Below are 72,089 nucleotides of genomic sequence, written 5' to 3' on the forward strand. Positions count from 1 at the left end.
ATGACTGTGAGGTGCTGGTAGTATTACTCAGGAATGCTGTAGCTTGCATTTACATGGGGCAAGATTAACTGATAGCAGGCGACACTACATAATGCTTCTGTCCATAAAAAAGTGACATTAAAGAGAAAAAAGAAGACCGTACATATTGTCTGCAGAAATGAACTCTTGTCACGTAACAAGGAGGCCACAATGACCATGAAACCATTCATGAGGATGAGCTCCCTGCAGCAGCAGCAGCATAAGTTCAACCTGCCAAAAACAATGATGGTGCACTGCTACATGTCCATCATCGAGTCTATCCTCAACTCCTCCATCACCATCTGGTACTCCACTGTCACTGCCAAAAACAAAGGCAAGCTGCAGCATGTCATTCATTCTGCTGAGAAGGTGACTGGCCACAATCTACCATCTCTACAGGACCCTGAGGCAAGATGGAAAGACTGTGAAGGACCATTTCCACCCCGGAGTCCAGCTTCTTGAGATACTCTCCTCTAGAAGGGGGCAGCAGTATATCAGGACCGAAACCTTAAGCCACAAGAACATGTAGTAATGTAGTAATTAGGTAGTAATTAGGATAGGACCCATCCCGGATATGGACTCTTATCACAGCCTCACCGACAACGTGTGTTACATTAATCTAAAGTCTCCAATTCTGTCTCAATTACTTCATTTTGCCCACATTATCCTTGCATATATCTTACACTGCACATAGTACTTTACACATATGCATCTAAACAAATTACAACTTTGTGAAAAAATATATTATTTTCCTTTAGTTATTCAAGTTAGTGGCTATTCTGTATTCTGGACTCATGACATGTAAAGTGAAATATTTTCAGCCTTTTTTTGAGTTAATTGTGTAGAATATGACTTATAGCTCCTATGGTCGACCATCTTGTGGAGAAAGGAGAAAGTCATGGCTGACAAGGTTCGCCCGTTAACAGAGAGCTGTATCAAGAAATACTATGGAAGAGAAAAGTGTACAAGCAACAGAGATGACCACAGCATTGAGAGGACTGTCAAGAAAAATTGATTGAAGAACTTGGGAGAGCAAGGAGTGGACTGAGGCTGATGTCAGCGCATCAAGAGCCACCAAGTATTGGCGTCTTTGGAAAAGGAGTGAAAAGCGATGGATTCCGAATATCAAGCTACTCCTGAATAAGAGACACCATCAGAAGTGTTTCACCAGGGCTAAGAAGAAAAAGAATGGGACTATTGCTCAATGATCCAAAGTCCTCTGCAAATTTTGCATTTCATTTGGAATTTAAGATCCCAGAGTTTGAAAGAAGAGTGGAAAGGTACAGAATCCAAGGTTACTGAAGTCCAGCATGTAGTTTTCACTGTGATGATTTGAAGTGTTATGTCATCTGTTGGTGTTGGCCCACTGTGTTTTATCAATTCCAGAGCCAATGCAGCATCTACCAGCAGATTTTACAGCACTCAATGTTTCCATTTGCAGATTTCAAAACCACTACTAAATGGTTTGCTGACCATGATATTACTGAGCTTAACTGGTCAGTAATTCACTGTAAAGGAGCCTCAACCAAGTATTTGGCCTATAAATGAACATACTTTTCAGACGCTGGACATTTCTTTATTGTAAATCCTTTCTCTGATTATCTTAGAAAATATCTGAATCATTTGAGACATTAGATTTTTGATTTGATGAGCTACAATCAGAAGTGACCAAAATAAAAGTACAAAAAAACCATTTCATTTTACATGTAACGAATATGGACTACATGAAAGTGTAAAATTTTTATTTAAATTATGAGGGGAAAAATGTTTTCACAATGTTAAAATTTTTTGAGATACATTAGTGTACTACTACATAATGCACATATTGTCTTTGTGGAAAATGTTTTCATATGTTTATATAATTAAACTTCCTAACTTTGAATACTTGCCTTTACTATAACTATTGGCATGTTATGCATTGTAATACCATGAGAATTCCCTTGTGTGTGTAAATGTATATGGCAATAAAGACAATTGTGAACTTGTTGCAGTGTAATCAAATGCAGTCGATACAGCTCAACTGTTTAGTTATCCTTCCTAATACACAAGATGCTGGTGATACCAAAGAATAAGCACAACAGCAAAGTAGTGGACACAATGAATTACTTTAGCAACAGCTGAGACAGGCAAGCACTGTGGGAGGGAGACTGCAGATAGAGACAACAGGCAACAAGAGCGCCAAACAATGCTAATTAATTAAGCCATCACCACAGATGCCACCAGAACTTCAACACAAAGGATGGTATTGAAAAAAATATAGCCAGAAAACACATAAAAAACATGAAGGTGACAAAACACTTCTTTGTATTTTGCACATCTCTGTTTAGATTCCCAAACTAATAATCTACCTGCTGCTCACTGTTAGGAGAAGTTGTGATAAAATACTGGTAGACCAAGTGTTTTAAAATACAGAATAACAATGTGGGACCTGCCTCTGCATCTTCAGTTATAAGAAACGCTGTGAAAATGGATGTCTGGTAATTCATGATGTGGGATGCAGAGCAGCACTTCCTCAGTTACAGTCCAGACAGAGCCCTTGCTCTCACACTGCTTTCTATTCCCATGGCTACTGATAAAAACACAGCAGGATACATGCAGGTCAGAAGAGACAAATTTGTTCATTACAATAACAAATGCCATCTTAGGTGGGAGGCAACAAGGAAATGCCATGATGGTGCAGAGTTGGTGCTCGATTAATTCTGTTATCTTGTCACATCCTCGAGTATATTAGCATAACAGTAGTGAATAACACTCAGTGACCAGCATTTTATTTTGCCAACTTTTCTGAAGCCCACTTTAAACCTCCTCTCTCAGCATTTTAATGGGAACGCAGCCACTGAGATAACACACAAAACCGATATGATAAAAGCATCCAAATGACACATTATGCGGTTCTGTAAATGATATTACCTGGAGCACCAAACTCAAACTACTTCCATCAAAGTAATTCAAACATCACCATGTAGGCGTCTCTGTGGGATACAAATTTGCAGTTAGTCGCAAATTGACCCCACTACACTTTTCTTTGCGAAGAGGCCAAGATTGAAGCAGCTGTAAAAGCAAGAACATTTCTTCTAAATACAACGCATAAGATATTGGTTATTATGCTTATGCGTAAAACCTGATATTCAAGATATAATTCATTCCCATATTCAAATGGTAGTGCAGTGCAGGGCTGAATGATTTGGAAGAAAACATCTAATTAAAATTTTTCTGACTGATATGGCAGTGTGATTTGCATTTTTTAAATGCAATCCACAGTTTGTTGGACTAATCATGAGGAAGCCAGAGGCTCTTTAAGCTAGTTAGCTAGTCCTTGAGAGATTGCTCATCCAATCACATGCCAAGTACACTGCCTGTCCAAAAAAAAAAGTCATCTCCTGGATTTAACTAAGCAAATAGGTAAGAGCCTTCCATTGGACAATTACTGCAGTGATGAATATGCTTCAGCTGCAACAACCTATTTAACCCTAGCTGATGCAGTGAGGAGCTTCTCACTTCATAAACAACAATGTTGGAAGACATATCCTGTGGTCATGGAAAGGATGTTAGTCTGTCTCAGAAGGGTCAAATTATTGCCCCATATTATTGGCAAAGAAAAAAACTAAGGAAATTTCTGAAACTACTAAAATAGGGTTAAGAATCATTCAACACATTATTAAAACCTGAAGGAGAGTGGTGAGCAATCATCTTTGAGGAAGAAATGTGGTCAGAACAAACTCTTAAATGATTGTAGGAAATCAACGATAGAACTCACGGCTATGTTTAATAGTGAAAGTACGAGTATTTCCATAGGAACAATGGGAATGGAACTAAAGGGATTGGGAACAAACAGCTGCGTAGCTCCAAAAAAAACAGTAATCAGTGAGGCTAATCAGAAAAAAAATGCCTTCAGTTTGCTAGGTAGCATAAAGATTGGACTCTCGAGCATCGAATGAAGGTAATGTGGTCTGATGAGTCCAGATTTACCGTGTTCCAAAGTGATGGGGGCATCACAGTAAGAAGAGAGGCGGATGAAGTGATGCACCCATCATAGCTTGTGACTACAGGCCTGTGGGGGTTAGGGTTGTGATATAGAATTGGTCAGGTTCAGCAGGTTCAGCAATGTTATGTTCTCAAAGAATGAGGTCAGCTAATTACCAGAATATACTGAATGACCAGGTCATTCTATCAATGGGGTTTTTGTTCCCAGATCGCATGGGCATGTTCTAAGGTGATGATGCCAGGATTCATGGGGCTCACATCGTGAATGAGTGGATCAGGGAGCATGAGACGTCATTTTCACACGTGGATTGTCCTCCACAGAGTCCAGACCTCAACCCCACAGAGAATCTTTGGGACGTGCTGGAGCAGACTTTGCACAGAGGTCTGACTCTCCCATCATCAACATAAGATCTTGGTGAAAGACTAATGGAACTCTGGACAGACGTAAATGCTGTGACATTGCAGAAGCTTATCAAAATGATGCCATGGTGAACATGTGTCATTCTCAGAGCTGAAGGCGGTTCAACAAAATATTAGAGCATGCAACTTTTTTTTGGATGGAAAATGTAGTTTTTTAAAGTTCCTGCCCTTTACAGTTTCTAATGATGATGATTCTGTGTAACAAACCATCCGGCACATCAGCTTTGCTCACTGTGGTCAGCATGTTAGCCATCTTCATAAGGTTGTCACTTGTGCTGGTTTCCAGTTAACAGATGAGTCTTGCTAAAAGTTAACTGGTAAAATGTCTTTCTTTGTAATGAGACTATCAAGTGAGTGGTATCAAGGCAAAAGCGAGTTAATGTTCTTCTTGCATACAAGATTTATGTGTGAGGGAAAATTTGTCATCTACCAAAATCTGCAAGGGTGAGAGTCAGATCTCCCTGGTGGAATGGTTGAGGGAAAAATACACTACTGAGGGAGACCAAGATAAAGAAGAGAACTGATACAACCAGATTTGATAGAAACACAAGAGATGGATATTAGACCAGTAGCATGAGTCCAGATGCTATATTTTGACCAGGATATGTCCTTTAACTCACACATGAAATAAGTCTCTAGGACAGCAAAATACTGTCAAAAATAAGAGCATCCTGTCTCAGAGTAATGCTGAAAAACTACTCTATGAATTTCTTATGTCTGGACTGGACAACTGTAATCTCTACTATCAATATATCTCAGTAACTTTCTTTCAAACCTCCAGTTGATCCAAAATGTCACAGCACAAATTCAGACAGGAAGCTGCAAAAGAAACCCTTTTCTGTTACATCAGCTTCTCTTTATCAGCTTCCTGTAAAATCAAGGAACGAATTCAAAATCCTTCTCACGTACAAAGCTTATAATGAGAGTCATATCTTAAAGACCTAATGGTGCCATACAATTTAAATAAAGAACTCTTAGAGTGCAGGGTCACCTATTTTTCCTAGAATTTCTAAACACAGAATGAGAGGCAGAGACTTCAGCTAACAGGCTGGAAGCTTACAGTCAGGACTTTTAGTTACAGCAGCTCAGGTGACCCTGAACCATCCCTTCGTTATGCTGCTGTAGGTTTAGACTGCTGGAGGACTCCCCATGATGCACTGAGCACCTCTCTTAATACTCTCCCCTCTCCCCTCTCTATACATTATTCATACAGCACCATCGCACGTCTTATTTTGTGTCTTCTCTCTCCTGTAGTTTGAGTTTTGTCTTCCCTGCAGGTATTTCTGGCTTTGGAACTGCTGACACTGTTGGACATTTATTCAGAATTCAAGGCAACACTTAAACAGAATGCATATCTCAGGGCTGTTGTACAACGTAAAATGCAGTAAAGGTAATGAAAGATGCCCTGATTGAGGAGGTGTGTTCAAACATTTGACTTGTACGGCAAACTGAAATGACACTCTGACTTCTGTATTCTCTGATAATAATGTAAATAAGTAAGAAGCAGCTCTGGAACAAGGACTCACTCATCACTATATCAAAGGTTCACACCATATAATGGAGATAATTATATAGTTGAGCTTAACGATGCATTCTGGGATACATACCACAATAAATAACACAATTTGACAGACAAGCTGACTCCGTGAACAAGTCTAGAAGTTGTGGATACTGTATATCTGTAATAATAATAATAATTAGACAGCAGAGATTACAGGAAAAATACGAGACAATAATAGAATAATGTCAGAGTGTTCACACACTTCCTGCTGCTGAATTTTCACGAGTGTTGTTTCTTCTGTGCCGACAAAGAAATTGTTCTTCAGCTTTCTTGAAACCACAAAATTTTAAAAGGAAAGCACGTGAGAATATGGAGAGTAAACCACACTGACAGAGCAATGAAAGAAATGGTGAAGCAAGTAGAAAACCAGGCATGAGGTCACGACTGTGGTTCTGTGGGGCATTAACTTTGCAAATTAATGTTCAGCAGTTAACACAGCTTCAACTCAATGGTGAGTTTAGTTTCTTAATTTGACGTTAAACACTGAATTCAGTTGAGTTGAGTCACACAGAGGTCAGGATTAGAAAACTTGAAGTTTATTGTCTGGTTGCCTCAGAGTGAATTTGGTGTTTTCGACAGACGTCTGCTACTGAAATGACGGCATGTTAAATATGGTGACTGTTGTGGAAAAGCAAAAAGTTTTACCCTGAGACTTACATCTTTGTGTCTTCAGCCTGATTGTTACCAGACAAAGCTTCTTTCTTACCGCGCTTCCTCTATCTGGGCAGAGTATCTCCACTTTTCCATTTACGGCTGACTCAACTCAAGACGCCAACATCCTCCCCTAACTACACCGCCACCTCTGGCGTTGACGTCATCATTTGTTTTCCTGCAAAGGTGTGTTATTGGTTTTTATTCCCCCCGAGGAACAGAGCAGAGCTGGTGAGTAAGGATAAAAAGAAGCAGAGAAATACTGACAAAGCTCGTTGCAGCAACTCAAGCTGAGAGCAGAGCTGTTTGTAATTCACATAGTAAGTCTGGGAGGATATTATAGAGTAGTATTGACTGAACTGCAAGCCGGCACAACTAAGAAATCATGTTGCTGTGCTTTGTGTACGAACAGAGAATAGTGATTTTTGACATTTATAAGGATATATAATTCAACACTGCAGCATGGCCAGAAGGTTTAGCACAAAAGCTATTGTCTAGTAGGAACAGAGTGACAAATCCGCTCATAAATGAACTTACTGAACATATACTGATATTTGTTGGCTGATAAGACACAAGCAATGTTTTTCACAGAGCATTACAGCCTGTCAAACCGAGAATAATACGCTAACTTGTTGCACTGCAGTAATTATGGAGCAACAGTATTGGCCATGGAAAATTCCACTTTTGCTTTCTCTGCTGTGACATGCCAGAAATGATAAAGAAGCATAGTGACACTGGAAAGACATCAAGATGAGAGAATTATTCACAAGACGAAGATAATGTGTGACAGGAGAGAAAAGATAAACCAATATTTGTTCATCTGTTTTAATCCCCTGCTGATATTGAGAAATCAACCTTAAAAACTCTCAAGGCAAAAGCAGCCATCTGGACACAGCTCACTTTATTTTAGGGTAAAAAGTCACTATATTGTACCATAAATAAGTGCCGCTAAACTCAAAAATGAAAATGAATTGTTCACATTTTTAATGACTCAGAATTGAAATAACAGATCCAAACTATTTGAACTCAGACAAATGACCAAATAAGTCTCTTCTTTTACTTTTAAGTCTCAGCAAAGTAGACTTTGCTCCTTATCTTCATACACCAGGTCCATTTTTCCTGGATTGGCTCACATTTCCAGAGTAAATTCAGTTGTGATTGTTCACAACTGTCTGTAATTACTGATAGCTCACATCAAACAGGTTTTTAATTGTGCATGTAATTTGGTACTGACTGAATCTTTACTCGTATCCAGCAGAACTAGTTTCCCATGTTTGTAATTTCACCTACACTGTGTTTTATGGCAGTCAAATTCAAAACACAGTTTTTCTCATTTACATATTTTTCTGTCTTTGAGGTCAGATGTTGGATGTAGGATGACATTTAAACCGTCATGACTCATACCTTAACCAGAACTCATTACTGCGCACTGCAGATAAAATCATTGTTTCGTGATCATTTATCTCACAAAATGAGCTAAAACACAAGTAAGTCAGAGTAGCTGCACTGTGAAATCAGCCTTACTGACGAGCTATGGACCAGAAAGAAAAATGGTGCCAGAGAGCATTTTGAATGAAACAAAGAGACACCTGAAACTTATTCAAGCAGTTAAAATATGTCATGAACATGTTTATATCCTTCCATGTTGCTATTTCTTCTCGTGACCTGTGTCACCTGCCAAAAATACAGCCTGATATTGGTCTACTGAAAATGACATTTCAAAAAAACTTGTACAGTCCTTGACAGTGACATCCGTCATGCCATCCTGGCAGGCTGAAAGCCTTGAAGACAGTAATCTTTGTAGCAACAGTGGCTGAACCTTTCCCTGAATGTGTCATAGTGACACATGTGAGAATACGAACAAATGAGTTTTGAGGTACATGGACCCAGTTTCTCGGAAATGTCATCTGTGGGCACAGCAGGAGCTCATCTCACATCTCTATTAGACTGCGTCCCACTCACACAGAAAAAGAAATATCATTAAAGCCATAATTTTCAGTATGAATTCACCCTATATGAGCCACAGATTGCTAACAAGCACTGGGCGACCCCGCTCATAAGAAAAGTGTAGTAGTAGGAATATTTAAACTCAGGAAGCAGCTACCTCCTGGTATGTGATGTACAAGAGGAGTAAAATATTCCCTCAGCATCCGCCGAGGGCTGTAGAGCCAAACAGTGCAAATTGAGCTGGCACTGGCCTTTCGAGGCATCAGCTACGATGCTCATTTCCTCTGGCTTTGCCACCACCGCTGAACCCTGAATGTCTGAAAACTCATTCAGCACCCCAAAGCCAAATATAATATCCCCAAGCCAAACTTAATATCATTAAGGGCAATCATCCCAGACACTGGCTGGCTGTGAAACTCATCAGGACATTTTAATGAGAGAACTTTTATGGGATCTCACTCCAAATGAAGTCACAATGGAAGGTTAACCAGGAAGGCCATCTAACTTCAACTCTCTATGCATATGCTTTACAATTGTTAATGAAAATCCAATATGGAGATTTAACTAATGATTAATTTTCAAATGGGTAATCTATTTGATGTTAGATGATAAGGAAAATGTCTTCACGGAGCCCAAATGAAATGCTGAATAAAGATTTTGTTGAAAAGCAGGATAGAGCTTGTAATGAGGCAATAAAAAGATGCAGATCCAAACAGTGGAGCTGGCTGATATTCACAGTAAACAGAGGATAAACTCCACTGACTTTGATGAGCCCATTACTTTTCCATGAAGTTGACATCTGTGTCATTGAGAGTCTTTAAAAAAAATACTGGGTGGATTGTCATGAAATTAGACTCAAACATTTCTGCCTCCCTCAGGACAAACTGTGATAAATGTGGTGATTTTCTAACTTTTCATCTCGCAACATCGTTAGGACCACATTTTAATATGTCCAATACTTGCAAAACCAATGACATTACCATCAGTCACAGCTATACTGAGCTTTAGTGTGAATTATCATGGACCACCAAGCACATATTAGGATGCAAATACACTGAATAAAAATACTGAATATTTCCTGCATCCCAAATCACATACTGTTCATGTTTAGGACAAAGTGCACATGCCCTTATGATTACATACTGTTGCATGCACTATGCATATGCCAATGACATACTACTTCATTTTGATATCAGCGTTAAGACTTAAACTTTCATTTTTACTTGCTCATAGTCTTTGGTGCAAAATGAGCTGTCATCCATCTGTACAACCCAGTCTCCACCAAAATATGTTTCTATACAACTAAACCACATTCCCAACTATGCTATAAGGGAAATATGTTTTCAACCCCCCTGCCTTTGCCTTAAATCAGTTGAGATAGGCTCCAGGCCCCAGTGATCCTTTACAGGAAAAGCGATGTATAGATGATGGATGGATGGATTGTGCTTGTTTGTGATGTTTCACAAAAATGTTTCGAATCAATCTATCTTTGCCAGATATTTTATCGGAGAACTGTTACTCCTTTACCATCAAAAATGTATTAGAGTGGTCGAACTGGTAATCCAGAAAATGACGGTGATACTTCAAACATGTAGGGTCAGTCATATTTTAACTCAAACCATGACATCTATCCTAACCAGGCGTAAACTAACCGTGACGTCACCCGTTGGTTTCAACGCTGAGAAAATGAAGCCCGGATTTTGCTACTTCCTGGTCGCCGTTTTGGACTTTTTGGAGCCAGTGACGTAAAAAGCGTCATCAAACAGACTGGACTGGAGAGCATCTAGGGGCAGGATTGGCTGAGGACTCTCTTATCCCGCCCACATTTTACCGCAGAGGCTTCTGTTGCTGTCTATCAAGTATAGCCACGCCCCCTGGCTCCACCAACTTTAACGATTTATTTAAAATTCAGTATTGATTTATTTTAAGATCGGCAACCTGATCTCTCATTTTGACCATGAAAACTAACGGGGGAAAAAATCCTGAGCTGTAGAAAATCAGTCTATCAAATTTTATTTTTTCCAGTGATGAATTGGGGTCTATGGAGCAAAAGCTTTTTGGAGCCAACCCTAGCGGACGGCGTGATATTGCAAGTTTTTGACACTTCCGGGTGGGCTTCAGATTTGGAGCCAGATGCTACGTCCACTATATATACAGTCTATGATCCCAACCCAGCCCAAGTAATAAACCAAGCTTGTAACGTAGTATAGTGTGATATTTTCCTCAATCTAACCACATGGCTTTGGTAACTGAACCTAACAAGAAAGCAAAAGAAAAAATGAAAATAAACGACGGAAAGTGACACTTAAATCCATTGTCCTGCATCAGACACAAGCCCTGGTCTCAAGTATTGATTATAATTGAACTTGGATACAGTTCATTTGAAATTGTATTGGATTGTACTGGACTTCTGGTTTGGTTGGTTTTCTTAAAAAATTCAGTTCACTTTTACTTCAGTACAATTCAATTATAATGTACCAATTCTCAGAACAAGTCATTTTTAGAGCACTCCACATATAAAGGTCAAAGCAAAGCCTTGTGTGGTGTTTGAAAATGTAGAAAAATTGGTTCTCTTCCCACTGTCCTTGCTTGGTCTTTGTTGAAGGAACAAGCTGAAATGATGGGCTTCTTGTTGTCTGAACAAAGATGTTTATGAAATGCATTGAAATGCTGTGAGCCCTTTCAAGCTGTAGAGACAAACCTACAAAACAGTCCCCCAAGTCAGAGGTTCCTCTCAGGTCTGTGAAGCATTTTTGCATTTTATATTACATAATGTTAGTTCTACAGCAGAGTTATCATCTGGTTCAGAGTTTGTTGCAGCAGCAGGCAGCAAGCTCCAATAAAGCCGCTGCATATCACCTGCCCAGCACCAAACAGCAACTGAAGAAAGGGGAGCATCTCGCCGGTAAAAACAGACATTTGTCTCATTATCTGGAAGAGAGACATTCTCTTGTTCCAGCTTCTCAAATGTGAGGATTCACAGTTTGTTTGTTTTTTTATTTTAATCTGCTGAATACACAAAACAAGAAATGATCTAGGAAAACTATTAGACCGTTGTTCACCGTTTACTGACTTGACATAGAACTTGCAATTGAAATAACACATCTATTAGTCAACACGCTACACAACACAGTGACAACAGATTGACTCCTAATAAAGTACTCTCTGGTGTCAGCACAGCTGAGCCATTTCCAGGTTTACACCTAATTATGTTTTTCAATAGATAAATTAAGAGATTAATCTGTTTTCATTTTGGGGTTTTTTCCTTGCTGAGATTCTGTGCATTTTTCTGTTTTCCATCCACCTACAATCCTGTCTAATAAATCAATAAAAAAAACAGAACTGCTGAAGACGAGGCAGCTCGCCACAGACCACCCACAGTTTGCATAAAATGCCTACACTGGGACAGTGACAACTGAGGGTGCATAGTAATAGCGTCAGAGTGGCATTTATGCTGCCCAGTGGCTTAGTGTTATTGCTGGATTTCACGGTGCTTTGTCCTGAGGGGCTGTGGCTGTTTGGTATATGCCACTGAGTGTCACGCCCTCTGACAGAACAGCACAGCGCCCAGATGGCACAGCTTATCTGTATGCTGTGCTGCTCCAAGGACACTGGCACCAAGATACAGCATCTCTGAGGATGTATGTCAGACAGGAACACTGGCCTCAGACACCCGACTCCTGATAGCATACTCATGACTTTAATGTCTCCGCTCACCACCTTGTGTCCTTGAAACAGTGCACCCAAAACACTCATTCTTTGAATCCTGAGACTGCTCTGGAAGGCAGTAATCCATGGCTCATCATCTTTCATCAGTGTGTCATCATATGAGAATGTAAATGAAGGCGTCTGCTTTACTTTTTTACTTTAAGCCTTCTTATGTGTAAATTTGAACCAATCAGCAACAAAATTCAAACTACTGACAGGTGATGTGAAAACCAATGATCAGCCATTTTGCTACTATAAAATGTTCTGTTGGGAAACCTTGGGCATTCATTACTTTGACATGTACCACCACCAGAGATCCACAGAGGCCCCACTATGTGATCCAAAGATCCAGAGGACCAACGACTTTTGAGCACATTTCTCAACAAACAAATTGGTAGCCTTCTCAATCAAAAATCGATTAACTGACAATGAAGCTAATGGATAATCATTCCGTCTTCTGATATAGCCACTTTGAATGTGGTTCAATAGGGAAGATCACCAGTCACAGCTATGCTCCCTCTTTTATTTTTAAGTCTTTGTCGGCCTTATTGACAGGACAGAAGTGAGAAAAAGACAGGAAAGTAGGGAGAAGAATGGGTAAGGACCTGCAGCAAAGGGCTATGGGCTGGATTCAAATCCATGACTGCTGCATCAGGGACTAGAGCCCCTGTTTATGTGTCGCCTGCTCAACCTTTTGAGCTACTGGGGCGCCCCACTTATGCTCTCTTCAGCACTTCAGCTTGCCTACAAAATAAGACCTCTAGCTGGTGGGCATGAACCATCACAGTAGACTTTCTCATGATGCCCCTTACTAGCCAAACTCCCATGATGCTCTCTGTTTGCCAACATGGAACTGCCATGGTAGCCCCAGTGACCGCCTCCTTGGATTGCCGCAGAGTTAAACAGAAAAAGGCTCCACCTAGTGGCATAAGCAGGCACTAGAGTTAATTTATAATACATTTTCTGACATCCATGTCCTTCATCTTCTGCCTCATCAGTTAATATGCTTTTATTCACATTGCTACACAGGACCAAAAGGCTCTGCTTCTAGTGTCCTGGTGCCAAACCACGCTCCAGTGATTCAGAGCTGTTTTGGCTGCATGAGATGAACCTACACAATATTAAGCAGTTTTAATTTTGCGGCTGATTGGTTTATGTGCAAACTAGCAGACAAGGGCTGAAAATGAGACGTGTTGTACAGACATATTTTGGAGGCGCGACTGAGGGATCACTCAGTCATCTTTTTAATGGACTGAACGAGCTGACAAAGGATCCAACAGACTGAAGTTTTAATTAGTTCTGGCCGCCTGATTGATCCGGGTAAACACTGAGCCACCTCACCCTAAAGTCACAGTCTTCAGGCCATAGATTTTAAACACACAGTCAAGGAGTTAAAGGGGAAGAACACCAGAAGAAAGCACTTCTAAAGGATAGGAGGGAGGGAGAGAGAGGGTGGTCATCACATTTTGTACTGTATAACCCTGTAATTTTTTCCCCCTTTTAATCAATGCATTTTCTACTGTAAAAGGTTGCAAACGGTGGTCTGAAGGACTTGTTTTTCTTTTGAGATTATTTCTATTTTTTCATTCAACCACTAAACCATTTCCGTTTGAACTGAAGAACAGATGAATTGGGTTTTTTTTTGATGATCATCCACTAAACAGCACATTTGGGCCATTAAGAGACTGTGTTAAACCATGCCTGAGAAATTTAGGTGTGATTTTTGATCAGTCTCTGTCACTTGGTAACCATGTCTGCCAGCTAACATGTTCCTGTTTTTTCCATCTGCGCAACATAGCTAAGTAACATCCATGGTATCCAAATTGGAACTGGAGATGATTTTACATGGTTTTATTTCATCTCGTTCAGACTATTGTAATGCCCTTTTTACCTGTTTAAATTAATCCTCTCTTAACTGTCTTCAAACAGTCCAAAATGCAGCTGCTCGTCTTGTAACAGGAATGAACCAGAGATCCCACATCACCCCAGTCCTATCCTCTTTTCACTTGCTCCTTATCAGCTTTTGAGTACATTTTAAAATAGTGGCGGGTCATTGTGGTATATTTCCGACCTCCTTCATCCTTACGCCCCGAATAGAGCTGTCAGGTCAGGCCAACAAAAATTACCTGTTGTCCTTCGTTCCAAGTATAAAACCTGTGGTGACTGTGCTTTCCAAGCTCTCGCACCAAAACTGTGGAATGCTCTTCCTCTACAGCTGAGATAAGCCGACCCCTGTGAAGCTTTTATGAGGCAGCTGAAATCATTTTTACTCTGACAGGCTTTTGGTTGACCTGTAACTGCTTTATATTATTTATTGTTTTGATGTACTGTATTTTAGCCGCTGCCTCCCTGTTTTAACAATTTATTACCTTTATCATTATTGCCTTTGTTTTTGTCCTTGTTCTATCACTGTTGTAAAGCCCTTTGTGATTTTGTATCTGTGAAAGGTGCTATATAAAGAAATTTGACTTTACTTGATGTGATTATTGAAACATTTTTCTCACAGAGTGTAGAGGATTGTTTTCTTGTGCTACAACTATAAAGGAAAATGATTTCATTAATGTAGCTAAATGTATTTTTTGTCACTTCACATTCTGTTAAATACACTCTGTCTCTCGAGAGTTCAAGCTGCAAACAGCTGTTTCGATGCTGCTGCTCTGGAACAATTTTTGTTGAGTGTTCTTATGTTGTTGTTATTTAGCATTTCCGAGGGTATTGCATATTCATCCTGGCTCCGGTCCTGTACTTGTCAGGCCTGTGTGCTGCAGCGCTGTCTAAGGTGCTGATTGTGCAGCGAGGGAGTCATTCAGCACCTTGGAGAGCGCCGCAGGGCACAGTCCTGACAGTAGCATGGCTGTCAGGATGCAGTGAGGATAAATGGATAAAGACCTTCTCTGTGTTGTGTGGAATGACATTCTTTTGCACTTCCATAGAGTGATTAATTATTCCATCCAGGTCTGCAACCCTGCCCGGTTATCTGTGCCTCCAAAACATTTACAGCCCCAGGGCCTACAGTAAAGTCAAGGCGAACCCACACATACATGCCACTGTGTAGCCGACTGCACTGGGATACCGCAGGTCCCTCAGGAAATCTCATGGAAGCAGGTTTTAACTTTGCTGTGGGCGAGAGTGTACGGTCACAAAATAAACTGCAGATCCCAGGATTTACAGCAACCACAAGGATAGTCTCAACAAATAGAGCTGAAAATGAGATTTTACTGTACAACGGCAAAGCAAGCCAAGTTTGACATGTGGATGAATTTTCTCTCTACTGATAAAGATGGAAAAGAGCTGGGCTTAGCAACAATACATGTGCAAAGCATCAATATACAGCAGGCACAAATCTGCCACCTCTAGTTTGAGGCGACACCTGCTCTGTTCTCCTGGGTCCGCCTCAACAATAAAGCACTTCATTCTGCATATAATGAAGAACTATTTATTCCCACTTAAAGTTTTCCTCTTTTATTGGTTTCAACATAAAATCACGGACAAATGTATTAAATGGCTGTGCTATTCAAAAGGAACTTGCAGCTACCAGCAACTTTTAAGGTGGAATATTTTCTTGCATTACTCATGAGTTAGATGAGTTGACATCATGAACCACCTTAAATGTGAATATAACTCTGATCATTTTATTTGGTTTTATTTATTCTCTTGCCGGTCACAGTATGCTTAAGTTTTTATTATTTTCAAAACTGTAAAAACAACAGCAAAAAAAAAAACTTCTCTTTCATTTCAGGCTTATTCCAGTACACTCTGGAAGCACTACACCTATGTGAAATGTGTACTTACTGTCCAAGAATAACAAATTCTTATGAATGTAATTGCAATTTTGCAGTAAATAACATGATTTTTTTGTTGTTGTTTTCAATGTGTTTCTATTTTTTAAAGAAGAAAAAAATAGATCCATAAAAATTACAGACATAGATAATAAACTTACATAATTAATCCCCCCCAAAAAATTTTTTTTAAAAAATTAAAAAAATAACATGATTTTATTTGAAGGATGGGACTGATTAAAGATGAATCAATACTAAAATCCATCCTTGCATGCACAACTCTCCCCAACAGGATGAAAGGAACACCAAACACATAATTAATATCAAAAATATCTGTTGATTGCAAAAAAAACAAAAAAAAAAACAAGAAAAATTAATTTTAAAAAACCAAACACCAGTAGTATTGTAAACTAATATGTTGAGACCAGTTTAATTGCTGAAAAACACAGCAACAAATGCTAATTAGTAACTGTAGCCACTGGAAAACAACAACAAATGTATTTGCACAATTTGATTACACAGCATTAAGCCCTCTTCACGCTCATGCCTTTAGAGAATTCAAGCGGAGAAACATTCTAACAACCAGCAGACGTCCTGCTCAACGTTTCCAGACAAGCGCCCAGAGCGACCACTCAGGTCCTAAGCACTACGATGTGCATGAAAACACAGAGATAAGGCTGATGATGTGTGAACATGAAACAAAGCCCTTCAGCCATCATCGCCTGTCCTCTCAACCTCTGGAACATAAAAGCCTGAGTCAGCTAAGAGTCCCAGGACAGATGGGGAGCAGTCTGCTCTCTTAACCAGCAGCTGCAAAAAGGGTGAAACCTATTTGGCATTCACTGTAGTGGTAGGCCACTCTTTATTCCATTTTATATCGCTAGTGTACTATTTAGCAATTCAACTGTAATGACCAAGTTTAGAACTATTGTGCTTCTTTCTCTTTTAAAATAATGTCTAATAGCTTCCACATATTAACAGTTTGAAATGGTTGTAAAGCATCTAAAAAAAAAAAAAGGTTGTCTCACTGAAAAATTTGTCCAGCGGTGACCTTCTTTGATGGGTGCAGAAGTAGAAAGAGTCAGGCTAGCAAACCACATGTTTCTGATATCAGCAGGATTGAAGGGTTAACTGAATCTAAACGCCCACAGAAATCAGAGACGGACACTAAAAATAATGTGCACAGCACCTTTCTGACTGAAGCAGGGGAAGATGCAGCAAATACTTAAAGTACAAACATACAAAGGTTTACTGTGGGTGACACTGATGTTGTAGAAAGCTTGTTAGCTTTAACCTGATGAGAGCAGCAGGTATGTGGCTGGAAAGCTGAAGGACTGGCGTTTGAATTTTAGGGTTATTTTCAAAATGCGACTTTTCCCAGTGTTTTCATCTGTAAGATTATTGCTATCTACGCTGCAAGATATTTAACATGTCAACAGCCATGACACCAGATCACAGGAGCGAATAGCTTTGAAAACTGTTATTTATTTGTGCACTTCAACACAGGGATGAGCTTGAAGTTAGAGATTCAAATTCTTTAAAAAGACTCTTCCTGGATTATATTTCCAGTAATATTTGTGACTGTTTAACTACATAAACCCACGGCTATTTCTTCTTTTTTTCCAGATCTTCCAACAACTTATCTGATAAGACAAAACTTGCAGATTTTAATTTTTTAATATTGGCCATCATATCCAGAAAAAAATGTCTCTTATTATGAAATTGTTTCTTAAAATATATTATTTGCATGAATTTAATCTGTCTTCACAATGCAATTATTTTACTCTAAACGAATGCATTATGTAACATACATAATTGCAAAGTTTCATCTGCTCTCTCTCGTGAAATATTAACATATTAGCACATAAAATGTTAATATGCATGTAATGACTGCATTCAGTCAATATTAACAAATGCAAGAAAAAGTTCATGAGTAATTTAAACAATAGCAGTGGGTGTGTAGATGAACACAGAGCTGTTTGCAGACAGTAGCTATGACCAAATTCCATGTGAAGTCAAAAGTATTTATCCTCACTAACAGTCTGAAACAAAGTGAAGCAACTTAGAATTATTGGAAAGTTCAGGTCAAGCAGTTTCATGTTTCATTTCATGAACACAGTGGCCCCTTTACCATATCGCAGTTCATTTTTCGTGGCATCACTGTATCGGGGATTTTTAAATTACATTTGGTATCACAGACTTTTTGCTAAATCTCTGGATTTTGAGGTATATAGGTATTTTTTACATATGTATTATTGTGGCGAGCTGCATTGAAGAATGGCGCTGGAGAAAGAATATCTGCCCTTAATGCACTCTGCAACTGGCCACACACACACAAAGCAACACTAAATAAAATGTCATCAAACACACTACAGTTCACACTTACAGTCCTGAAAACATAACACTAAACCAAACTATCTAGGCTGACTAAATCACAAAAACACAATAAAACACAAACACTAATCACATTGTAACACTAACATAAACCACAATAATGACATCTAAACCCCTTACACCCTGAACTCCCATGGTGCATTGCAGCACAACAGCTCAGTCATTGCTACCGGCTCTGTGATCGCTACATTATTTGGCCACATTGGCTCAGTGACCGGAGCATCAGTCTCCTCTGTCTCCAATCTACAGCAGCATTCAGCATCTGATCGTTGCATCATTATATATTCTACTCCCAGCTGAAACTATTACACTCTCTGCATCTTCCACATTGATCAATTACTGGCCCCAAACCACAGTGTCGCCCCATATTTAAGAGTCAGGGCTTACATGAAAGGTAACTATCAATCATGCCAGCAGGTACTGCTCACTCTGTCATTATATCAGCTCAATGTCTAAAAAAAAAATAATATTTTGATTATGAAAGAGATGTCAAAATGAGTAGTGCTAGTTCTATTTATTTACAATCATTTGTGTATTTTTGTGCCTAGACCCATTTGGAGGTTTTGCTTCAATTCACTGAGTTTTACGAGGACATCTTACAAAACCAACTAAAAATAGTTTCTCTGTTACCTCTGGTGACGTCCAGCAATGAAGACTGATTTTGGTTCATGGTTCTATTTGTACTGGTTCAGAGTAAATCATTGCCAAGATTTATGCCTCACTCCCAAATTATTGGAGATGAATGAAATAGCATGGAAATGTAAATGGAAGGTGTCTTTCCAGAAACAGTATCTCTCTCATACTAGATACACAACTTTACTCCAAACTCTGCAGATTGTCCAAAGCAATCACTTCTTCTGAAAAGATACGTTTAATTTTTTATATGTAATTTTTCAGTACAGTGAGCACCACAAATGAAATTTCAAAAGCAGTAAAAGCAGAAATACCGTAAGTCAGCCTTAAATTTTATTTCTGTCTCTACGAGGCCTGGACCTGGCACTGATCTCCTGATGTAACCTCCCAATCTTTGCAAGAAGCACTTCTCAAAATGTATTCGAGAAACTTAAATTTCTTCTGCATTCAACAACTGAGCAGCGCTATGGTTTCCATGACATGAAAGTGCACATGAAAGATTAAACTGGAAACACATTTTCTCGTTGTAAATGGGGGTTTTTTTCAGTTCAAAGATTAAAATATGATATGCCCTTATTTTTCAGATTTACGTGTGCAAAGCCATTCCGAGAGAGTAATAAAAGCTGCAACATCTCTGCATGCATAGATTAAAAATAAACGCCATCCCATACAGCAGGACATGAACTGTCAGTAGCAGCTGCTTCCACTCATTACAGAGATCAACTTTAATGATCACTCTGAGCTCATACAGAGCAGAAACTGAAGGCCTGCTCACTAAATCATCGTGAGATCAGGAGACAGCTGCTAGCTAGCGTTAGCTGCCCGGCAGAGACTGACTTAATAAATCAGAATCCACAACCTCCTCGGCTTCATTTCTCCTGGACCGAGATAATATCAACAAACCCAAACAGAAATTGCATCAGTGTGCAGTCTTCTTTATGTCTGTGCTTCTCATAGAGACGATCTTTAGATCAGCTAAGAGACAGAGTCAGCTAACAATCATGAGTCACAACAGTCCAGGAAACTGTAAACTATTCACACCACAGTTTACAAGACTGTCATGATTTAAAATTTATCCAGCTATCATCCACATTGTTTTCACCTAAAATAATCCTGGTGTGCTCATTGTTATAATTCCATTTTCACAAAGCAAACTGAACCACCTACAACACATAACCACCGCAGACACATTACAGATACACTGTCTTATTGAGAGAAGCTTAATCAAGAAACTATAAGAATCAACACTGGATCATTCAAATTAAGATCATATTCAATGGGTGCTACGGCCACAAGTAATTGTGTGCCATCTTGTTCTTTAGGTGGATTCCTTCTTGGCCTTTTGTATGGGGAGATTTTGTGTGTGGGTCCAGCTGTGGCTGGTTTGGGAGCCTCTCTGCAACCCCAGCTGCCACTCATCTCAGCTGATAAGTCTGGAGCAGAAGATCTGCACTCCAGCCTTTGATCTCCCCGCCTCCTGACACATCGGATTGGTCCACCACCAAGACTCCTGCTCCCAGAAGACCCTAGCAATCACCACACACCAGTATATCTGCGACCAAAGCTCTCAATCGAGGCAGCTGGTAGTTGCGACCAGTCTGGCCTGGCGCCTCTATGTGAGTTGTGTATTGTTTTCCTGTGTGGTCCGTTGGTCTGTAGATGCTTGAGGTGGGCACTACAGAAGTTTCAAGCTTCTGTTGGCAGCTGCTAGTTTGGTGGGGAGTGTCCAGACTCAGTGGAGACTGAGGATCCAGTTAGCAGTGCACCAACTTAGTGAAGAAGCTGTTCAGTATTTAGGGTCTTCGTTAACTGTGTGTTCAGTGTATGTATTCAGAGGCACCAGTTTAGTTTAGTTCGCTTTTGTGCACTGTTGTATCAGTTTCTGTTACTTGTGGTGGTTGTTGCTTCTGTATTTTAAGTTTGGCTAGGGAGTTTAGTTGTTTTACTTGTGTTCAGATAGTTTTGCAAACTCTGTCAGCCTTCATTTTGTTACATTCTGTTTTTTGATTTGGCAACATCCACCAGTTTTGTGTTTCTTTGTTTGACCACTTTTATGTTTAATTTGACACTGAGCAATAAATTCCTTCACCTGAACCAATAACATTCTGGTTATCTTGTTGCCTCCAGCTACCCCAGAGGTCGAATCGTAACAATGGCAAACATTTTTTTTTCTTATCTATCCCCAGCATTTAGATACCATCAGGTATTGATCTATTATATTAAGTGAATTTTTGGCCCCATTTACAACACAGTATATAGTGTTTGGAACTCCGCTTTGTATCCACCTGATGAAACCAAGCTAAACATTCATTCTCTTTTCACTCTGTTATTGGTCTCTACCATTCCTTGAGGAAATATGCACAACATGCTTTACTGCAGCATGTTCACTAGCAAGTCTGTATTTGTATGTTTTTTTCTGTTTGGAAGGCAGTGGTAGCAGGCTTCTTTTAGAGCTGTTTCTCTGAAAAAAAAAAAAAATAGCTGCCTGCTGCTGCCAAAAACAACACCCAGAGAACACTGACAGTGAACCAGAACAGTAAAGTTGCAGACTGGGCAGCTAAACAATGAGCTGAAATAAAGCTCTATACAGCTGACAATTCTCTGTGGGTTTATCGCGACGCACAAGTCAATAATTACAGCAATTTAACAGAAACAAGAAAATATTTGGGGTTCTCGATAATTAGTTTACCCAAGCCATTTGATTCCCTCTCAGTTTTAAAGAGTACTTTGTTTCTACATAACCTCTAGACATTGTTAATACTAACCTCTGACAAACTCAACAGTTTGTATCCATTGGTGGAGATTTAAGAACTAAAAGTTCAACAGTGGCACCCATTATCATTCACGCTGGATAACAGCATGAGCTAAGTGCATAAAATGTTAATGGAAATATAGATGTCATCTGCACTACAGTTTTACATAATGGGAGGCACAGAGCTCTTCCCCTGAGACCTCGCTCACCCTTAGAGAACGAACCACAGAGAGCTGTAGGCATGGAGCTACAAGCAAATAAGTCAGTCCACCGGCTCAGTCTTCAAACACACCGAGGCAAAAGCAATCTCACCGTCCCTTCCTTAGTCTTTAAAGAATAAAGACAAGTGGTAGACTCCTGACACATTTCCATGGATACAGTTGTAGCTGTCTATGTGCTTTGAAATGTCAAACTATCACATGAACAGGGTGGCTACAGGTTTTCTGAACGCACGGAGGATGACGACGGAGATCCTCTTGTATCTGACAAGTTTATGGAGGATAGATTCTTCCAAGTCCTGCTTATAAACACCCATTACTTCGAGTTTGTTGGACACAATGGCTCTACGTCAGTTCAAGGCTGTTCTGCACTGTCAATATCTCCAGTGAATAGTGGGTTCAGCTGTTTTGTTTTTTTTCCTTTCTTAAACTTGGCTCTCAAAAATGCAGTGTTGATAAAATTCTTTTGGCATCGCCTGACTCAAGAGGCTCTCTCGAGGAGAAGGAGGAAAAACAAGTGAGCATGACCGACCCTGCTGAGTGGGAGGGAGGCTCAGCAGGAGGGGTGAAGGGGGGAAATCATCTGTATCCTTTTCCTTTTTTGCACATTTCCATTTCGAAGGACCCCTGGTGGCTTGACACTCAGCTCTGCCTTTCACAGGAAGCAGGCCAGCCAAATGCAGCTCTTGCTCGGCCTGTGACTCAGGCGGTGACCAAAGCTACTGAGAGACGTTTGAATACATGGCAGACAGGAAACTGGTGGGATGCAGTATTGATTATGGTGGTTCAGAAGTGACCGTGGCAATGAGTCAATAGGGCAGACTGTTTGCACCTGAAGCTTTGCACAAAAGCTGGTTCTCTGAGAGCTAAAAGGTGAAATAAAAATGTGTGTAAAACGGAGAAAGAGAGTCTGTGGGGGAGAAAGTCACAGAAATAAATAGACACAAAGCTAGTAAGAGTGACAGATTGATAATCTCAGTATGGTTATGCATGAACTGCTGTTTATATGAACGGTAACATTTTCAGACTGCTTTGGCAATAGTGCAGTGTCACAGGGAGGCTAAAACTGCAGCTTATCAGAGTGCAGCAAAGAGAGAGAGAAACCAAACGGATCAGCGCTGTCACCGAGCCAAAACCGAAAGAAGCAAAAGAAGAACAGGAGGAGAGCGACGGCAGAGCAGAGGCAGGTGTGTTGAAAACAGTGGGGATATTTACCTGGAAGGCCTGCCAGAGCTGATCGGCCAGAGTGCTGATCTCAGAGAGGATGTGACGAATGAGAAAGGACTTTGACATGCTGCTGCTCCCCAGCGCGATCAGGCACTCCATCAGCTTCTCTGCAGCCTGGAGCTAAGGTTTGGCAAAACAAGATTTTACTGACAGTGTTTCCTTAAAAACTTTCTTTACAACTCTATAACATCAAGCATATAAAATCTGTCAGTCCACTGATTCGTACTCTAGCAATCATAAATAGGCTACAAATAATATGTGCCAGCAGCTAAATGTCACACCGACAGTTTTAACCAGGCTTTCGGCAGTTTTTCTGTTTCAGAACTTACTAATATCACAAATGCAATTTACTGTATTGTACCTCCCAGTACAATAATTCCTTGTGATATGATACGTTTTAGAACATGACATAAACCAGATAAACAGTGTAAAATGGTAAATTTTTTAAAGTTAATTTTAAAAAAAACATCTTTCCCTCAATGAACTGATTAGCTTCCTAGCTACTGTAGCTATAGTAGTGAAGATGTTTGACTTAAACTCCTAATCTTACTTCTACTTTAGAGGTGTACAACATCTTCAGACAGCATGTAATCACACACAGACTTATTTTAAAGAAACCTGTAACACCAACAGCACACAAAAGAAAAACATTCAAGCCCTTTATAAATTATATATAAATGTTTTTGGATAGTCTGAGACTCTCTACAGATAGCTGCAATTATGTATGAACTACTTCAGGGTGAAGGCTATGTCTGTCTGGTTTAGTGCTGCAGCTAGGATTACTTACAATCTGATGTATCCCAAAGTTTAGTCCAAAGTCACAAGTTTAACTGCCTTACCGACCAACCGTCTAAAAACCCAAAGACATTTAATTCAGTAATATATCCAACGATGAAAACAAATCTCACGTTTGACATTTGGCATTTTAAAAATTAAACAATTACTGGTTTCGTAGAATCATTTCTTGTTGATAAGGGCTGCAACTCAATAATATTTTTGTTGTCAATTAATTTGTTGATTATTTTCTCAATCAACTGATTTATTTGGTCTATAAAATTGTTCATCAGAGTTCACCAAAGCCCAGGATGAGTTCCTCTTTGGTGCACAACCCAAAGACACTGTCATAGAAGGGGAACAAAAACAGAAAATAGAAATATTTTTGAAGCTGGAATCACAGAATTTACACTTTACAATTCATCAATTATCAAAATAGTTGTTGACTAATTTAACAGTTGACAACTAATTGATTAATTGCTGCAGCTGTCCCGTTGATTAAGGAATATATAATCAACACTGCTGACAAAAATCAATGACTGCCTTAGTTGCCAGTGAATTAAAGTGCTCATTAGAATGACACTACTGTGCTTTTTGTGCTGACCCTTATTGCTCTGACATGAAGACATTACCATTTTTACTGGGGTGAAGCGTGTCACTGCCCAACGTGTTTCACTGCCTGATGTGATTATGTAAATCACAGTCTGAAACATGTGAACTTACTTAAACTGTAACTTTACTGCAGGTCTCAGCACAGGAGAACTGAAGGAAAACTTAAACCTAAAATACAACCATATCTTCTGCCAGCCTGCAGGCCCAAAGTTAACCCCGCTAGGATTAAGCACATGAAAAATCTTGCTCAGCTACAGTTACAGTGAGGCAGTATGGTTGGAAACAGATAAAATAGTTGGAAATCCTACCAGCAACATTAAACATTAGCCTAGCCTCGGGTCGACAGATGTGACTCATCAATAAGCTATCACAGAAACTATAGAAGCCCACCTCAATGGTTCCATTTTACGCCCTTTTTAACCAAATTAATTTCACGTCTCCAGTGTGTCTTTAAGTTTTTTAGTTTGAAAAACTGCAAAAATGGTCATTGTGACTGTATAACCCTGGTTTTAGTGCTCTTCTAAACAGACTGTTTTGCTCCACAAACGGATGAGCTGCTGTTGACCCCGCCCCCTTCAGGAAGAACACAATGTCCGTGATTGACAGCTGGAGCTGGATGACTATTGGTTAATTGTGTGCTATGAAGTACCTGGGTTGAACTGTTCCTCACTTGTAAAGCTGGAAGGCTATCTAGTTGTGGGGAGGCTTGAGGAACGGCGGCAGAGAATGTCTTCATATCTTCACAGCAACAACCACCACAAATAAAATAAAAAATCTATTTTTACTATATGGGACCTTTAATGCTGCCATCAGTCTGTTGCTGGCCCACGCTGGCCCCGTGTCGAACAACACAGTGGTGTAGCCTACTGGCTGCCACATCAATGCACCGATTGAAAAATCCTTAAAGACTGGACCACTGTACACATGAGAAAGTGCTGCACGCAAGTTCCAGTCCCAACCACAACACAGAACAACTTTTCAACATATCAAGGCTAGGTATCTGAAACTGCGATGTCATGGAAGCATTTCACAAAAGCACACATATACAAGTATTACAGAAGCACACAACCACTATCACTACTGTCTTTATTGTTAGCTAGGAGTATCTAAAACAACCTCGAGCTGAATTTAAAGGCTGAAAGTTAAATAGGAACCTTTTAGTAATTGTGCATTTCACAGAACAGTATTTGGTCACAACCCTAGTGTTGATTGACTAGTAATTTAAGCTGTAGCCACAAAGACAAAATGTAGCTGGTTTTTATGCAATTTTCTTTTTAAACAAGTCCAAAACAAAATCTGCTTTCCAAACAGTCAGAGGGAATATTCTGTGTTTATTATGTAGCCTCAAACAAACCCTGTTTTGTTCTGTCACTATAGGGGAGATCATTCTGGTGAAAGCATCTCGAATGTGGGTGAAAATCAGTTCTTTAAGCCTGGAGCAAAGGTAAGTATTGCTACTGTTATTTTTTTCTGATTAATCACCAGAATTCTAGAAATACAGATCCCACCTTCTTATGTTTGCCATATTTTTGTTATTATGTCATCCACAACCAACCTCCTTCACACCAACAGACCCTGTCTGCTCCTTCTGAGCCTCCAGACGCCTCTCACTCAGAAGACGCACAAAACACTGTCTGAGGCTCATTAAGAAACTCTTAATTCTGCTGCTGATTCAACAAAAATAGGCACACAGGCAAGATCTAATTGATTCTAAAATAGTCCTGCTGAGCTGAAAAAGATACTGTAAATGCTATCACGCAATGATAGGGAAGCAGACAAATATTCTCAGTCCTGAAAATCTTTCAGATCATGATTTATAGCACTCAGGTTAATTTTTGTTGCACCAAAAGCAACTCTACCAAAATCAAATTTAGTATTTGTCAATGAAAGTCATGGAACAGGTAAGCAGGAGTCCAAAATCACCTGAGGATGGACTTATGTACTTCCAAGAACTGCAGGGCAACTCTCAATCCAGTTACAACAGACCCAGACTGGTCTTATCGTCCCAAGAACAGCTTATTTCTGTAGCACCTACTGGAAGCCTGCAAGACTGTTTTCTTAATCCTGCTTCTGCCAGTACAATAAAGACTTACAGTAAATTTATGTCTACTCTTGTCCAGCATGAACATCACTTTGCAGCCTAGTATTAGCCCAATAAAGAGAAACATACCTGCCTGTTATAAAATACAATTACATTCAGAACAATTAGGTTTTCTACGGCAGTCTAAGGTGTTTTATCTTTGAAGGGGAGCCTGTGGTATATCAAGATTTTACACATTTGTAGCCAAAAAGTTGCTTCTGTTCCATTTTAGCCTTTTCAAGTAGAATTAGCATTGCCTGAGGACCTCATGTGATTTAGATATTTCCCCTCATAAACATGTTTCTGTGTTTCATGTGGCACTAGATACACAAAGTCTGGTTGAATTTACCAATGTTATCCACGGATACGTTATTAATAGGCTGCCACATAATAATTGTTGAGCCTGTTGAGAGACAGCAAAATGCTACGTGCCACATGCTGCCATGCATGACATCCAACTAATCATCTGCTGAGATTTTACTCTCCTAATGGATGTGAGCTTTCTGTGAATGCGTCTGCTGTGCAGGGACATGAGCCTCCTGAATTTGCACCCAAAATGCTGCCCAAACTTTCATTAATAATTGCCAAGGCAGCCTCCACAATACTCGAGCGTGAGTGAGGCAGACGGAATTGAAAAGCCTTCCAAAAATAAAATCCCCACATGGAAGAAATGCTGAACGGCACGAGAAGATATTAGAAAAGGACGTCTGTGTTTGCCTAAATATGGTAGATAATTTGCAATGGAATTTATATTTTATAAATTACAGAAATGGCAGTCACACAGGATTCTGCAATTATTACAAATTACAAAAGGCCCCCCAAGTAATTTTAGTCCCAGAGCTTCTGTCAGTAACATCTGAGATATGCATCCAAATGTTTGACTTGCCTTGCTTGAATTTTGTATTATAAAGTCCTGCTTTAGTCTTCTTTTTACTTGCATTTATTGACTCCACCCTACTGTTAGCGCTTTTTAATATACATTAACCACCAGTTCCCACACAGCAAGGTTAAAACCGTTTGCTCCTGTGAGATTTGTTTTGAGTTGTGCATGATCCCAATTTCAGATTTGACTCGAATCAGTTTCACATTTTCAAAGTTGAAGATATATTTATTTTCTTTCATTAAATGGGGGTTATCTTCCTGAACGAAAAGATAGCTACGTAGCAATAATAATGAAAAATTCCAACTGAATAAAGAACTGATTGAAAAGATAACTCTTGAATCTGCTTATTTCTTTTTTGGTAAAAAAAAAAAAAAAAAAAAAAGCGTTTCTACCAAGAGCTATGCAGTACAGTTTTCAGTTGTCGACTTAAACTTTCATTGGCTGATTGATCCTGTTGCAAATGAGCACCTTAGATGTGGTAATCAATATATCGATCTGATGAGGCTTATTTGATGTTTGTGCTAAGTTGCAGCTAGTTGGATGAGAGTTGGACAAGTCAACATTAACATGCTGGCACTTAAAGCAGGCTGAATCAGTGATGACAAACTCTTTGTTCATGTAGCCAGACACTGATTTTTCCTTGTTTTCTGATGAAATAAATTCTCCAAGACCTTCCAGAAAACAGCCAACAACTGTGTCCTTCTCTCTGTGCCGCATGAATATCAAATGCTTCTGATTCATCAAACAGAGTCTGTAATTCTTTAGAGAATCGGCAACTCTCGAACACACGAGGAAAGTTTTCACAACAACGTGCCACTCACTGCTAATTGGTTTGGGCATGACAAATTGAAATAGGGCTGAAATAAGGAAGTGAAACAAAATAACAGTTCTGTCAGATAATCAGGCCACCACAACTTGTCCGCAAAGGTCATTAAAATCATTATCGCCATAACTCCCATGACCCCCCTGAAATCTATAAAACACAGGCTCAGATTAATAGTTTAAGGTTGAGCAAATCCAGATCGATGAAAAGATAATGCCGGTGTCATTCTCTACTTTTGGTGTTGTCGACGAATCCCACAGCAAGACCCAGCCTGCAAAGAGGTCTCTCAATACGTTCTGATTTCCCTCCTGTGTCTGTGACTCTCAGCTCTGAGCCCATTTACATTGTAAAAAAACATATCAAACTTGTAATTTCATCTTTTAAAAAAAGTGTCAGCAATTTCCTCAAACAGCTGAACACTGCAGTGGAGGAAATAGCGCATTTGTTGGGAACTACTTTCAGTGGCGGATGATTGAGTATTGGTGGTGGTAGGAGTGGTTATGTAGGAGTCGAAATAAACTGTAGTGTGTGTTCATTGCAATGAGGGAAGTGTCAGCCAGTACAACAGTGGGAGTCACTGATGTGTTTTTAATAGTTTTAATGGAGCTCTGTGGCACCGCGGCTCGGCACGCGGATTTGTTGACGAGCACATCGACAGACTTTTCCATCCTGATGCCGAACGGAAACAACACACAGTCAGCTGCTGCTAATTCACATTCACTCCATTTTTCATCTGTTTAACTGGGAGCGGCCCAACACATCCAAACCGCCCTTTGTTGCTGTGCCAGTAGGCAGCTCCACTGCAGCTGGGGGAAAAAATATTTGGCTCAAGGACGTCATGGCCATTGTTGCTTTTCAATGCGGTCTGAGGAATTCAGCTGGTTCACCTTGTACAATTCTGAAAAAGCAGAGGTAAAACAGTTTTGAGGCAGATCAGATAGGCATGTTCGGCTGTGTCCTTCAAAGACTGAAAGCATCTGCAAGAGGAAGGAAAATTAACAAAGAAACTGAAATTCAATTTGCTTTGTATTGCCTGTGCAGCTGATTACCCCGGAGTGCGCTATGATACGAGGACATTCATGTGAAATTGTCTGGAATGATTGTCCTATGTAGAGATTAATTCATAATTTGGAAACAATTAAAGAAAGAAGATTATTTGGGTTTCCTCAGCAGGTTTTCCCAGGGTGTGGACTTCAACCAGTTTGAGCTTTTGGAGCCTGATCAGTTTTAAGCAGTGTGTAGTTGTGAAATCAATGTGTGATTCTTTTGGTCTCTTCTGACCCAGAGATGGTGGCTAATGCTTTCTACCCAGCTGCTGGCAGAAATCAGGCTTACCTCGTAGACCTCATATCTCATCTCAGACACCGGGCCTACGAAGCCAGCTTTCAGTTTCTGTCCTGTTAATGCCACAGATGGACTACTGATTGGAAACACTGAGCACTGTCCCAGAAGGTCAGGAGGCCTTTTAGGCTAGAGAGTTGGTTTGCAGTGATTGGTTACATTTCAGGATTAAAAGTCAATCAACAAATAGAAAGAGACACAAAATGATGAAAGAATAAAAATTTACTTCAATAAATGGGAGAAAAGTCCACAAAGAGATGCAAAAGGACTACAGTGTCTTAAAAAGGCTATAAATTGAAGGAAAACACAAATACAAAAACAAGATGCAACAAATGCATGACAAGAGACACAAGACCAAAGCGGACACGAGCACACGATGACTAAAAATACAGCAGTACTACAAAAGATGCAATTACAACAGAGCCCACAGAGTATGAAATGACAAAAGACATTCAGTCCACAAAAGGACATTATGACACACACTGATGGAAAATGACGAAGAGACACAGCACATAGTGAAGCCAAATTATTTTATGTCTAGCCAATGCCACAATCCATCAACTGTAAAAGTTAACTCATAGATTTTTCAAATATGCAAGAAGGGAGTCGTATTTGTGTTTTGAAGAGCTGAATTTTAATTAATTAGTTAACAAGAAGAAAAGTCAGAGAGCACAGTTTCACCAGGCGTTCAGTTGTCGTACGATTTCGACATAAGTTCACAGTGTGATTTGTAGTAGGATCACAATCATGTGATTGTCAGCAGACAGCTGACGTAGTGTTCATTGTTGTCATAGTTACACTGATGCCATGACTATTTCGCAAGGACAGAATCTTTAACAATGTGATCAGAATATAAGCTCATCACGCCAAAAATCAGGTGGTCCTTGTGTCATTTCTGACCTTCTCTGAAAATTTTATCCAAATGTTGGTCTGTTTTTGAGTAATGTTGCCACAGACAGAAGACAGACAGACAAACGTCGCGATTGTCAAAACACTCGCGTTCCTTGAGGATAATTAATAATATTGAAGGTTTCGGACTATATTCATATCCAGATTAGTCCCAACATTTGTGCTGTATGTCTGCCTTCGAGTTGGTAGGAATTTCTCACATCTTTCATGTTGTTCTTTTGTGCGCCTTTAAAACATGTTTAACCCATTAGAAAGCAAGATGTGACCGAAAAGGACGACAGGCATGTCTGAACTCTGTAACACTCTGGAGAGGAAACTAACACCATCCAACACTGCTTTATGCTGAAATAACTTTAAATATCCCACTCTTCACGTTTACAGTCAAAAGCTGTAACCGTAACAATGAAATTATGGAGCGATAAAAGGTGCACTTGAGCGTTCTGTTTGGAGTTGAAACACATGCGGCGAGCTGAATTCAATATACAAGAAGGTAATAAAAGTTCTTCCCATACACAAAAAGGATGACACGGTTAAGATGAGGCCAGCCAGACACTAAACTGCTCTCCTCTCTTAAAGGTTATTACATGAATATGTCTGCAGTTGAGCACAGTGGAGAGTGACATTTGAAAGACGCCACTTGGGATTCAGGATCTGCAATTTCATCGTCTGGGCTCTTCATCTTGTCCAATTCTCTTTCCTCCTAGAGCGTAACAACTCCTCCAGGTGTGTCTGAGAAACCGAGCCAGAAATAAGAGCTCTCCTCAAGGACGCGAGCGGCTCTGAAGGCAGGACTCCGTTGGGAAAATTGCAGCAGCTTGTGGCATTACTCTGAAGATAGAATGTACTTGGATTGTAAGCACTTTGCTGACACTTCCAGAGGACTCTTATTCAGCTGTTTTCATTGCACGACTATATAGTTTGGGCTTTGGAAAAAGGACCGCAAATTTATGGTGATTTTCCTACAATACCAGTACTGATAACAGAGCATTCATAGCTACCAGGGTTTCTGTATGATTCATGTTTAGAAGATTTCACAGAATGTAATTTGATGTGGTTTACTCATTCACAGTTCACAATAATTAACAAACTACTTATTCATTAAAACACAAATTTATCCTCTATCCTAATGGACAAAGTTTGAATGCAAAATTATGCAGACCCTTTGCTGCAGCACTCCAGATTCTGCTCATTTGCATCTTGTTTGCTTTAATTATCCTTGAAATATGATGATATGACAACCAGATTCTTTGACAGACTGCCAGAAAGCATTGTAGAAACATTAATTCAGGTGTCTAAATCAGGTACAGCCTTCTTGGATAACAGTTTCCAAAGGGGATTCTACAAAGTCCTGAACTGAGGATCTGAAACATATAACTAAACTATTTTAGTTTCAGATTTTGAATTAGGTTGAAAACTTTTCTAAAGTTTTCTTTTAATGCCATATAATAGGCTACTAGGCATGAATTAATGGGAAAATTTGCAAGTTTATAGCTTAATAAAATATTTTAAATTTTTAAAATAAAAATAAACAAACAAATAATTGAGGTTTTAACTAAAATTGAGACACTGATCTGATTAAAATCTTTAGTTCATACACAGAAATCTCCTCAGTCCAGCATGTCATCAGATGTATAAACATCTAATAATTACTAAATACAGTAGCAAAGGGAAAAAAAAATTAAACATGTAAGACTATTGTAATTAAAATTTAACACTTCATTAAAGCACTTTTTAAGACTTTTCAAGACCGGCAAATTTGAGGTCAACTGATATGTTTATTTCAGGGCTGATACAGATTCTGATTATTAGCAATCAAGGAACTGGATAACTGAAGTTTAGGACTGATTCATATTTGAAGTTAAAATGAAATTTGAATATCACAGACTCCAACAAAAAACTTAATCGAAGTGTGTTTATTTATGAGAGAATGTTTCAACATTTATCCTTCAGTGTTAACTGGTTATTACATTTTTAAATGTATTTAATTGGTAATCGGATTTTTTTAAATTACTTTGATAATCAGACAAACCATTAATCGGTCAACCCCTACTGATACTCTAAATATTAACTCTTTGACGCACAACATAGGTCAAAAGTGACTCATATTCAATGGAAAATGGGTATCTCTTGACCCATGTTGTGCATCAAAGGGTTAAGTAGTTGGTTTCCCATCAGTGAGTGAGTAATACTAGTGTCGCTTACAAGGGTACATCTTGCGTGGACAAGACCTCCAACAAATACCTATCAAGCCCTAGCTGCACAGTTCTAAGGACTTGCTTCTTCTATTTGCCTTATGAAACAGTAAACTGAACATTTTGGAGTTGTGGACAATTGGTCATAGAAGAACAAAGGTTACAAGAATAAATTGCTTCAGGGTGGACTTGTATGCACAGTAGGAAGTTTTATGGCCCACCCTGCATGTCAATGAAGCAGGATTAGGAAGACATATCTTAAATTCATGTTGCACCTGCACTGCGCCCTTCAGTCTCCAGAACCTAATTTCCAAGACCTGTGATTGATGCATGCAGACCATCATGTGCTCAGCAGCTTTCCTTTCTGTTGTGGAAAAATGGAATGTCACATAAAGAAGAGTTACACAATTGCAACTGTACAGACACACCATCTTTGATCAGCACTCTCATGGTTTCTTTGACACAACAATTTACCTCAGCCGTAGCTTTGTAAGAGTTACTTCCTGACAAGACACAACAAAACAAGGCCGAGAGCAAATGCAAGAGGTAATTCAATGGAAATACAGTTAGCGCTGCTCATGTTCTCACGAAGAGAAAGGTGATTTTATTACAATATAGATTGTGAGGGTAACATTTTCTGGAAATTAAAGACAGATGTTCTACAAAATTAAAAAGTCAAAGTGGAATTTGGATAATACCAAAAGAGCAATAATTTAAAACAAGTACCTTAATATGAATATATAATTATGTGATGTGAAAAGATTTTGAAACAGTTTTCAATATATTTTGTAGTGTGAAAATGAGGACCACTGTCTACTGACTTTCCATCCGAAAGAGCTGCATCACTCAAGTGAGCTCATCAAATCACTTAACTGAAAAGACAGCCTTGCAAAGATGGAAAGCCACATTAAAACCTGCAGTACAGAGCTAATCTCATGCCAGAAGCTAACAAATGACTGACTACATTTCACTAACAAACAGTGTGTGTTCCAGATGCTGAACAAGACTCTTTATATTTTCACTCAGGGGCTGCATTCCCAAGCACATAGTTTTCATTTTCAGCGTGTACTGTACAGCTGTCTTTACAAAGCATGCTCTGTTGCATCCAGTATGCATACAGTTGAAACACACCACTTTATCATAATACTACACCTAAAGCTTTGACTATTTCGTTCATACAGTGCTGTGAAAAAGTATTGCCCATCCCCCACAGATATCTTCAATTTTTAGATTTGGTCACTCTTAAATGTTCAGATCCTCAAACTAATTTAACATAACACAAAGAAACCCCAAAAAACACAAACGCAGTTTTTAAATGATGACTTCATTTCACTGAAGGAAAAATGCTTTCCAGCCCGATCTACGTACTCTATGTGAAAAGGTATTTGCTACCAATCTACCAAATGATCAAATTCATTTGGCCATTGGGTTCAATTTCACAGCCACACTCACAGATTATTACTGCCAGGCTTGTTGAATGTAAACATCACTTAAATAGAAGCTGTCTGGCATTGTGAAGTAGCTAAAAGGGTCTCAAAAAAGCAGCACATTCTAAAAAGATTCAAGAACAGAAAAGAAACAAAGTCACCGACATTTATTCATTGGGAAAGGGTTACAAAGCCATTGCTAAGGTTCTGGGACCAGAGAACCACAGTGAGAGACATTTTCTACAAATGGAGAAATCAAGTTCATGACTAAAGCTCAAATACATATGCTTCATACGGCATGACAATGACCCAAAGCAACAAACAAGTCCACCTCTGAGTGGCTCAAAAAAGAAAATTAAGCTTTTTGGAGTGGCAAAGTCCAAGTCCTGACTTGAATCTAACTGAGATGCTTGTGACAAGACCATAAAAGGGCCATCATGCTGGGAAAACCATCTAATGTGCCAAATTAAAACTATTCTCTGCAGAGGGGAGCAGGCACAAATTCCTCCATGGCGATGCAAGAAGATAATCACAAGCGATCACAAAGGTTTAACTGCAGTTGTTGCTGCCAAGAGACCAACCAGTCATTAGGATTCAAGGTGGCAGTTAGTTTTGTGGGGTTATCTCTGTATAATTATTCAATAAATAAAGTATTAGTTTGACAATCTGGAACATTTAAGTGAAAGAGAAATGCTGCGTGTCTTTTTTTTTTTTTTACAATTTCTACAATCTTTGGCAACTGTTAGAAAGTATTTTCCCATCAGAGATTAATCAAGTTCTACTGACTCTGAAAATCGTCTCATTAAGTCTATTTGTCTTGGCCGTTGATTTAGCTATTAGAATCATTTAACAAAAGAAAAACTAGACAGGCTGGATCATACATAATAATATAATGTGCTCCCTCTGCCTTTATTGTCAGTTAAAGGCAACACACTGGAAACGATTAAGCAGTCCTATGAGCGCTCCCAAACAATGTCATCCCATGACAAATGTAAAACTGTTTGAACAGCGTGTTTTAATAGATTAGTCTGGTGTCAAAACGTTTTAGAATTGTGTGCCAGTGGTGGTTTTATTCTGCTTGTACTCCCTGATCGTGTCAGGAGTCGTTTTCAGGACTATAATTACCATTGCCCTTTCATTTTTGACCTCCCCTGCCATATCTGGATTGTCTTGAACAATCACTTTGACTGGCAGAGCAATGGAGTGCTCTCTGAATGTTGGAAATATAAAGAGTTCATTAACGGGTATGCCTCAAAGTCATTGGCAATGTCCTTATGAGGAAGTTGAAAAGGAATGCAAATTTTTATGGAAATTGTGAGACGGTTTGTCTGCTGCACATAGAAAATGCTTAGTGTGGTGAAGAACATAAATCTCTACGGTCAAAGTCAGATCACTGACATGTGACTAACAGGCTGTAAAGTCTACATCATACTCAGAGATCATACAGTCAACAGTGCAACTTGTGCTACCAAATGTGCAGTATGCTGAAAATCATACACTGTAAAAGGAATTAAATGTCTTAAAATGTTAACTGTGCATCACAGACATTAAACAGGAGTTGCAGTTTAAGTTGAAGCATTTAAGCGCAAATTGAAACTGAAGCTCGAAAATAGTTATGAAGTGTCATTTTAATGTAATTACTAAAAGCCTTTAAAGTTTGGATTTCAAGATCCGACCATGTTGACAACTTAAATGCTGGTTTGAACTGAAAGCAACTGAACTGTCAGTTCATGCATAAAAAATGAAAGCATACAACTGTCATTTAAAAGAGTGAAAGCTGAATGTATGCATGTGTATGAGGTATGGCACATCAAAGCAGCTGGATTGACAGCTGACGTATGAAAGCTGAAAATGAAATGCCATTTAAAGTTTAAAAGTCAAAAACAGTTTAGCTGTCAGTTGGTGTATGAGCTGCAATCATAAAGTTCCAACTTTATTCAGGTTTCAGTTTAACATTGACCGCTATCCCCTTAAAAGTAGTCTCCTTTCACAGCGATACACCACTTCCAGCATTCCTGCCACATTTGGAATGATCACTGAAAATACTGTTACGTACTCACATAAAGCAACCTGACACATGCCACAGTTGAGTTTGATTGTGCTAAATGTTATCCCTTTGAGGCCTTTAGATGTTATAGTAGAACTCTGTCCTGATGGCCTGACAGGGACAAATGTACAGCACACAACTCTGTAGATGTCAACCAAAAATAATCACCATGCTCTTGGTGGTACAGCTGAACAGATGTGCCTTCTTTAGTCCTAAGATACTGTGGGCTGGGTGCCCAGATAGCTCAGCTGGCTGTAGTCCCCGCTGCAGTGGTCATGGGTTTGAATCCAGCCCATGGCCATTTGCTGCATCTCACTCTTCTACCCACATTTCGTTTCTCCCCGCTGTCCTATACCAAAAGGTCAAAAATATAATTAAAAAGAAACGTACTGTGGGCTCCACCACTAAAGACTGTTGTTTAGTCTCCAGAGAGCGTTTCAAATGTGGCAGGAGTGTTGGAAGCAGCAAATCACTGCAGAAGAAGATTGCATGAAGATTACAGAGGATAGCAGTCAAGTTCAGTTTGGTAAAGTTTTTGATTTTCAGTGGCTCAAAACTTCATGATTGCACCTCAGAAAAAGATTGAAGTGGATAACTTGCCATTTAAATAGTAGACAATGAAAGCAGTTGAATGGTCAGTTGAAAGTGAAATAGGCAAGTGAAATTTCAGTTAAAGCACCTGAGTTTAAGTTATGTGTATGTGCAATGAAAGGCAAAGTTAATGCATTTTTGCAACTTTCAAAGGGATTTTGGGTGCTTGATTCAAAATGTAAAAAAAAAGAAAAGAAAAAAGCTTAAACTGAAACTATAAACAGATATTAATGACTCTGATATTTGTGGGCCCAGGCATTTGGAATATATGACACTGTTCACTGAAAGAAAATAAAAAGCAATAAAACACTAAAGCAGAATTTACTATGTTTTTTTCTGTTTTGTCCAACACATTTAATCTAATGTACAATATTGATGTAAATTAGTCTTGTGATGTAGGCTGACTTGCTATCATCCAACCAGTGGCTTCTGCTTATTTTGGAGAACGGGTGAAATCACCTTGCAGAAATTTAGAAATTGTGCTGGACTGCAGTTACTATTAAGCCCATTTTCAGGACCACTGACCAGGTTGAATTTGTGCTATTATCTTCTCACAGTACTACTAGTAGCACTGTACAAAGACCTAGACTTTGGCCTGTGATGTGTGTTTCTTCTTTCAGTGAACACATAGTAATATCCCAGCAGTGGCTCATCGATTCAGTTCAAAAATGCTTCAAAGATCTTAAGTTTTAGGTCTAAAGTCCAGGTTTTGGTGCCAGCACTTCTTACCAAAGCTACCATTTCCAGTTTCAAGTCAGCCATCAAACAAGAGGGCACCCATGACAAATAAGGCAGAAAAACTCATTTCTCCAGGCAGGGCAGCGTCGATAGACCAGACTGCAATACAACCACAAGGCGTTGCATTTTGAGCAACAGGCACAGCTGAGATCAGTGACCCATATCACCCACAGCTGAATGATCACATTTCAAAAGCTATTTTTCGGCTGTATACGCCCACATTTGGCTCAGAGGAATCAGTTCACACCCCTCTGCTGAGCTCCTGTCAAAATAAATTCTGCTAGAAAAAAACTCAAAAATGAAAGATGAGGCAGAGAGAATGGAGAGAAGAGTGAGCACATCCAAAAACATTAAGTGCACATACACTGAGAATCACAGGTTGGTGATATCAAACAGCAGAGGTATCAAAGAGAAGATTTTTACTTTAAACAGTGTTATCGCTGCAAACACAGAGCTCACTCTATAAGGCGCTACGATAAAACGGTGTGCGAGTCAACATGAATTTAGTGCCACATCCTGTGGGAGTCTCACTGCTCATCACAAAAGCTCCCATTCAAGATGAGACAAGAGGTGCAACTTGTCTCTTTGTGAACAGTGTTTTTAAAAATATAAGCCTACAGGTGTTCACACCAGGAACCTCTTTGAAAAACGTGGGATGGAAGACATAGATAAGAGGGGTTCTCATGTTTTTGATTCACAATGGTGGCTGAGGGTCACTGGAGATTCGAGCCTTTTAACAGTGAATGAATGACGTCTGTAGTCCTTCTGTAGACATTAACGAAGCTGAACAGGGTTAGGGCTGCACAGCGGCGTGGTGGCTAGCACTTTTGCCTTGCAGCAAGAAAAACCCCGGTTCGAATCCCGGGGTGGGCCTGGGATCTTTCTGCATGGAGTTTGCATGTTCTCCCTGTGCATGCATGGGTTTTCTCCGGGCACTCTGGCTTCCTCCCACAGTCCAAAATATGCTGAGGTTAATTGATTATTCTAAATTGCCCGTAGGTGTGAATCTGAGTGTGATTGTTTGTCTGTATATGTAGCCCTGTGACAGACTGGCGACCTGTCCAGGGTGTCCCCTGCCTTCACCCAAGTCAGCTGGGATAGACTCCAGCACCCCCGCGACCCTAGTGAGGATAAAGCGGTGTATTGAGAATGGATGGATGAACAGGGCTAGGCTGAAATGGGAAGTGACTGTACTTTCTGACGTTACACACTGAACTGCAATGTAAACTTGATTAAATAGTGCATCACTGTATTTAATTATCAACTGAATTATCTTTCAAGTAACAATGCCATATTTTCCTCTGTCTGTGGTTGCTCCGTGGCACAGACGTTAATGATTATCGGTTAAACAATTCATTGTCATTAATATTTTTTAACCTATTCCAAATCGATAACCAAAAAGGCAGAATATGAAGGACATCATGCGAGCATTATGCGTGTTTAGCTAGTAAGGGGCCACCATGAGAAAGTCTCCTGTGACACTTAATGCCTACCAGCCAAAGTCCAACTTTTTGCAGCAAGCTGAAGTGCACTAAGACAGCGTCACTGTGGTTCAAGGCTAAGCTACACAGAATGGATATGTCACAGGATTGCATACAAATTGGCTTTATTAGAAACGAAATTTAGTCCATGGAGTTATTTTATTTTATAGATTACTCCATTGTTGAAAGGTAAGGCAGTCGATTATTGCTTCTGAAATGTGTTCAAAGTTTGCATCCCTACTCATTGCCCACAGCACTGTCTGACTGGTTACACATCCCAGGTACCAGCCAATCAGTACTGATAAATGTAAACATGTAAAACATGAATAACCAAAGAGAATTACAACGTAGTTTTATACTGCACCTGTGGTAATCTAAATCCTGACAGCAGGATTTTCATTTTTACTGAAAATCTTTATCAGTTCCAAAAATCGGTTAGAAGTTTCCTTGATTACTAAGAATCTGTATTGATACTGGCCATTAAGAAAACATTTTTGTCCATCGCCATTACACACTTTGTTTGCATGCTTTGACTTACTTTGTGATACATCGCAATAGTGGGAAAGTTAATATCAATACTGACCAAGAGACTAACTCTGAGAAATAATGTGCTCCACCCTTCACAATGAAAAACAGCAGTTACTTCTAAACTGCTTCTTTGCTAGAGTGTTACCGAGAAAGGAGAAGAAAAGTGAGACTTTTTCCAACTTCTTCTACGTTACATTTATTATTAACAGCTTCCACCACCATCAGAACCACGGGAGTGAAACTAATGGCTAACTAGTAGCAAACTATAGGCTTAAACTCTGCTAGACAATCACAAACCACCAGCATATTATATAATCACCATTACCATCTGCTAATCCTGAAGAGCAAAAAGTGTAAAGTGATGTAACACTTCATGTCTAATTTCCATATGGCTGCTCACTCAAGCCGTTCTCTGCTCACCAACCTCTACAGCATCCTGTTTTTGTTGGACGCACGTCTCAGAAATAGAGCGCTTCAATTAAATAAACACTAATCACAATCTAAATGTTGGCTTAACACAGTTCTGTGAACATGAACACTGTAATATCTGTATTTACAATGTACTCCACTCAGAACAGAGAAACAGTACAGAGAACATGGCCAGTGTCAATAAAAATCACTCAAATAAATTTGACATTAGAACGCCTCATCTCTGTGCACACAAAGCACAAAAAATACATTTTATGAGCAGCATCAGGTGTTTGGTTGTCTTGCTACCAGAAGCATCAATTTTAGCCACTGATTAGTAGAGGTGTAGCTGCAGCCTGAGAGGTACACTTGTATACTCAGGAGTACAAAAATATCAGCAAAGTACCAGTATTGTCTTGGCCATCAATCACAGAAAGAGCAGTGAAGGAAAGCACTTAGCAAAGACACAAAAACAACATTTATCACAGCATTTCACAAAAAAACAAATGTGATTTTAACTGCTCAGAATGTAGAAAGCATCCCACCTCTGAAACCAAACCTATGCTCTTGGCTCTACATCATTTTCCGTCTTATATTTTGACTTTTATTTCATGTCTTTTATTGCTGTCTGGTTCTGTGACAGTGCTGTATAGCGACTATCTGTTCTTTTATGGGTTGAAGGCTTTAGTGCCAATTTGCAGACACGGAGACTGAAACACAACTTTCCACCAAGATGGATGAAAATGTGCAGTGTTTTGTCTGCCAGACTAAATAACTGTTTCTTAAACTTTTATACCCAAAGGTAAATTAATAAATATTTCAGCAAGTCCCTGAATCAACCCCTCTACCAACAAAATAAGGGTTGGCTTTATGAAAACCAGACTGTGAAATGTTTAGTTTAATGTGTTTCCCATTTTCTGAATCTGAACTCTGAATGGAATACAGCTCCAGCAATTCAAATGTTTTATTCACCACTTGTGAATATGCAACTATTACGTGTTCCTTTCAAAAACGATGATGTACTTCTGCTCTCCTTCCATAACAATCAGAGTCCAGCTAATGGCATTCCTGCCATTTTAATTCACTCTGTGTGATTGTGACTGGTTGTCGGACTCAGAGCAACCTGTCCTACAAGGCTCTAAGACAACCTGCCTCTGTGGGGGCATTTAAGTTTCTCAGAGACAGATTGGTGCAGCATTAATCGAAGTCCTCATTAAATTTAAATTATTTTACACCCTCCTCGCCACTATCATCCATTTAACTGACAACTGCTTAACATTCCTGTGCCACTTCACAAGAAAATTCCAATTTCTTCACTATTAGCCTTGACAAACAAAGAGGAAACTCGCTGAAAAGAGGAAATCGCCTGCAGCCATCTTAGTTGGGTGAGCCATTCTCTGAACATTCAGTAAGAGCCAGATGGGATAACTTCATCTTTGTCAACTCAGACTCACTCTCCTCTCCATTTCCCAGCTGCTACACCTTGTCATGACATTAGCATGAGTCAGACGGTGAATGTTCACTACAATGGCTGTGATAACACTTACACCCTTTATGGACCTTTGAAAGGTTAAAGATAATAGTAACGTATAATACTGTATACTATATTTTGATACCAAAACAATGGGAAGGCTTGCTTGTATAAGTATTCCCATTTATCATAAATTGCTTATTTCAGCCTGAGGAATTCCACAGTTTCCTGAGTGAGTGCTCATCTGTGACTTTCCATCATTAACGTAATAGATGCCCTTTAACTGAAAGACAGGTTTGACATTGCAGAACTTCAAGGGAAAATTAAATGTTCTACAACAGCTGTCACAGAGCTGTATTGCTTGTGGTTTGCGGTTAGATGCGAAAGAAAAGCAGCCCATGGCCGAAATAGGACGTGATCAAGGAGATGCGACATTCACAAAGATGGATGAGAGAATCCAGTGATGATGTCACACTGTTGAGGGGAGCAGAGCATGTTTTTGGGAGACTATGTAGAGATCCTGATGTGGCTGCAGGACTGCAACTCGACTGTATTTAAATTTTATTTTATTTCAATTTTTTATGTTGATCTATCATAATTTAAACTATAAATCCATTCAGATTATGGATCAGAGTTACAGTGTTTCGTCTTTTTTGCTTGCCACATTTTTTTTTCCATGCCAATGTTCTACTGTCTATTATTCCCCTACTGTAGTCCAAACTGGAATATGTCACACATTCCTGTTTCCTTCAGGATGAATAAGATTCACTTTGATCCTCTGACTTTTCATCAATTACCAGTCTGTCTGTTTTGCATGTTGTGCAAATCATCAGATGGCAGCAAGCTAGAGGCCAACCTATGACTGTGAGTATGATTTAATATCTGCTTGGCATCTACATGTCATGTTTTGGTGTCATTATGAGTATGTTAGCAAGCTGGTCAAGCCTCCAGGAACAGCACAATGGCTATTACACAGTGTAGTTATAGATAATACAAGAAAAGCACTTGGAGGGCTCTCGGCAAGTACTCCGCCAAGGCTGCTTAGTTGTTGTATCATTTCAGACGGCTGAAATCTTGAAAGAAATCTTGGCAGAAATCACAGCACTATAGAATGTGGCCATTTAATATAGATGTACCCACAAACAAAATGGCCTTGCGCTGAGCACAATCAGTGGCATGGCTCAGTGGGTAGAGTGGCCGTCTTGTAACTGTAAGGTTGCCTGTTCGATCCTCGGCCCATCGGGCTCATGTCGAGGTGTCCCTGAGCAAGACACCAAACCCCTAATTGCTCCTGATGGGTCATGGTTAGCGCCTTGCATGGCAGCTTCCGCCATCAGTGTGTGAATGTGTGTGTGAATGGGTGAATGTGACGTATCATGTAAAGTGCTTTGGATAAAAAGCGCTATATAAATACTACCATTTACCATTTCACAATCATGTGTTATGCATGTGCAGGTCATATACGGATACCGAATCACGTGACCTAAATATGTAACAGGTGGAGGGAATTGATGGGACTTGGAAACACCATCAATACTTAATCAACTGTTCCTTGAAGAATTTCCAATGGATAAGTCCGCAGTGGTGGATTTATAGCAGAATCGCAATTGTTACCTTTAGCAGGCAGCGGATTGTCATAGTGACAGCGACGCCATGCTGCTATCTTGCAATGATACAGAAATCTTTAACAAATTCACAGATCCGGACTATAAACCGCATCACTGTCAAAATTTAATCACTTGGTCCTCGTGTCATTTCTGACCTTTCCTGAAAATTTCATCCAAATCCATTTGTCCGTTTTCGAGTAATGTTGGCAACAGTCCGACAGACAAGAATGAAGAAGAGAATTACAAGGAAGAAGAAGAGGAGGTAGCAGAGGATACAGCTGGTCGAGACAAGTGAACCAATCTAAGAGCAGAATAAAGGACAGCCAGTAGCAGTGCCTAGTAGATGCCAGTCAGATCTTCATTTATTTATTTATTTAAAAGGATCCCCATTAGCTGATGCCAATGGCACTAGCTAGTCTTCCTGGGGTCCCATTCCCAAAGGAATAAAACCAGCCATCCTTTGAGAATTCCAGTTAGAAAAATCAGGATATCACGAAAGGAAGATTGAAATGCCATTCTAAACTCTGTGGTCGAATGGATCACCTTACACTGTGGAAAAGGACACAACTTTCAGGGCGCAAAGGGGATATATTCTAGATACTGTTTTACAGAAGGGTCTGTTTAGAAGCTAGTTTGCGTCTGATGCATTTAAGTAAAATATTCTATCAATATAATTTTCTTGTTGTATTAATAAAGTGTCTATCTGTAGGACAACAGACCGAGGAAGCCTCCAGGAAGTCCGCCAGTGAGGGTCTCGGCCATTCCTGCCCTCTAACTGTTAGACTAAGAACTGCACTAATGGTCGTGCTCTGTGGACCTCAAACTCAGGAAGCACCTGGAACATTTGGACGCCTCATGGAAAAAGCGTTGATCAATTTTATGTTGTATGCCGCACTCAATAAGTCTAATTCAAGTGAATGAGACGCCATCGTGTAATTCAGTATCCAGGTCTGCGATATGATTATGAATATGAAATGAGGTAATTAATTAATGATTCACTCGTGGCCTGTGTAAGGGCAGTGTATCTTACAGTTCACGATCTCAAGCTTATATGTGGTTAATTTCATAATAGAACAATACATCAACATACATACACACAGACTAGTTCACAGACCTTTAGGAAATTGAGAAAGTTTCTGTTTATATACTTTCTGTTTCTATTCAATAGTATAATTTTGGCATTTTTAAAAAGATATCATGTCTCTCGAACACGGTGGGGGATTTGGGGATTTCGAGAGTTATAGTTCATTATTTGAGGTAATAAAATATAGAAGTTGCATTGTTTTTACAAAATATGCGACATATTCCCCTTCGAATTCTGCCTGTTTTGCTCGGTCCTCCGTGATTCCTATGAGCAGCGTGTTGAACCCAGCAGTAAGTGCAGCACAAACCATCTTGTGTCTGAAAGCATCATTAGTCTTGTTTGTTTTGAAAAAGTGAAAACAAAGGCACACCCTTAAACTCTCTGAATACTAAGTATCTCCACTGCTACATCCCCATTCACTTATTCCAGCATGTTGAGGAGTACAAAGTGTGACAGGCATGGTTTGCAACAAATATCAAACTTGCTTCCAGCTTCTGCAGTGTAAGGTTTTGCTGCTTTTTTTTTAACGTATAAGTCAACTATCTTTGTATTTTCCCTTTTATTTTGTCTACAGAAGACACAATCACTGAGAGATTTTAACAGATTGAAAACAGTCATTAGTTGCAGAGCCAGCAGTATTTTCATCTTGTTGCAAGCTGCTTTAAATGCATCACAGCAATGTTTTTGCAGGAAAAGCTTTTTACACTCATCAGACTATTTTGTTTTCAATGGACTAATGACCAATTTTTACATTTGCCTACAAGCTCTCAGCTGCAGCTGAAGAATCCATTAAGCTGAGTCGACACATATTTTTACGGAAACACCAATAAACCTGTCCTGCCTTGATAAAATAAAACATTATGAAACTTTAATGATGCTCATGGGAAAACAGACAGCGTTAGAACTTGTTTTAGGCTAATTTAATGCAGAACTCCAATTATGTTAACCGTAACATAAGAGCCCTAAATTCTATTTTAAATATTACCCAAGGGATGTTCAGTGGTAAGAAATGAATTATACCAAGATGGTATTTTCAATCCTACAAAAATGTGCAGCGTTTCTCATTTACATGGAGAGCAAAAAGATCTGAGAAAACAAACTCCATGTAAATCAAATTCAGCCAGACTCTCATGTTTCATGTCAGGTTTCACTGCATATTTAGTTTGTGTCTTGTATGTGTACTACACTGTCAGGAGAATCACTCTGACTTTTTCTGCCCACTGTGTCTTCGAGCCACATTTACACACCAGCTAATATGACCTAGCCTGAGCCAGGGACAGCCCAATTATCAGCCTGATTTCTGGGGCCAGTGTTTGGTTAACAACAGAATCTTCCTAAAGTAAGATTAACTTCAACAAACTGCTCTAACTGAAAGACATGTCTGTCTAGCAGAGACACACCTGCATAAAGCTAACAAGAAACACAAGCGGTCAGCGAAAGACAAGAAATTAGCTACTTTTACAAGATTTTACATGGCTAAGATTATGCTAGCAGCCTATGGTAAAATTAGGAGGCAGCTACAGACTAACCTGAAACATCTCATGTTTATTTGGTTCCAAATATCTGTTATCAGTCTTCTTTTTTTAATTTGCAATAATCAGATATTGATATCAGCCCTGAAAAACCCAGTCAATCCCTGCTTCAGGCCAGTTATGTTATTAAAAAAGTAGATTTGACATCTATTTGATCTGACTCCACAAAGTTATGTGTCATAAAGTCAAGAGGCAATAAAATTAAAGGGATATGTACCAGCAATAGACACTTTATCAGCAGCAATAGCAAGAAAATCAATCGATAGAATGTTTGATAGGTTTACTTAAATGCAATAGATGCAACAGCCATGAAAGCACATAACAAATCCAAGCAGGCCTCCATGATTGGCTCATTATACTTTGATAAGACATATCTTTAATCTGAGCTGCTGTGCAGGACTTTCAAAGTATATCTGGTAACATCCAGTCCAGGGCAGCTTTGAACTCTTAACCTCAGCATAATGTGGCAGATTTACTCTAATTCTCCTCTTTGCAGATCCTTTATTGCTATTTATTTTTAATCATATGTGTACGTTTATTTCTAGACTGTGATTTTCATTATTGTGGTAAGATTGAAATTATCACCTGTGAACCTTGATAAATAAATTGGTCATCAAAAATAATCAATAATAGGCGATATCAACTGAACTAGAGCATGTTATCGTGACATTATTTTTATCTACATCACCCATATCGTGTCGTCACTGATGCAGTTTTGTTTCTTTTTATCCATCTCTCCCTTTAATTGAAATGCTCTAATTGAAGAGATCATTTCCAGCTCCAGGTGGCAACCATCACTAAAGTAATTAAGAAATATCTTGTGCTCCCCATAGATCCCATCACTCACCCCGCTGGGCTGATTCCTGTGCAGCAACATCTGAGTCAGCTCCTTCAGCGGCTCTTCCACACGTCTCATGAACTCAACAGATGGCAGCCTCTGAGAGCAGTACAGGTCCATTGCTCGGGCAGCGGTCTGACAGGCCTGCAGGACGAGGTCACGAGGTCCCAGTGCACGGGGATCCTTGCAGGCCACCACGACGGATTCAAGGAGCTGGCACACTGTGTCCATCAGCACGCATCCTGCATCGCCATCTGGGCTGAACCACAGAGCCTCCAGACCTCTGTTGTTGTTGCCTTCTACTCGATGCAGAGCGCACAGAGACTGGAGGAACTTCACATGAGGAAACAACGTGTCTCCCTGCGGACTTTCGTGGAAACTGGAGGAATGCGGCGGCGGTGCAGGCAAAGGGATGGCCGGATCAGGAGGGAGCTGCAGGAGATCAGGAGTCTCTGAGCCACAGTCTGCTTCTGCACTGTATACTTCACTTCCTGGACCAAACAAATCCTGTGAAGCGTCGTCCATTCTGTTGTCATCATCTGGAAGATTTTACATGGAAAAATTAGCTGCAAACAAATCGCATGCAGAGCTTGAGCTGTATTGTTTAGTGCCATTGTTTAGATTATAATGAATAATTATTTCAATTTATTCCAATTATCTATTAATATGGGAATTATTTTTCCCAGTTCCCAAAAGCATTTTCTACATTATTCACACTTTTTTTTATTCTCCCAGTTCAAGTTAACATTCACAGGCTCAATGTCCCCAAATGTAAATATACCCAGATTACTATCAAGTGCATCAAAGAAAACAATCAAATTCTTCCACTTGAGAAGCTGGAACCAACAAAACAATGATATAATATGTACTAAAATTATTGCAGATGAATCAGTATACCGAAAACTGTTATTGAAAGCAAATTCCTATAAAAGAGCCACACAAGGACGAATGTAGAACCCAGATCAAATGAGAATCCTCTGTTATTGACTGACAGAAAGCTAATGCTAACAAAAATGCTAACAAATCAGTTACCTCGCTACACTAAAGAAAAACTGCCATATGACTGGACCATGCAAGTTTTGTAATAATTGGACAGCTACACATTTTGTCTGTTAGTCTCTTGTGCATTTGTTTAACAGTTAAGTCAAGTCACCACTTTTATATATCGCTTTAAAATAGCAGCTGTCATGCCAAGGTGGTTTCTACAAAAGAAATGATTCTTGTTACAAATTAACCCAAGAGGTTCAAATACTGGGAGCACGATGCTAGAGTGTTGTTTGTGGTGTGATTTTACCTGGGGATTGCACATATTCTGGATTAAAGCCTTACAAAAATCCTATAAAATACTACTTTACCTGACTTTTTGTACATATTAAGGCCAAGACTCTTCTGTGTTATTATTTAAGGGGAACAACTAATATAATAGGGTAGCTAAGTCCCAACATAGCCAAACTAATAGAAGTATGAAGGTTAATCCCCTACAGCATGAGTAATTGCAGAGATTAACCTGAAAATTTTGGAGCTAAACTTTTCCACTTACAATAGACTGAAGCTTGTCTTTGTTATGTAGCATCCATTATTGCATTTCAAATTGAATGAAAAGCAAAAGGCTGAGGACAAACTGTCCAAACACTTATGGTCTGGATGGTACCATTCAACACAACTCCAGGCTTTTGGCTCCTTCAAGTCAAAGAGTAAGTGAAGGTCAGAAGTGAACTACATCAGAGATTCAGAAAAGGGCTTTGGGGCTTTATTTATCATAATGATAATCATTATGCCATAAAATCTGACCTATGAGGGAGGTGTTTTTACAAGAATTTTACAATCAACCTTGAAACGTGCCTGCTGTCTCATACACCAGAGTTTATATTTCAGCCTGTGATTTTCCATCCAATTATATTTTCTTTATATAGCAGCAAATCACAACATATGACATCTCAGGGCATTTTGCATAGCAAGCAGGCCCCGTTACGGCCCTGCTCTAAAATTCAAATTATTATTTACGCACAAAATCAAAAGCATCAACGCATTAGGACCACACTTCTTATTTTAGAGGAAAATTGTGCTAAATTATACTTTCATATTTTCACTGCGAGTGATTTTCTCTGCAAGAAGATTGCTGTTGCTATGGTGCCACATATAAAGGACAACACTGAGGCCACATTCAGAGCAGAGCACCAATGTGGCCCATGAAAATGACTGATTCTAATACAAATGTGCTTCTTAAATTCAATTTAAAATGCTTTTCAGAGAAGCAGATGTGAAAGCACACATAAAGAAGGTTTTTAAAGGAGTACCATGATATTTTGTTGCATTTTAAGTTCTAAAAAACAAATCAAAGGGCTTCTAAAATCAAAATTACATGGTTTGCGGCTCATAACTCTGGGAGCAGATGGGCCTTGATTTTCACTTTCATAGCTTATACCCCTAAATGTCTCCCTTCGGCCCTTGAGGTTTTAGATTTAGGAGGACAAATGTTTTCCTTGAAACAAACGCTGTCGTGAAGGCTGCACTATTTACAACTGCATGTGTTTTTATATGCAGCATAGTGTTTTTTCAAAGGGATGTGTGTGCTGGGACACAGGCGTTCAACTCATAAGAAATAAATGAAACATCATTCAAACCTTATGTTACGTTAGTGCTTGACAGGAACCAGCAAGTAACTCAGTTTTATAGAAACAAGGATAGGATTTAAGACGGATAAGTGAGAGCAAAACCACAAAATACTGAAGATACGGAAAGTACAAGTTGTGACCAAGTCCAGTTTAAGGATATTCATCACTTTTTTAAATAAAAGTAATAATAAAAACACAATTTAATACCCTTTTAATGGTCATACTGGCCAAAGTAGGCAAAATATCAATGAAAATCAGTCAGCTTGACACATCCTAGAGCTATTTATGAACATTACATTAAGCTATTGACATTTATTCCAACTGTATATGATAAAAACCTATGTAATCTAATCTTTAACTAATCATCAAACAGTATTTGGGCCACGATAAGCCTTGGATGATGAATGGATGACTGGACAGGTGGATTAACCAATTAGAAGATGCAAGCAAGCGAGTTAAGTATCTTATCCGCAGATACATTTCACCACTTTTTGTTTTTGATTCAATTAAAATCACTGCTCTGTAAAACCTGAAGATAACCTTGTTCAAACAACAGTAAACAACTCCTGTCACCGAGATCTATAAAGGGAAAACTAGCTTCAACACACCTCAATCATTTCTCAGTCCAACTTCTCCAATCAGAGCTGCTAGTGTATGAAAATGAAATGCTATTAAAAATGCATCTAAAACTGTTAGCAACTTTTCTTACATCCTATGTGCCTCCAAGTGTTTCATTCACATTTTTCTTCTGTTGGCTGTCTTTTATTGAAACAATCCAACTCTCTCTGCCTGTAAACAATATCTAGAGTGCTGTTTTTTGTGCTCCCAGTCCGTTTTGGTTTTCTGACAGACTTGCAATGCAGTAATATTTCATTGGATACAGTAAATCACACGACTGTCCCACATATGTGAAGCATTTGTATCAAAATTGTACCCTCCAAAACACTGTTGGACTGCACTTAAGTCTTTTGAAGATGTAAATCTTCAGAGATTATATAACTAAAAGTGAAAATAAATAAAATATTGGTTTAATAATTCCAGAATGCACCTGGTTTAGTGATATGAAGCATAACTTATCATAAATCCATCTGTGTTTTTGATGTTTTTATCATTACAATCCCACATTGCATCAGTCCAGTGCAACAAAAAAAGTCACATTCTTTTTGGCACACTGGCCTGGTCAAAAGGAGGGTCAAGCACATTCAGCTGCAAATAATAAAATCACAAATTTCATTAGATGAATGACAAATAAAAGCCTATGCTATAAAAATAAGAGATCGACCTTTATAAGCAGTGTAAATGCAATCATTAGCAGCTTTTTGTGATAACTGTAACACTGTCCAAGTGTCTAAGCTCCTCCAGAGACTAATGTCAGATTGTTCCCGGCCTTCATACATCCTCCCCTCAGACTAAGGGCATCAGCAAAGACACACTCTGAGTACCTTTATAAACTGTCTGCACATTTTTGACTCAAGCTGACCTCTTAGCGGAAATGACTACTCTGCAGGTCAGAGTATGAATTATATTTAATCTCCAGCTTCTAAGGGTGAAACACTTCTCCTCAACAGCTCTGACTGGTGGGAACATATTCACAGGTGCTCTCTCATTATAAGTTTAATATCATACTTATTTTTAGGAACATGAAGGAAGGCCTACCTCCTGCCTCCGTGTTGCTCTTTGCGTTTGACGTCACCTTGGTGATGAGCATCTCCTGTCGCAGCCTCAGCACCTCCTGCTGCAGCCCCTGGGCTTTTTTCTTCCAGCTTTCATCCTGGCTCTTCAGCTTGCAGGCCAAAGCCTCAGCGTACGCTCGGCCACTCATACCCGCGGGCTTGTTTTTTATTATAGCCACTGCCAGGGCGACTTTGGCTTTCATGAGAAACCACTCCACTTGACTCGCTCCTAAAGCACAGGGAGGGGAGGAGGATTTTTAATAAGCACACACCAAAGTAATATTTGATTGTTTCATATATATATATATATATATATATATATAATGCAGGCAGGTGCATTCTGGTTAACTCCAGTGGAGGAGCACAATTAACACAAAAACATTCTTTGTTTCATTTTTTATTTTCAGCTGATGACAGTGTGTCACATATACATTAATGTGTTTATTATCCACAGTATACAGCCTCATTCATCATTTAAAGCAAGAAATGCAAGTTTACTGAAAGGGTAAACCCCAAGACAATGTTTTGTTTTATGAGTATGTGTGAGACAGAAAAAAAAGTACTAACCATTATCATAATCTGTGTATGTTTGACTGGATGTGGGCTGCCATTCTTATCAAATTTAGCTGAACATTGAAACATACATAACATACCATATTTTATTTACAAAACAATCTATTTGTACTTCAGGAAATTGCAGCAACTTTTTTTAAGAATCTGTTGACAAACTAAATGGTTGTATTTATATAGCGCTTTTATCCAAAGCACTTTACATCACATTTACCCATTCACACACTGATGGCGGGAGCTGCCATGCAAGGCAGCTAACCACGACCCACCAGGAGCAATTAGGGGTTCGGTGTCTTGCTCAGGCACACCTCGACAGGCCGGAGGATCAAACCACAACCCTCCGGTTGTGAGACGGCCACGCTACCCACTGAGCTATGCCGCCAGAAAATAATCAGCAGAATGACTAATTATGATAATCAATAGTTACAATCCCACTAATGAAGCACTTGTTATCTATTCAAAACATTTTAGCAGTTTGCAGTAAAAGTTCATGAAAAACCTTCACTATTATTTCAGTGCTTTCTATAAAATCTTTCCATAAAAGTGACCTGTTTCCAAAGCAAACTGCCCTTGGTTTTACAAAAGAAAACTATTTAATTACTTTAAATTAAAAATCAAAAACCAAGTCTTAGGGCTTCAAATGCTTCCTAGCTTGTATCTAAAATCTAAACACTGCACTTAACATTTATTTTCATCATAGATTAAGCTGTTGAGTGTTTTCACAGTTAATCATTTGGTTGTTAAACTGTAAATCCCAGTTTTCCACAGCTAACGCGAACAAATTCCAACAGCTTGTTTTGTGCAACCGAAGAACATTCAAAGTTATATTATACTATCAAAGAGTACAAATAGATAGAACAATAATATAAAACCAGCATTTAAATGGTTTTCTTATATGATTTAAAGTAAGTTTTCTTTAAAAGTAATTTCTATCATATGCTTAAAAATGGGGTAATTTTGCCAATTGTGCTCAAAAAGATTTTGAGATGTTCATCTGGTAACAAATTCTCAACCAGCGATTTAACCCACATAATAGTCAAGTGCGACTTTAGAGGAGAACGATCAGACAGTGTGACCAGGCTTTCCTTTGACCAGTGACTATAAAAGGCCACTTTAAAAGGCAGACAACGTGCCACCACTTGAGACAAGGATCGTCACATCTAACTCACCCATCTGTGAAATTGTTCACTATTGCTCGCTACAGCGGCTGCGGCTGCTGATGAAGCTTTTGGTGTGAACAACCAGAGAATATCTGCTCAAACTGTGAGGAATCACCAGAGGAAAGCTGGTCTGTGATCTTGTCTCCAGGCGTTGATCTAACAGCAGAACAGCATCATAATCAGCTTCAGTCGGCAAACACTTGTGTTGTTGGGCACTAGCAAGATGGAGAACAGTCCCTCTCACTGTTAAATCTCATTTTCAACTGTACAGAGCAGATGATAGACATCACATTTGTTGTCGTACAGGGGAACCCTGTGAGGATGTCAACATCATCAGAGAAAGGTCTGATACCAATTTCAATGCCAAACAATATCAAGATGAAATCCTCACACTCATGGTTATTCCATTCATTTGCCACCATCACCTGACATTTCAAAAAGACAACGCACATCCACATGTTGCCAGAATATGTCCACCTAGCAGCTGAACATGTTTCCATCCTACCATGGCCTACACATGCTCCGGGTATGTCACCCATCCAACATCTGTGGGATGCTCTTCCAGTGGTGATGCTCTCTCCTACAGCATCTACGAGCTTCATCAAGCTCTTTGGGATAAGTGGGACAGCATTCCACAAACATGACAACCTTACTGACTTTCTGTCGCAGATGTGACACCCATAATCAACCTGTAACTTTTGGTCTGTGCCCTAGTTTCAGTCTGCTCACTATCTTTTCCAATATAGTGCATTCTTGGTTGCTTCATCATGTTTCACGCAGAGATGCAATGAGTTGGAAAAACAAATACATATTTCTCTATGTTAAAATCAGTTAATATCATTTTCATAATTTTGCTAAACTAATGAAAATTTAGTTTACTACTCATCAAAATGGATGGATACAAGCTGTAAAGGTTGAGCTAAAATTACCTCTAACATACAAATATGACATGCGTCCATTATCGGACAGCTAGCAAAACTCATTAACTATGGCTTCAAATGAAATCCCTAACATTTATAGTACTTTTCGCAAACCGTCAGTAAGCTTGTGTGTATATGTGCGGCTGTAATGCATTTTTTTTTCTTTTTTTCTTTTTTTAAGCGAAACGTGTTATTCGGGAATGTGTAATCAGCCTAATTAGTTCTGGCGTATCCAGCCAAGCTAGGAGGCGCTGTAGCTAAAATCGACTCATGCTGTTTTATTTACGTGCATAAGCAACGAAATGTGGCCTCCTGGATTCTTTTCTTTCTGCAGACATGCTGGGAAGTAAAACTGCTAACGTAAGCAATTCTTGAAGTGAAATTTTACCATCTTTAACACAGCAAACTACAGCAGGCTAAACTTGCAGTAGCTAGCTACACGGCTAGCAACAACACACCTGATGCTTGTCGTTAATTTACAGAACTGTTCATTTAACTACTAAACAGATAACACAACACATTAATTACCATTTGAACTGCGCTCCTCAGTCTGCATCAGCCGGAGTCTTTTCCCCTCAGCATCCAACATAAGGTAAGCGAGCAAAGCCTGAAAAGTGACGAAGCTAACTCAGTTTCACCGCAAGACAGGTGTTACTCACAAATCTGTGCCTTGCACATTCAGTGACACTGAGGCAGCCATTACAAAAACTTATGTAGCAGGTGACTTATCTTTCTAATGTGTTATATTTTTGCAGATCTTATTCAGGCTTTCTAAGAATATTCTGGGCAAAAAGATACAAGTTTGTGAGTAGACAGGTTATAGATCATAGATAAAGAATATTTCAATGCCTTTGTACATATTTTTGCAATACATACAGCTGTTGGTGATGTGCTGTTTTTATCTCTATATAGAACCTGAAGCACAGCATTAAGGGCATAGAATATGTGCATTTTGTACTGTAATGTATGTTTCTTTGTTTTTAATTGTTTTCATGAATGTCATATTTAGTATAAAATGATAGTACCGCATTTTACATAATTCTGCATCTTCCAGAGTGGCTGGTATTGATTATTACCAGCTCATAATTAAGAGAAAATGCACATGTGATGTCCCTGGTGCCATAGAAGATAAAAGAAGCTCACCATAAAGTAAGCCTACAGTGATTGAAGTATAATAATAGTACAGTAGAGCCAGTATTCATTTGACAAGTACATGTGTAGGAAGAACCTCACTTATGCATTTGTCTGTTTTCTCTCCAAGGTTAAATTAATAGTTGCCTAAATCACTGCAATTTGCCAAAATTTGCATACACTGATGGTTAACCTTTAACAACTTTCCTGAATGACATTTTCAAGCATTGAGAGCTTTTTTGTCGAAACACATCTGACTGTTTCAACAAGCTCATCAAAGCCACTGGCTCGTTATCTGCGGCAACATCCAGACCCTGATGTCAGCAAAACTAGCATTTATGTATTTATATGTTGTTAGAACAGAAGTCCTGTTGGACTGCAGGTTAAATCCACACGGTATTTTCTTTAATTGCAACCCCAAATGTGTGTTTAGAAGCCCTTCAGTGGTTCACTTGAAGGGATTCACAGCAATACAATAAGATAGAGGCAAGAATTGTGTTGTTTTTCTCACCTACACAGAGGAACAGAATGAAAATATTACATTGATTATGTTTTACAAGGACATCAAGCAGCTTCCAGCTGTTCCAAAACGGATAGAATTGACAGGTGAAAGAGGGCAAAACTAAAACTTTAACTGGAGAGATCTACCAGCACTGGCTCAGGGACCCAGATATTCTTGATCAGAGTTTCCGTTTCTGAATGTCGTCATGAGTTGTTGGAGGGGCAACAAAAAAAGCAAAATTATAGCAGGGAGATGCAAAATGACTACAAACAATGCTGTACAATGGTCTAAAACTGACATCAGGGGACCACAATAAGAGGCCAACTGATCACAAAAAGAAGCAGAACAACTACAGATAAACAATAAAATACATAAAGCAACCACAACAACAAACAATGAACATAAACAGACATAAGATGACCATAAATATTATTGGAATGACCACCAAGAGGCATTAAATGATCCCAAAACAGATGCAAACCAACAAAAAACAAGTGAAAACTTTCCATTAACAGAAAAAATGGTCACAGATAGATGAACACTGACCACCAAAAGACATTAAATGATTACAAAAAGATAAGACCTTTACAAATAGGTAAAAAAAATAATAATAAATGAACATGAACAAAGACAAAGTGACCACTGAAAGATGCAAAGTAACAACAAGTCGCAAAATGACCAAAAACTAGGATAAAAGGATAAAATGACCATAAACACACACAAAATTAGCAGTAAAGACACAAAAGGACCACACTGATGTAAAATGACCACAAATGGAGATAAAGAGACTATAAACAGACACAAAATACCAACAAAAATACACAAAATGACCACAAAAAGACAAGACAATCACAAGCAGATGAAAAATGACCACAAAAAGGTACAAAAATGCCACAGAATGAGCTTAGGCAAAAACAAAGTGACCACAAACAGATAAAAATAGCCATAAAAAGAGACAAACTGACCACAAAAAAATGCTAAATGACTAAAAACTGTGACAAATTGACCATAAACCACAAAGACATACATAGTTAGCACAAACAATGACAAAGATATAGAAAAGACACAAAACAATGGCAAACATTTGTACTGCTGCAGTATAAACAGCAAAAAAAAAAAAAAAAAAGTATTCCGTTTCCTCAAACATAATTTCCTCCTGATAAAAATGTCAGAGGTTTGTGGTCCTGTGAGCATCTGTGCAGCTCCGCAAACCTCTATTAACTTTGCACTGGATGGAGGTGGACTGCAGCAAACCCTCTGTCAGGAGAAATATCTGTTTGTTGGGGAAATTATCTGAAACGAGTCCAGCAGCTTCTTTTCATGTGGTGGAGCAGCAACTCGATGCAGAGGCCGTGCTGGATCAGTGAGCCCCTCAGCCCATCTCTGACACTGAGGCAGCCACTTTCCCGAGGAATCTCATTTCAGCGCTGAGTGTCCACCAAGTGATTCCCTCAGTCAGAGCCGAGCCTGCAGGCATTCAGGTGAGGGTCAGGAGCTTCTCTTTTGTGACTCGGCTCTCTGCTCACCAAGCAGGATCAATACCAGCCTGATGCACAACCTGGATCTAATGTGGACACTCGCGGTGAAATAAGTGTGGTAAATAATTTATGTGGAAAATCTCACTTTGGTTGTACTTGCTGGAAGAACAGACACTGAAATTGAATATTGCTTGCTGAAAGGAAAGAACACATGATTTTTCAGCAAAAGTAAGATAAAAAAAAAACATTTTCTGAAATTTAAATTGGACGGAAAAAAAACTTTCCAAATTTTTAGTTTTCTTGTTTTTATTACAGCTCCTGCTTATGGTTTCCTACAGTTAAAAAATGCAGCAGAACAGCTTTAAACCCTCCAGAGTCTCTGCAGTTACCTGAGGACCTGAGCTGTTAGTGTGAAGAAACCAGACTCACCTGCACAGGTATTTTTGTGTGCTAAATAAATAAATATTGTATGTATGAGATTTTAAATTCAGATTCCTTTTTACTTTTTCAGTATTTATTTTTTAAAAAACAGCCCTAGTTGTGCTGGAAAAAAGAAATCCGTTATTTACTTACTTTACTTTGCAGTGCCTTTATAAATATGAGATCCAGCGTGGTGGAAAAATGAAAACAGTGCCTGAGACCCCAAATAGGTAACCAAGTCAGAGCAAAAATGACAACAAACACATGTGAGCTGATAATGAGTGGTGTAAATGATCACAAAAGTTACAAAATGGCAAGAAAAGTCCAAATTACCAGAAAGAGACAAAAAAAAATTACCACTAAGAGACACAAAATGCCCCAAATGACCACAAACCGTTGTACAATGACCATCAACTTAGGCAAAACAACCACAAAAAGGCATGAAGTGGCCATAAACAGATATAAAATTACTGTAAAAAGATAAAAAGTGGCCACATAAAGGCATAAAATGGCCATAAAAGTTGCAAAATGACCAAAGAAAAAGACAAAATGGCAACTGAAAATTGCAAAATGATCATAAACCCTAAAAAGATACACAGTCCCCATAAACGGACATCAAATGACCACAAAAAGACATACAGTGACCTCAAACAGATGTAAATACCATAAACAAATGCAAAATTATTACAAAAGAGACAAAATAACCCAAGGAGAGCTATAACTACCATAAACCAACACAAAAAGGCCACAGACAGAGAAAATTAGTATAAAAAGATGCAAAGTGACCAAAGGAAAAAAACAGAAAATGGCCACTGAAAAGTGCAAAATGATCACAAAGAGAAACAAAATCACTAGAAAAGACATCAAAAGTCCACAAACGCATATAATTGGACCACGAAAAGACAAAATCAGCGCAAAGAGAAAGAAAATTACCATAAATAGACTTAAAATAACCACAAAAAGACAGAAAATGACCAAAAGAGAGCGAGAACTAGGATAAACGGATACAAAATGACCCAAAAAGGCAAAAGACAGACAGAAAATTACTATAGAAAGATGCAGTATGACCAAATAAAAAGAGACAAGGTCCACAAATAGATATAATAGCACCATGAAAAGACACAAAATCTGCACAAAGAGAAAGAAAATGGCCATAAGCATACTTAAAATGATCACAACAAGACATAAAGAGTCACAGACATATATATAATTATAAAAACATGCAAAATGATCACAAACAGACATAAAATTACCTGGAAAAAGAATATAGCGGCCACACATAGTTTCCCACATGCAGTCAAATATGAAGACATCTTTCCTGTTTGAGTTTTTAACCTATGAAGGTAATTTTGTGGTCTTGCTCCAGGGGAAAAAAGTGACCATTTGACCACATATGAACCTGCTCATAACACGCGGACCTCGGTGGCAGCTTCATTCATTCTATTAATTCATCTTATCAGCAGGAGGCACCTTTGCCACGAGGGCTGCTCGGCTTCAGAACAAATTGCCAAAAGTCCTCAGGTTAAATCTCATTCAATTATCTTTTAGGTATTCATTGAAAACCTCCTTTTATTTAAAAGAGCAAAAAAGATGTCAATGCCCCGAGGATAATCCTGCTTCATGAATACAAGTTTCCCTTATTCCCACCTCCTAAAAGTCACCACTTGATCCGGAAACTTTAAGTTTTACTTCAGACCTTTTTGTGACATTTAAAGTAAAATAAGTCTCAAAATGAATCAAACCAGCTGATAAAGACTTATGAAAACAAACCAGTGAGCAAAAGAGGAAATGTGCAGTGCAGCAAAACACACAGCTTTTGTAACTGCACACTTTAAGTCTGATATTTAACCTCCGAAGAATTAGACAAATAAACTACTGACAGAAGTAAAAAAAAAACAAAAACACCCAAAATCTAATTAATTAGAGGCTTTGTAATTAATTCACCGTGATTTATTGCATTTTTGTCAAATAGCAATATCTGACACAATAAGTAAAGTTTTTTTAATTCAAATAAATGTTGGTTGACAGATGAATCAATGAATAAACATATACAAGTTTATCATTTAAAATTGATAAAATTTTAGAACGGGACATAAAAAAGTGATTTTGGTTATTTAAAGCCTGGATTTAGTGAGATTTTCCCGTTGTATGGCAAAAAAACATACGCATAAGTAGTTCAAGGACCTTCAAAAAGTTAAAAATGCATAGATTCATTCTGTTTTCATGGTTTTTGGGTCTGATAAATGGTGTAATTTTGATGGTTTTTCTTTTAGGAATATAATTTTTTATTCATAAAAATAGATGTAGATTTTTTATAAGCTAAAAGTTTATAATTAAGTTATTAAAAGACAGACAGACAGACAGATAAACCAACATTGATCATCCTATAACTCCGCCGATGTTCCGCCACTTTGGCAGAATAATATTTTAAACAACAAAAATGTTTCTTTCACTTATATTTATCCGTGTATTTGTCATCTGTCTACTACATTCACAGTTTGCTGCTAACTCAAAGTCCAATTATAGTGATTATATTCAACATTTTAAGACGTTTTGTCAACTCAAGCACTTTCTATGTCTTCTAAAACAGTCTATTATGGGATGGCTCTTAGCCGGTACCAGGACTGTCGTAGGTCACTTTAGCTCTGGTGCTAACAGCAACATGTTTTACATTGAGGTGATACCGTCAGCTTGAAATGCTTCGGTGCAAAGAAAACTCTTTTTTTTTTTTTCTGTAGTTATTTAATCGAAATTAACGCGTTAAAGTCCCAGTCCTGAGACAAACCCTTTAATTTTTTTAAAGCACAGACATGATGTAACTCAATTTTAGATTTGATCTCTTCCATGACTCGTTTTTGCTTTGATTCTTGAGTTACGTTTACTGCTCCCTGTGTTTTCTGAACTCTTCCTCATGTGTCTCCAGAAAAGCTTGTTTTCTCTTTGTGCAGCACCTTGCTCTAACCTTGTTAAAAAAAAAAAAAAAAAAAAAGGTGCTAAATCCTTGATGCTGATGCCGCTGTAGCTGTCAGGCGCTGCACTCCTGGTCCGACTGAAGGAGACTCTGTGTGTCTCAGTTTATGTCTGAATAAACACGGGATGACTTGAAGCCACAGCAGCAGGTGTTGTGCATCATCGCCGTGATGAATTATGGTCACTGAGGTCACCTACACACTTCCAGCGCTCTGCCGTCTTCAGGTTTGATTGCCTCGGAAATGGAGAGAGTCTCGGGCTTCAATCATCACAGCAACCAATGTATATGACAAATATTAACTCGCCATGTTGTTAATTCACTTAAAATAAGAACAGTGTTTGAGAAACGAAAGGAATGCTGTCAAAGATTTCTAGCCCCTGAAATAATACTGAATACAGACATGAATACATGGATAGATACATAATGAGTCTCCATCACAGAGTACAAGACACATTTAAAAATCAAAAGTTGACTTTCTTTCTAATCAAAACTATAAATTTGAGAGTAAATAACAGCCTTGCAACAATGAGTGCGTGGCAATGAAGTTGTTAAATCTGTTTTAAAACTTTTCAGCTGCAACTCTACCAAATCTGATATAACTGAAACAAAGCACAACAAAGCTGCAGTCATTTTGGACACAGTAGTACCAGGTGGCCTCTTACCTGAATCTGCTACACTCAGCAGCCTTTGGAAAATGACGACAGGTTGCATTTTAATAATAGATACAGGTTGGTCCCAGTACAGAGGCCTCCAGGGTGGCTAAAAGAATCATAATTGGACAACTAACAGTAAAAATGCAATTTACAGCTGCCTTATTATAATTTCCAAAGAAGAGCCTGATATGACACGAATAGAAACTGTTTAAAAAGTCTTATACTTGGCCCTTTTAGCAAATTTTAAAAGTCTGACATGCCCAAAAATATGTCTCTCACTTCTTTTTTTTTTTTTTTTTTTTAGCTCAAAACAACACGTGTTCATTTTGTCATGGCAGTAAAACACGTTTTTTTTTAGTCCTGTTTTAAACGGCCTTCAGGAAGAAGACTCTCTCTCCATCTGTGATTGACATCATGAAGCAAAACAGTTGACATACAGAGCATTTTATACCACTTAATTTTCTTTCTCAGCGATCATCTTACATGGGAATATTGCTAAATTCAGAGCACAGCTGCTGTCTTTAACTCGTGTGTCATGAGTCGGTTAAAGTTGTGGTTGCAGTGCAGAGGAGCAGCTTTGAAATGGCTCTGAAGTGAATGTTAGTTGATATATAGTCTAAATGCGAAGCATTTTAGTCACTACTTCACACTTGTTCTCTTGTCTGGCAGCAGAAACAGAGGAACATGTGACTGAGAACGGCCTCATTTGGAATTTGACTGTATTAAAATGCAGTAGATGTGAGCACAGAGAGCACGAGAGAAGTAAACAGTTGTAAACACCGGTTGAGTTTAGGTTACACTGAAGTAACACAAACAACAAGAAAACACAAAAACCCATCAAATATTTGTTTATTGGTTTCAAATTACTCTTTAAAAAATTCCACCATATCTAAATGTCCTTCAGCTTTACAGTTTCTATAGCGCTCTGACCTGTTGACATACAGTCAAAGCTAATGCTAATGTTAGCCACATTAGTCACGTAACATGCTAACACTACGATTTTTGATTGTTGTGGTGGCCTTGCCAACAAAAATGATCCGCTTCACTTTATCAGATGCTGGGAGTGCATGAAGACTCTGTCAACAAAAGATTAGCAGAAGCAGCTCTACAAATGAAATAAACCTGGAGGAGTGAGAGGCAGCTCAGTTACAAAGAGAGGCTGGAAGCAGCAGGTAGTGAGGGTTCAGGATTACAAAAAGTTTTAGCATGACAACTATTGGTTCCTCAGTTGGAAGAGAATAAATAAAATAAACATGGATTCTGACCACATGGCCCATTTAAAATATCCATCCTTTAGCTATACCTGTTTAATCCTGTAGAACAAGGGTGTCAAACATGTGGCCCGTGGGCCAAAACCGGCCCGCCAGAGGGTCCAATCCGGCCTGCAGGATGATTTTGTAAAGTGGAAAAATTACTTATCCTGTGTTAGTCCTATATAGTTCCTATCCCAGCTGACTTCAGGTGAGAGGATATCCTGTACAGGTCACCAGTTCCCCTCAGGTCTAAACATCCATACATGCTCACACTCAGACTTGCGATCAGTTTAGAATCATCAGTTTACCTATCATCTATCTTTGGACTGTGACACGATGCTGAAATAGCATGCAGTTATTTCAGCATTGTATGACAAATTCCCATAAAATGAAGAGTTAAACACATTTGGTTGTTTGATTCTGCTTCTACTTGTATGTGACAGCGGGTCTTGGTGAAACAAGACATATCCTACATGGCCTCTGGGTGTTTCTCTGCCCTTCAGCTGATCAGGAAACTGCCATTAGATGTTTAAAGCAGGAAACCTGGAGAGAGTTTGAAGCTGCAGCCTGTTCATGTGTTCGGTCAGGGAGCTGTCCTCGGTGCTGAAGTTCCTCTCATCACGCTTCACTCGTAAGTCAGAGAATAATGGATTCTGCTGGTCTGTACACCTCTCTATAGGCGAAACTCTGGAGCATTAAGACCCAGCAGTGCAGCTGTATGACAGTAGAAGCTCTAACGGCACAGGAAGGATGGAGAGTTGAAAGGGAGGAGAGTGTGATGCAAAGGAGGAAAGAGAAACGAAAAATATGTTTAATCAGATATTTAGACGTTTTGATTCTTTATTTAACTAAAATATGTTCTACTTGTTTATATCATATACATCAGAGTGACATAAATGAGGTAAAAGTGACACAGATTTTGATTAAACCTCTTTCTGTCGCAGCTGCTTTGGGCCTATTTCTCCCTTATTTTACATAATAACTTCTCATATAAATGTCATCCAACCAGGGCAAATGGTTCAGACTGGATGACTCATGTCAGTCACTAAACTAGAAAATAAATACACAATTTTAGCAGAAACTGTAACATATTTTTCAACCCTCATATATTTGGAACAAAAACAGATTTTTCTTGTTGCTGCTGTTTAATGGCAAATTAATGTTATCATTGATGTCAGACAGTTTTTAAACTCCTGAAGACACACTCAGCTGTAGCAACAACAAAAGGTGATTGGAAGATATTTTAATTGATTCTAAAACAACAGCTGCTTTTACGAACTTTTATTATCACATATTTGTAACTTTTAATTTGTTTATAATTCTGACAGCTAAATTCCTATGATACAAACTTCTGTTTTGGTTCATGAGCAGCTTGTTTCACCTGTAAACAAACAGTAGACGGTGGTGTTCATTCAAGCAGAAACAGGTTAAAGTCGAAATGGCTTCTTTTTAATATGTCTGATAAACAAATCAGATTCAGCATTTGTTTTTTGTTCTACCAGAAGTTTTATTTGTGGAAGTTAGAAGACACTGGAGGAACATTTCAGACCCCTGTGGAAGAAAGTGAAAGTTAGGGGGACAAGTCTGAAAAAGTCCTAAAAGCAAAGAAAGAAAATGTTCTGCTTTGGATTCCCAGCCAAACAAGTCCAGAGTCGGTACAGAACATTTCATACTTTGTCCACCAGCAGGTGCTGACAAGTAGATGTTTCCAGTTAAAAGCAGCATGTCCAGTGCAGCATTTTCATAATTCTTTAACAGCAGCATTAATTAATATTTTACACCAACACTGGAGTTTGTGTGTGATGTGACAGCTGTGGTTTGTAGTGATAAACCCACAGAGAGATTTTCACCTCGGCCCACAGCTTTAATGTTTGACTTCAGATCTCGTAAACCTTCAGGCTTTCTGATAATCTCTCACTTCTTTGTAATTTATGATGAACTGTGTTGGAGTTGTGGACAATATGAAGGTGCTCCTGCTGTATGGGATTAAATCTGTGCTGTAGTAAGTGAACTAATCTCCCAGGAATCAGACAAAATAAACAAACTGACAATAAAGTATATTTTTAATAGGTTGTAAAGAGAGAATATCAAAAACAAAACAAGAACAACAAAAAAAGGTGATATTCCAACAAATAAAATAACCGTCTCATAAAAATGCTGTAATTTTACATTACTACAATACATTTTCTAGTCTTTTTTTAACATGGGATTATGTGTATTTTGTTTGACTTTTAAATGTTAAATAAATAATGACATCAATAAATAGTTAAATAAAATGATAACACTGTATTTGACAGATTATTGATTACTGTACCCGATGAAACATATTCAACATTTTTGTTGTCAACTACTATACAAGATGTGTCTCATTTAAGAAACAAGTGCATGTAAAATTACAGAACCCTTCTCTGTTAATTGCTGCCAACTATCTTATTTAGAGACATATTTCCAGTATTAAACTTGAAGTTAATGGTTCCATCTATTTGTGAAATTACAGTAAATTTACAAATCAATTTTAAATGTATAGTTCCATTTTTTTTAAATTCTTTGAAACAATTTACAATTTGCAAGTTTTATAATAGTTTGTGATATTACATATGCAAATTAACTGTATATTTTTTGTTAATATTCTTCTGTATTTGTTAAACACAGGAAGAAATTCTGTATAATAAAAAGTTTAAAAATCTGGAAAATTTGAGATTTTTTTAACAGTACAAGTGAAAGCACAATGGCACAAAAGAAAGTAGGAGAAGAAATGCTTTTTTTAAAAAAAAAAAACATACAGTTTCAATTACATCTTAGCTGTTCACAATACACCCTCTAGAAATCAATTACAACTGCTTATTGATTAAAAATAACATGTATCTTTAGGGTGTTGCCAGATTTTTCAGCTCTAATACAAATATATTTCTGAATACAGTGAAAAGGAGACATATTACTATTAGAAAGAGAGGAGAGAGAGAGAGAGCATGGGAGGGAGGGAGGGAGAGAGAGAGGGAGAGAGAGAGGTGAGGTATAAAAGCAGGAGTCAGACTTGAGCAGCTCTGAAGTTGTGAGGAGACACTCGAAGCGGATTAAACAGCTGCTAACGTGTTGTTTTATTTTCCCTCTGGATGCTGATCAGAGCTGAGATCTGGAAAATGATTCTCATGTCACAGAAGATGCTGTGTGGATGATGGAAAGGCCGCCCTGTGAGCGCTTTGAGTATCTTTATCTACTGGATGTCTAAGTTGATCCCCGATTGATCAGAAAAGTGTTTAAAATATGCTGAAGGTGAAGTGAATAAGATGAAGAAAAGAAGGCAGAAGTGCATCTTTGCGTCAACACCTGTCGTCTGAGCGCTGGATAAACCGCTGGACATGGAGCCGCTTTTCTTTTGCGCAAGACGAGAAGAAGCGGTGGATGAAGGTGTGAGGGATTTCAGGGTGGTCTCCAGGCTTTCCTTTGAGCTCAATGACGGGGGGATCTGACGGGGGAAGGTGGAGGGATGGAGAATGCCAGTCAGCTCAAACCAACGCCTGCCATCTACGGAGAGCTGTTGAACATCTCCACCAACGACACCCATGTCAATTTCACGTCGAAAGCGGAGGAGAAGGACGCTAACTTGGCTTTCCAGGCGGGTCTCGCCGTGACCTTAGCCCTCATAACTTTAGCCACGACGCTCTCCAACGCGTTCGTCATCGCCACCATCTACCAGTCCCGCAAATTACACACGCCGGCAAACTTTCTGATCGCGTCCCTGGCGGTCACCGACCTGCTGGTGTCCATCTTGGTGATGCCCATCAGCGCGCTGTACACGGTGAGCCAGACGTGGACTCTGGGGCAGGTGGTGTGCGACATCTGGCTCTCCTCGGATATAACGTGTTGCACCGCGTCCATCCTCCACCTGTGCGTAATTGCGCTGGACCGCTACTGGGCCATCACGGACGCGGTGGAGTACTCCAAAAAGCGCACGCCGGGGCGCGCAGCCGGGATGATCGCCATCGCCTGGGTGATCGCCATCTCCATCTCCCTGCCGCCGTTCTTCTGGCGCCAGGTGAAGGCGGAGGAGGTGACGAGCTGCAACGTGAACACCGACCACATTTTCTACACCATCTACTCCACCTTCGGCGCGTTCTACATCCCCACGCTGCTGCTCATCGCCCTGTACGGGAGGATCTACGTGGAAGCCCGAAAGCGCATCCTGAAGCAGTCGCACAACAAGCCGGGCAAGAGACTCACCTCGGCGCACCTGATCACCAACTCCCCGGGCTCGGTGGCGTCCACCACCTCCCTGAACTACGGGACGAACGACACCTCCTCCTCCTGTGACACTACCTCGTCCGCGAACGTGAGCCAAGTAAAAGTCACTGTGTCCGACGCGCTGCTGGAGAAGAAGCGCATCTCCGCCGCCAGGGAGAGGAAGGCGACCAAAACTTTGGGAATAATCCTGGGAGCCTACATCATATGCTGGCTCCCGTTTTTCATTTACACTCTTCTAGTGCCTGTCTGCGAGTCCTGCTTCCACCCGGAGTTATTTGACATTTTCACCTGGCTCGGTTACCTCAACTCCCTCATCAACCCCATCATCTACACCATGTCCAACGAGGACTTCAAGCAGGCTTTCCACAAACTAATTCGGTTCAGATGCTGCAGGGCATGAACGATGATTACCATCCATAATCCCCACCCCCACCCCACCCCCCACTCCCCACTCACCTCCATCTCTAATCATGTGTATAATGCCAGAATTGAATCAAAACCCACCACAAATATCCCATTCCCTGGGTTTGTTCCCTGAGGGCTCCATCCCCAGCATCCACATTGCTTCTGATAATATGGCTCCAGAATGAGCTTTTACTTGAGAGATGGTGCAGAGGACTCCTGCCACCCAGTCTGCATCGTGTTATCAGATGGTGCTGCAAAATGAATGGCTCCCACTTCTCAACCAGTGGATTTCTTTTCTTTAAAAAAAAAAGCTGGCTGATGTTAGTATGAAGGTGAAAGTGCTGTTGAGAGGTGGAAGCCCTGTGACTGATTTGCAGCTGATAGCGTTATTATACTGACTTGGAGAAAGCCCATAGCCCCAGATGCAGGGGCCCCGCCTGTACGTGCTGCACTGGACTGTAGCCTACAGACTCACTTTGCCATAAGAGTTTGACAGTCAACCTCAGTTGGCTTGTAAGCACAAACAGCTTAGGCCTAAGCTACGTGAGCCCCAAGGGCAAAAATAAGATTTGTGTTTCATTTTCCTGACTCAATAAGGGGAAAATACTGGTGCCTACAACATGTTTAGTTTAGTTCCTCAGACGTGCCTGGCCCAGATGGAGTAAAAACATGATTTTTAGTTTGGGGAAAAAGATCCAAATTTGGTTTGTTCTTGTGGCCAGTGTATGTGTTTTCTTTTCCTTTCTTGCTGTGGCTGATGTTCACTTTAATCAAGACTCCCAAACTGAGTGTAAATGTACGAATCTGTATGCATCAGTGTGACTTTTACCTTAATTTGTGGGAAAACTGTGGATTTTGCTCAGTCCAAAGGGCATCATCCAGTAAAATAATGCTAAACGGTCAACTCTGACAGAAGAAAATTGGAATCTGTCTGCCAGGTCGATTGTTGAAGATGCATTCTTAACTGTTAGTATCAGCTTTGGTGTATCATTTCATCACAGGCTAAAACAATTCAGATCTAAATCCAAAGGCTGATATTGCAGGGTTCCTACAGTTATCTCTTGGCATTTGTGTCTCCCACACCTGAGAAAGTTGTGGAGGAGCGTAAATATTTTTTTTAAAATGCTAGAAAATGTCACGGTATTCCGATCAAAATCATTTTTTTCCTCCCAACAAGCCGTCACATGTTAAATGTCAAGCTGGAGCTGCTGCTGCTGATCCCTTAAAAGAACTTTTCTAAGAAGGAAAAAAAAAAACACAGAAAAAGGCCTAAATCGTGTTTGCTTGCAGCCAGAAAAAGAAGCAAAATCTGTGCTATTGATGCTTGAAAAAAAAATGCTACTCGTGTCTTTGTCTGCGACCACATTTTGCAACACTGAGGTCAAATTTTTGGCATCTTTGCTGGTAATTTGGGGATTTTAGCAACTTGGAGAGGTGTTCAGGTTCAAGAATTGCACCTAAATTATACATGGTTAAGTTTTAAGGCCTGTTGGACTCTTTTTAGGGTCAATATTACACTAAATTAAAGATATTTGCAGTAGTTTACTCTACTGGAGATAAAAATGTCATTTCAATGTTACATAAACATACTGTTTGTCAAGAGAAAATATTCAAATAATCAAATGATCAATAAAAGAAAGTTTTTTTAAGGAGGATGGGGTTGCGTTTACTGTTAATTTGACCTCAGTATTGGTAAAATCTTGGCCACGGCCTTGTACATGTCATGCATTAATTTAGAAATTCTCGAAAATGTGTAGGAACCCTGTCTGGATCATTTAGAGGAACATTTTGACATTTGGAGGACTATGTTTTCTGCCTGAATACTTTTAGAATGTTGATGCCACTCTCATGTCTGTGCGTTAAGCCACTGATTTATCAAAACGCTCCTATAACCCTGCCAGACTCACAGTGGACCCTTTGGCAAAATCTGGAGCCTACATTACCCACAGTGCAGTCACTATCACTGATGGACCAATCAGAGAGTGCGGTGTGTTATGCTAGTAGTGGCTAATGTAACAGAGATGAGGAGCAGCTGCAGAGATCTGGTAAGCTCAATTTTACTTATTTTATCAGACTAGCGTAACTTCATCTGGAGAAACGGATGATTGACACACTTTGAATTCAGTAAAGTATGAGGCTAGAGTCAGGAGGTGATTAGCGTAGCTTAGCATGAACACGGTAAGCAGGTGCAAACAGTTAGCCCAGCTGTTTAAAGTACACCCACTAACACCTCTAAGGCTCATTTTCTCTGCAATATGAAGTCCTCCACCTCTATGTTAATGATACAACCACAGTAAGAACTCACAAATGTTATCTAACAGTATGACAAAGCTATAATACCATACATAATCAAAAAGGAGATAACTAAAGCTGAACTTCTTTGAGTATTTATTTTACAAAAAATGTTTTTACTAGAGTTAACACTTGCCCACGGATATTACTAATACAGGTAAGAATGGTAAAAAAGGTAAAAAAATAAAATAAAAAAAAAGGGTTGACTCCACATGGATGGACATGGATATTGTACTACTTATATTTTTTAATGAGCTTCATTCATGTGACTGTTCATCTCAGCTGAGTCAGTCATTGTTTCGCAGTTGCGTAAATCTTTTTTTTTTTTTTTTACAGGATCTGGCTTGAGAAAATGATTTATTTTTTACGTTGAAAAGCAAGCCATGTAGAATAATATGATTGTGGTGGAATTTCATACTTTAAAGCCTAAACCTGATTATTTTTCACGACTGAACTCCACATTGTATATAATAAATTCAAGGATATTCAGAAAGAAAATTTGGCAATTCTTTCTGTTTGTATGATTGCTGAGTGATAAATTGTAATATTTCAGCAGTTACTTTAAATTGACATGCCTTCCAAACGCAGTCATTTGTCAAGATGAATCTGCAAAAGGCAGAATTTTAAAGGATCTGTGTACTGATGAAACTAGAAGGGCAGTCAAAGAGCCAGCTCTTTCCAACATATTGTCTTATAATTTTCTTAAAAAGTAATGACGTCAAAATTTTATATGTTCTTCCTTAGGTCATACTTCACCTTTCCAACAAGTTTGATTAGATTTGGCCCAGTAGTTTTTGGGTAATCCTGGAGACATACAGAGACAAACAAACACAAAGAATGACAGAAAATATACTTCCGCTACCAGGAGGTAAGCTTTAGAGGTGTTGGTGTTCGCAGACTACATGTTGGTCCTTGTTTTCTGGATTTATGGTTGTGAATTCATAGTAAACATACAGAAATGAGAGTGGCACCCATCCGTTCAATTATTTCCAACTGGAAGGTTAGAAAGTTTAATCACCATAATGTCAAATTGCTCCTTGAACTCAAAAAAGCTGAAATTTAAAGAGGAAAAACTGACTAAATGTCCCTGATGAATGCAGCTATCTGCCACAAAATGGCTGCAGTGAGTTTGCCGGAGCACAAAGAGTGTCCATAAAAAAGAAAAAAATCCTGGTGTGTGATTGTAATTTCCCTCACTGCATCAAAGATGGCTGCCAGAGATTCTGGCTGTGTCTGAAATCGCATACTAACGTACTACTCATACTAAGTGTGACGTCAAAATAAGTATGGAGTGCGTTCACATTAGATAGTATGAAAAGACTGAGTACGCGACAAATACTAGGATGTATACTATATCCCGAAATTTTTTAAGTATGCGCGGTGACCACACTAGTCATACTCAACCGCCCCATAATGCTTTGCGAGCTATCCACCGAAATGCAAGCCTCCACGGGATCTGTGGCCAGACCGGGGCGATTTTTATTTTATTTTATGTGGTTAAGTAGTCATCCTAATCACCCCACAGATTTGAGAAATAGGCATTTTCTGACCAACGTTTTAAATTTGTCAGACGCCTCACAACGTGCTACTGAATGCTAGCAGCTAGTTGCAGCAGCTCGCTTTGCATACAGAACAAGTAGCAGCTACCTCGAGTAGCCTGCAGCTACAATTGAAACGATTCGCATAATCTGGCTAATAACTGCATGAGGAGTGCGACTGTTTGTTAGCGTAAAATCAACCTGAAGCCGGCATTCAGCCGAGATATTTGATAGCCGTACTTCCGTTTTTTGTCGTCGGAGGTTTGAAATGCATTATGGGAAATGTAGTAGTATACTACAGTGTGAACGGTTGGCATTCTAATCATACTTATAGTACGTAGTATACAGTATATACTCATTGAGTATGTAGTACGTTGGTATGCGATTTCGGACACAGCCTCTGGCTCCCACCTTGTCCTGTAAATGCCCGGCAGCCATTTTGGGTGTTTGAGTCAAATTGGACGTACTGTAGCCATCCCGCTCACCTCCAGCTCTGTGATGAATAGCCTTTGTGTACAGTATTGATCAGCTCAGTGTGAACCTCATCTGGTGGCTCTGTCAGTCCAATGGAAGTTGCATTTCATCCGGGTTAGCTTCTCGCTGTACAACGCTTCTGCACACACCGGCAATGCACTGTAACTGCTCTGCTCTGGAGGATGAAATCCAACCCCCTTGGAGCACAAAAAGCACTGCTGCTGTTGTGAAAATAAAAATAAAAACAAATAAATAAAAGGTCTATGGCATCATGAGGTTATGACAGTTTGCCCACATGTATTCATTGATTCCCATGAAACATCTGTTTTAATGTGATTCTCAGGTTCAAGCGCTGTAAGAAAAAAAAACAAAAAGAAAAGAAAGAAAAAGAAAAGAGAGCGTTGACATTTCTTTTATCACTGTCAGAATCTGCTGTGGTGTCTGGTCTGCTTGGTGGCGATAAAACATTTCACAGATGTGGGCTGAGCAATGTGCTGCGTGACGACTTTATTGGTTTGTAACTTAATTAATCAGCAGGGAAAAGAGTCTTAACTACGAGGGAAATGTCAGCCAGGAAAGACTAATTAAATGCACGCCTGCTTCCTTATTGCATTTTCCTGCCGCATATCTAAAACTATGCATCTTTCACCATGAGTGGGATTGTATGTAAATGTGTGCAGCTCAGCGTACAAACAATACAATAAGGGCTCCTTCATGCTACATCAAGTGAGGCTATTGTGTGACAGAAGGCGGGTTCTTTGCACATTTTTTGCATTTCATGAAATGTGGGGTGTTTTAAAAGTCAGATTTCATAAACACTAAATATGCACTTTAAAAACATGGTAATTTAATGTATGTAATTTGTTCTTGCTGGACTAAAAATGACCCAAAAGTCGTATTTAAATGACAAGATGCGCAATAACACTGTTGGGTCCACAATTCAATGTACAGGACAGGGGGAAAAGGGTGGAAAAACAATATATTGCTCAGAGTGGACAGTTTCGGAAAGATATTGGAAAAGATAAAATTAATTTTAAACCCCTTAACATACAGTATTCAGGGTTTTCCCTTCCTTACCCTCCCTCTGCAGCAGCTATTCATTGCTTAAAGTACAAATTACTGTTATCTGTCAGC

General features: G+C 39.2%; 1 protein-coding gene and 1 long non-coding RNA gene across 2 annotated transcripts; both read left to right on the forward strand.

Moving 5' to 3' along the window:
- The first annotated feature begins 23,168 nt into the window (after window positions 1-23,168).
- LOC127530308 (uncharacterized) lies at window positions 23,169-46,917 on the forward strand. The gene is made up of 3 exons (XR_007936861.1): window positions 23,169-23,417; window positions 26,056-26,122; window positions 46,654-46,917. It is a non-coding gene; the product is annotated as an uncharacterized LOC127530308 (long non-coding RNA).
- An 18,148-nt stretch (window positions 46,918-65,065) lies between these two features.
- LOC110958028 (5-hydroxytryptamine receptor 1B) lies at window positions 65,066-71,235 on the forward strand. The gene has a single exon (XM_022204304.2). The coding sequence runs from the start codon at window positions 65,492-65,494 to the stop codon at window positions 66,644-66,646; it is 1,155 nt and encodes a 384-aa protein (XP_022059996.1). The 5' UTR covers window positions 65,066-65,491; the 3' UTR covers window positions 66,647-71,235.
- Window positions 71,236-72,089: the final 854 nt, after the last annotated feature.

The sequence above is a fragment of the Acanthochromis polyacanthus genome, chromosome 16 (assembly GCF_021347895.1).
Source record: "Acanthochromis polyacanthus isolate Apoly-LR-REF ecotype Palm Island chromosome 16, KAUST_Apoly_ChrSc, whole genome shotgun sequence".
Taxonomy (NCBI): Eukaryota; Metazoa; Chordata; class Actinopteri; family Pomacentridae; genus Acanthochromis; species Acanthochromis polyacanthus.

Coding starts and splice junctions, on each gene's coding strand:
- LOC110958028 (XM_022204304.2), top strand. CDS start 65,492: ATGGAGAATGCCAGTCAGCTCAAACCAACGCCTGCCATCTACGGAGAG.